General features: G+C 34.0%; 1 protein-coding gene across 1 annotated transcript; it reads right to left on the bottom strand.

The window, feature by feature from the left end:
- Positions 1–38,469: 38,469 nt before the first annotated feature.
- Positions 38,470–39,468, bottom strand: LOC145679475 (uncharacterized). Its single transcript, XM_081750054.1, has one exon. It carries the CDS (start codon positions 39,466–39,468, stop codon positions 38,470–38,472), a length of 999 nt encoding a protein of 332 aa, XP_081606180.1.
- Positions 39,469–72,089: the final 32,621 nt, after the last annotated feature.

Here is a 72,089-nt window from a genome sequence, read left to right as displayed (position 1 = left end):
AGAATTACAACCTCCACCACTTAACATCGGGCCTAACGGTCCCCAAAAGACGCAGCCAAGGATTGTTACGAGAACATCTCATTCAGACCGTAACTCTACTCCTTCGTCTACCTAGGCTGACGGCATCACAAAAGGACATAGAATTCGTTCTCAATCTGTCTCTGATGGCGAACAAGTGCTATATTCAAAGAAGCAACGAATTACTCCAATGTTAATCAGACTACAACTGACAGCCATTGTATCGTATGGGCATCCACTTCTGCCGATAATCATCATCAGCAATACCAGTCATATCCCGTGTACAACTTCTTGCTAACCAACTACGATAAAAAATATGACACTTCGTGCTGTCTTCCAGCAGTTAGTTAAGTACGTCCCTCGGCCTGAGATCCGTAAAATTGTTAAGACACGCCGTGGCATCATTTTGAAATCTAGTAACCCAAATTTCGCCACGCATGTTCGCAACAAGGCAACTTATGAAATTTTTGCGACGAAAGCAAAGATTTCTACTTTACAACCGAGTACACGCAAAACTCCTCTTCCACCACTGCAACCTCCTATGCTGTCTGTAGTTTTTCGTGGTGTAGAACCTGATCTTACTGATGACGAAATTCTTGCTGAACTAATCAGGAAGGGTACCTATAAAGCGTTGTATTTGGATCAAGAACAACCAGGGACCAACTTATCTCATCCGAGTGTTGACTGATCAACAACAGCTGATTGATCAGCTTCTATCCAAGGGCGCATATATCTATAGACGCAAATATAAAGTTGAGCCATCTCGCACGCCAGCATCTCTGCCTATTCGCTGCGAGAAATGTCAACAGTATAATTCACACCCAACAGCTGAATGCACAAACACCATCAAATGTGGTTATTGTTCCTGCGAACCCTACATAAAATTCTGCAAACCTTCTAGAACCACCACGTTGTGATCGCAGTTCTGAACGTCACCCAACGTATAGCTATAAATGTAAAGCTAAGCCTCAGCCTGATCCAGATAAGCCTGAACTCGCTGTTCCCATATCTTCAGTCGATGCACCAACTCCACCAGCAAATTCATTGCGCCATCCCGTTACTGTCGAAGATCTACTCCATTTTCTCACTATTTCTCTACAGAACATCCACCCATTTCTTTGCCACCATATTCTAACTAAAATCATGCACGCAGCCAAACTGTTATTTAATCTACAACTACATGCAACTTATTCCGGACCAACAGTGCATTTTCAAATCCAACCACTTGAGGCTTATGTTTGATATGGACAACTCTACCTACGGACTTATATTCACTTTCATTATGAGTTATAATTTACTTTTCCTTAACATACGATCATTGTTGACGCACAAACTGCTCTTTACACAGCTCCTCAAGGAGGAACAAATTGCCGCATTTGCTCTTAATGAAACTTACCTTGCACCATATTTAACATGCTATATACCGAAGTATCATTTACTTCGGTACGACGCTCCAACTGGATCACGTCTCTACGGAGGCACAGCTATTGGTATTCGGCAAAGTCTTCCTTATCGTGCAGTTACTGTTCCACCTGCTCTTCACTTTCCTGAACATAACATCACGACAGTTTATTATAGAGGCAAAACAGTTACCATTGTTACTATTTATTATCGTCCAGGCAGAGCTTTCAGCTATGATTTCTTCCGCTATATTGATGCCAACTTCCGGCATTACATTATCATGGTCGACCTCCATTTTTATAGCCGTTCCCAACGTGACAAAGACACTTTCTCGTTTTTGTTCGGAATGAAACACGAGCTGAATTTCATATTTTACCGAAACCTACACGTCCTATCAGTGGCACTACTCTTGACATAGTCATAACTTCATCTTCACTATCTCAGTCTATTCATATATCTGTACTTGACTCTATTGGTAGCGACCATGTCCCCATCAAAGTCGAACTTCATTGTTCTCCCAACACTCAGCCGAAGCCTCCTCAGAAGGTCTAATGCCACCAAAGGTAAAATTGGGAACCATATCGCACCGATTTAGACACTGCCGTAACTATCCTCACAATGCCTAGTACGAAATACGAACTGGATCGAACAATCACTGGACTTACTACAGCCCTTTAAGGCGCAGAACAACGTTCCATTCCAACAATCGAAGTTCAGCTACACAAACCTAAGTTTCCTATGCAATATTTACCATTTATTTCAGCATCCCGGAGAGTTTACCTGAATATCTCGCTACGGGTAACCTTGAAGCGCTTAGTCTTCATCGCCATTACCTAAGGGTAACTCATAATTATATCATTGCGTTCAAGAGACGCCCCTGGATTCACACTTGCAACACAGTAGCTAATGAAACACATCCTACAAAATATTGGCGCAAGTTCCATCAATTAAGAGGTAGAGTTTATCGTACGCCTTACCCCATTGTTCATAATCATCAAGCAGTCCTTACGGATGCAGAAAAGGCTAATATTTTGCTTCTTATTTTCAAGATATCTTTACACCTCTACCCGGCTGGCATACACCAGATCGCTTGCAATTCAACTATACACCGACATACTGATGCAGCTTCTCCTTTCTTTCGTCCGCCTGCTGATCTTGATTTAGAACCAAATAATCCTCAATCCATGCCGATTCAACCCGAAACTATTAGTAATACACTTAAAGGTAAACGGATTTGACTCTGTTACATACGTACTCATCAGACAAGAGGCTCAATCTTCTCTGCTCTTTCTTAGCAACATTTGTAACTTTATTCTGCGAACTGGATATATTCCACTCTACTGGAAATACTCAAAAGTGATTCTATTTCCTAAAACAGCCTCCATCAGAAGTCATATCCTATCGGCCTATTCATGTCACTAGTTGTCTCTGCAAAATCTTGGAAAGAATCATTGTCCGTCGGATGCACGACCATCTTCACTCACATAATCTTCCAATACACCAAGCTGAATTTCGACCAAATTTAAGTACTCAAAAGCAATTATTCCGTCTTAGCACAGCTATTATAATCAATATAATACAGGTTTCCCTTCTCGCTTGTAACATTTGATTTTGAAAAGGCTTTAGACAAAGTTCGGCATCCTGGCTTACTATATAAACTTCGTAACTACTTCGCTTCATACATTCCTTCTTAATAGGACGACTAGCTTACATCTCAATCAATGGAGCGCTAACTCATCCTATTTTGCTGCAATCTGGTGTACCACAAGGCTCATCATTGTCTCCTTTATTATACTTACTGTACGTCGCTGGTCTTGTTATTCATAATAACAATACAATATTTCAGTTTGCTGACGACACTGCTTTTTTCATATCTGGCCGCACCGTACAATCACTTAATAAAACCATGAAAGTAGCCATTGATGCATTTGTGTGATGGTGTCATGTTTGGAGGTTAAATATTAGCTCTTCCAAAACACAAACCATAGTTTTCTTACCACGTCGACGCCGTTCACGAGTGCGTCGAAACCCGAATCTACTTCGCCCTTAGGTTGATCTTACGCCTATTCCAGTTTCAAATACTATTACGTATCTCGGTGTAATTTTTGACACTCATCTTACCTGGACTCCACATCTTACTAAACTCATATGTCAAGCGCAAAATCGACTTAATCTTCTCAAACGATTATTGGGCACAACCTGCGAATTAAGGGCACATACCGTTCTCAATACATATAAAACCTTCATGCGGAGTACATTAACCTATGGACAACAACCTGGGCATCTGCGTCCCTAAAATTCTATCAAAAACTTGCTACATTAGAACGCCATGCTATACGCCTAACATATCGCATAAGCATACTACATCCGACACGTTTACTTCATGAGATGATCGATTTTCCGCCATTATTAACGCACCTCGAACAACTTCGTATACGTTACAACAGCAAAAGTATGGCACAGCCCCATCCTATGATACTTGATATACTCCGCTACTACCGTGACAACGATGTACACCAACTTTCATTGACACCTCTCTCCAACACTTCGTGACATTATATCATTTACAGTTAGATGATGACATATTGGACCCCGAAATCTATACAATGTACCGACCGCATGAACTTTCAACAAGGGCCTCCTCCGTCTTAATCAGTTCCTGATTCGCCCCAGGAACTGAAGATAACTTCATTCGTTTGAACTAACATAACCTGGTGATGTGACGTCCAAAGCACTGCATTTCATACATTCATTACATTTGTTCATTTTCTTACTGCAGCCCTCAACTTTCTTTTCGTCTCATAATTTGTTTATGTAATAACTGTCAATTCACTTCTAGGTATTAACCTATTACTGCTTGAGTTATATATATATATATATATATATATATATATATATATATATATATATATATATATATATATATATATATCCTAGAATCATTTCAATCCATTTATGTTTAATATAAATGTGATGAATAAAGAAATAATAAACCTGACAACCCTTAGACCACCTACATATCCATAAAGACAATTAATATACATTACAGCACTTACCCGAAGAAAGGGCACAACCATTTAAACGGGACGACGAACAAACAAGAAAAGCGATATTACTGTTATGGTAGCATTTTGGTGTAAGTGGTGTAAGATATTTACTTATTAGTTTGCTTAGAAATTGTAACTTAGAATTATAGTTATCATAGAGAGTACTAAAGTTATTTCATCCACGTTAGATCGCTTAGTTGAGCCCCCCAGATTGTATGGGAAGTTGGATGATCAGTTCAGTTATGTTTAATCAATTTGAGGATTTCTCTACCTTCATATCCTTCGTGATGTACAGTGTTAGCTCAAGCCGATATATCAACAGTCTTTTATTTGGAGTGCGTCAACTTATTCACATAGTAAACTGCACAAACACATTACATTCTTATATCTGGTATAGTTCGTTTATTATTAAACTGTACTGGAACCAAATATTCACAATGTTCTTATTAATAAGATTCGTAACACACATATTCATACTTCATATAATATTATTTGTAAATGTATTTGCAACAACCTCAAAATATCGTCATACCAACCACCAATTATTTATATGTGGTATTTTACTATGTTTGCACATATTCATTACCATTTTCAGCTTCAAAACAGCTAGTGTCACATTTATAAAACACTTTGTGAAAATCTGTATCATTCCAACATTTCTCCCCTCTTTACAAAATTAAGCTTATATCTTGCCCATCTTCCTACATAAAAATAAATCCAATCTAAGAATATGTTTTTTTTACGTATATCCCCACCTTTCAGGCGGTTTCTTATTTCTAATAGATCTTCGAAGAGTTTGCAGTACTACATTATCCTGGGTTAATAATGGCTGAACTAAGGGTGATGAGTATTGTCTCCATGGAGCCTGAGGTATCTGAGAACCATTCACTTTGGGCTGATCTCTTCTACAATTCTCTTTGAATGCTTTGTTAAATGTATTTCCATTTTCTGGAACTCGGTCACAAAAATACAATTTAACTTGATGCGCATGGTACAATCAGCGGCAAAAAACCTGCAACATAATCATGTAAGTTTATTGTGAAATGACGAAGTCTTTTGCTCCAAAATAAGTGCTCAGGGAAGGACGCCGAGGTTTATCCTGGCGTGATTCGTGCCACTCAGACGTTATGTTGATTCCCTGTGCTGTTAGGTGTAGTATCACAATAAACTTACATTCTCATGTTGCAGGTTTTTTGCCGCGGATTGTACATACGGGTGATCCCATCCACTACTACCTTGTACGTATTTCTACCGACTTTATTTAATAACGTCCCTTTTATGAACTTTGGAATTGACCCTGTGTGATTTTTGACCCACACAGATTTTCCAAGTAAATTATCCGTCTTACTTAGTCTGTGGTCGGGTTTCTTTCGAGGAATACAAAACCATGTACGAGGTTTAAATGTGAGAATTGTTTCTGCCGGCGTCTTATTAGACCATTTTCCATTGGTATGTAAAACTAAGTAATTGATTTGTCTAATCCATGATTGAAACATATTTCGATTCACTCTATAGTGGACTTGTATAAATTTTAGTTTCAATAGTTCTTTAATTGACTGCACAGCCCTTTCAGCCGCTCCGTTACTTTGAGAGTGATATGGCGGTGTGTGCATTAACTCGATATTTCGTTGAACACAAAAATTCTTAAAATCAATCGATGTAAATGGTGGTTCATTATCTGTTACCAACGTCTCAGGAAAACCCATTATTTGAAATACTTCCTTTAATTTTTCCATCGTCTCCCTAAAATAAGTACTATTCACTACCCACACCTTAATTCACTTGGAAAATACATCCGTTAAGAGTAACACAACAAACCCAAAAATTGAAAAATGAATGAGATGTACTCTCTGCCATGGTTTGGTCGTTGATGGCCAACTACTATATTGTCGTTGTACAGGAACATTGGTCATAGCCTGGCAAAACTGACATTTCTGTACAAAATTGTGTATATCAAATAAAACATCTGGCAACCAAACTTGCCTTTTAGCCATATTTATCATCTTATCTACTCCCAAATGCTGAGCGTGCAACTTCGTTAGATATATGAATCTTAATTTACCCGGTAAAATAAACTTTCCTTGCCAATATAATAAATTATTTTGTACTTCCAGCTCATAACGATGTTTAAAAAACAATTTATGTTTTTTATCATCTAAAGAAAGTGGTAGTCTTTTTGGCCAACCCTTTTTGGTCCAATTTAATAACGTTTGCATCCATATATCTTGCTGCATCTCCTGTTCAATCTCCTGTTCAGTTAGAATAAACGTTTGTAGCTGAGTCAAATAATTTTGCGTTTCCTCTTCATCTTGTGTTGCTGCATTCATAGGAAATCTCGATAGAAAATCCCCACTCTTACTTCCTTGTGATATACAATTTCAAAACTATAATTGGTTAATATCAAATACCATCTTAATAAACGGGGCGTCATTGTCGATGGAGGTGCTTTCACTCCAAAAATCCATCTAATGTGTTGTGAGTCAGTTTGAACTTTGAACGATCGTCCGTATAGATATTTATGGAATTTCTTCACCGCAAATACCACAGCTAAAGCTTCCCTCTCAAATTGTGAATAATTTCGTCCAGCTTTAGAAAGGGTGGCCAATGCACATTCCACCGTCCTTAAGTTATTATTGTAACTATTAAATAATACGGCTCCCACCCCATAGGGAGAGGCGTCTGTCATGATAAGAATATCCGCCGTTTCATCAAATGGGTGGAGAACTGGCGCCTGTGATAAAATTTCTTTAATGTTATCAAACTCCTGTTGATGTATCTTATCCCATTTCCATCGTACACCTTTATACAACAAATGGTTTAGATTGGGAATTTTCAAGGACAATGCTGGCAAATGTCTATGGTAAAAATTAACCAGTCCCAGAAAGGATTGTAACTCTTGAACACATTTGGGTGGGGGCGCAGTTATTACAGGTTCTAATTTTGCCTTCGCGGGTATAATATTATCGCCCGATAAATCATATCCTAGGTACGTTAGTTCTTTAATAAAAGAGATACTCTTATCTTGCCTAACTTTCACATTATAGGCCAAAAATTTTTCCAATACCTACAATGTCACTTATTTTAAGGATAGGATACGCACATTTTTCTGTATACTGATTTAGAGTCCGTTTAAAGTCAAAGCATAGCCCTATATCACCATTTTCTTATGAACCACTACCATGGGCGTAGCCCAGTCGAAAAACTCTACCTTCCTCCATACATTCAACATACACAACTTATCTACTTTTTTCTTCACTTCATCTAATAGAGCGTACGGAATATCGTATGATTTTCTAAATATAGGAATGTGATCCACTTTCATCGGAATCGTCACTTTATATCCCTTAACCGGTTGATCAATATTCTCCGAAAAAAGCGCCGCAAACTGGGTTAATAGTTTATTTTGATAATACTGTAGTGAGCATCTTTAGTATCAGACACATCGAAGCCACCATTTGTAAGTTCCTAAAATTCTCTATATTTTGCTGCCTCCACATGGGAGTTAAAACCTCCAACCAATTTCTACCTAGAATGGGACTGCTCATATCCTTCTCAATGACCACCAGAGTAAAATTATGAATCTTACTATGGTAATCCAGTTTTACATTCACATAACCTACCATAGATATGAACGAAGAATCTGCATTTCTCAGTGAATTCTCAAACTTCATCATTTGGTTTCCTGGAAACCACTTCTTTTGTTGCTTCTGTCTCATGGCCGATACCACAGCCCCTGGATCCAATATAAACTGCACCTTTCTATTATCACAACATAATGAGATAGTCAAAGGCTTCGATATATTCGCCTTACTATATGCCATCCTACCGACTGCGCCAAAATTGTTAGCTCAAGCCGATATATCAACAGTCTTTTATTTGGAGTGCGTCAACTTATTCACACAGTAAGCTGCAGAAACACATTACATTCTTATATCTGGTATAATTCGTTTATTATTAATCTGTACTGGAACCAGATATTCACAATATTCTTATTAATAAGATTCGTAACACACATATTCATTCTTCATATAATATTATTTGTAAATGTATTTGCAACAACCTCAAAATATCGTAATACCAACCATCAATTATTTATATGTGATATTTTACTATGTTTGCACATATTCATTACCATTTTCAGCTTCAAAACAGCTAGTGTCACGTTTATAAAACTCTTTGTGCCAATTTGTATCATTCCAACATACAGAAACACAAATGTTGCCATATTGTTTAGAAAATGGGCTTCGTACTTTTTGTTAGCGTTGCAATCAACAGTAGAATATCGCAATCTTATGGACGTCCAAATTAAGAAAAAAAATATATAGGCCTATGAAGAGAACATTGTCTAACAAGTTTTGGAACAAGAAATGAGGAATTGAGAACAGTTAGTTCTGAACCTGCTTTAGATTACATTTTTCGTAAGTGGAAATTAATTCCAGCGTACTATCCGAAGATGGCGTTAACAGAGCAAATGAACTTGATAATCGATGGATCATTGATTTCACTTTTATCTGCTGTATCGAGAAAATCCTTCACGTCTGTCATTAAGTTGCCAAAGTTTTCAGGTTTTAAAGAAAGCATTAATTTTCTTTTAGCATGCGTAGTCAGCGATTGAAATCTTTGGCAATGACAAACAAACACGATTTACATTCTGCTAGAGACAATACTACACAGCAAAAAGAGACTGTTATATATTCTGATACACAGAACGTAAATGAAGTTGTAATACATCCTGTTGTAAAAACTAGTTTATCCGCTCAATTTCGTAGTATCAGTCCAACTTCAAGGTCTCGTGCAGCGAAATGCGCTCGCAAAAGCTGCTCACGCACACAAATAGAAATATGTGTGTATGCAATCTTACGAGCATTGGCACTTGAAGCAAAGAAACACATCTTCTGTGCTCTCATCTCATTCACAGAGGATTATGCCTATTCCTTCTGTTAACACAGTAAATGTGAATGAGAATATTTAGTTAGATAATAGGAATAAGGCTAACAGTAGTATGTGCAACAATATTAAAAACAGTACGCGATATTATGTGTCCATTCAATTTGAATCTAACTTGTCTCATAGTAAAGTATATATTAACAATAGGCCGCATATATTTCTATTGGATTCAGAAAGTCCTATTAGCATAATTTCTGGCAATATTTTAAGTAAGAAGCGTAAAATACTCAAACGTACTACTTTTATTCGTGCCATCACTGGAAATTCTCAAGAAAGTGATCAGATCGCTTTAGTTAAATTCAAATTAGGACAGTATCTTACGCATGCTTTTTGAGTGTATAAAGACTTTCTGTATAATAGTATAATTGGTCAAGATTTTCTAAAAAAATCATCTTGCTATGGTTGATCACAGTAAGAATTCTTTCAGGTTTGTTAAGTTTGGTATCCCTTCAAGAGTTTTGGTATCCCTCCTTTCATCATATGCATCATTTCATGAAATTTCTATTCATATAGCGATGTATCAACCTCAAATTTTAGTGATTCGTTCTGTAGTGTTACCTCCAAATTTAAGCGTTCAGGCGACTTTAAAGAAAGTAAATGATCTTGCAGGTACTCGTAATTTACTAGTTTCTAGTGAATTAATAGATACAAACACTGAAATTGTTGTGGTAAAACAGGTGTAGACGTAATTCACCCAGTAATTTCTGCAGTTAATACTACCAAAATTAAACTTTAATTGAAAAAATTATGTTGTTTAAGTACTGCCGAACATGTTATCAGTGGTACAAACTTACAGAAACAAAATTCTTCTAACAATAATGTATATCGAGGGAATGCAGTAAACACAAAATCTTTTCCTGGTGGTTATAACGCATACCGTGTGAATGTTAATCCTAAATTGTTGCCACATCAGTAACTGCAATTATATAATTTAATAGAGGAATTTTAGTTTTTCTTGAAATGAATTTGATTATGGTAGTGCTAAATGGTATAAGCATAAGATTGAATTAGTAGACAGTATTCCTGTCAATCGTACGAGATTAAAAGGCAAATGGACATTTTATTTAAAAGTAAAATCATTGAGCCTACTATTAGTCCTTATAATTCTCCGGTAATACTTGTTAAAAAAAGGAATGGACAGAACAGGTTTATTGAGGACACTTGGTATATAAAAAAGAAATGGTTCGTGACAGTTTTGCAGTCCCTCCCGTTCAGAAAAAAATGACAAATTTAGCAGGACACAAATATGTATTTTTTAATGATGTTTTTGGAGCTTTCTTTAATATTACCCTCACTGAAGAGTCAAAACATGTTACAGTTTTCTTGATTCAGAACCTTGGCTCATACCATTTTAATTTTTTGCCTCAAAGGGTAAAGACATCTTCTAGTGGTATGAATACACTAGTGAAACTTACTATAGAAGTCTTGCACAAGATAAGATATATGTCTACGTGGATGATTATTTATGGCCTAGTGACGATTTTGACGAAATTGTACAGCTAATCCGTATGTTGTTTCAAAGAATAAAGGAAGCTAGTTTAATAAAGCTTTCCAGCCCAAAAAATTGGGAATTTTTTATTAGATGTTCTTGGTCACACTGTTAGTAAAGATGGTTTTCCTACAAAAGTTGTTCAGCCTACGTTTGGCAGATTTCGTTCCTTCCCCCTCCCAGCTAGAATGGACTCACCCGACTTGGCGCGTGGCGTCCTGCACTGTTGTGCAGTGGCTTCCTGGAAGCGGAGTTGTTTATCCGCGCGGACGAAAATAACGCACAAAACAGGACCATCGTTGTAAGTGTTGTTTTAAATTTGTATCCAAGTGTTTGGTTTTCCGCTGAGTGACCAAAATGCCGCTCAATCTAATCCGGTTTCGGGAAGGCCATGTTGCGGCTCTATATGACGCCCACTTTAGTGTTTCTGTGATTAGAAAACAGTCCAAGAAGAATGGTTACAACATCAGTATAACTGGAATAAAAATGTTATTAAAAAGTACAAGGACGACGAAGCTCCACCATTTGGATCACCAACGAAGTTGACTAGGAAGCGGGAATGCACCAAGGCACCTCCACCATGAAGAGAAAACTTCGAGAAATGACAATGCAAGAGAATTCGCCAACACAAAGTGTATGGCTAACCGTCTTGACGTGTCTTTTGGGACTGTGAGCCGGACATTAAACCATTAACTCAAGGTAGAAAAACTCGTGAAAGCTCGCGGACATCTTCTTACGGATGCCCACCAAAAGGTACGAAAGTGTAACGCCCGGAAGCTCTACGAACGGCATCTGGCCAAACAAAGGTGGATGTACGTCGCAACGCTCGATGAAGCATGGATTTACCTTTCCGAATGCAGCAAACCGAGAGCCATCATGTACCAAGGCGCCAAGGCGAAAGGCCAAGGAGAAAGACACCAAGAAATTCAGAAGCCGGGTCCATGTCTGTAAAGAATCCTTCCCAAAAGGATTCATTATCGTTACTCGGTACTGTTATCGAGGTAAACTGAAGATTCGTAGGGTGGCGAAGAACTGCAAAATAAATTTGCAGTATTTTCAGGAGCAGATCATGCGGCCGAACTAAGAGCATGAGATTCCAACAATATACAGAAATGACGCCAATCTGGTGCGTATTCACATGGACAGGGCTTCATCACATATATTACGGTCATCTCGCATTCTACAGGGAGATGGAGGAGGTAAGTGGTATACAGGTGATACCTTTCAATGAGGTACCTATTAAATCTCCAGATGCAAGTCCTATGGACTATTGTGGGTTTCGATTGCTGAAGCGGTCTTTGGGAAAACAACGTGTGACAACTGTGGAAGAACTTTGGAAAGCTATGCAAAGGGAATGAGACAATCTTCCTCTCCCAGTTCTTCAGAGAAGCCTACCACAGTGGAAATTACGCTGTCGGGCTATTGTTAGCAACCAAGGAAAACACATCGAGCACTTACGGACCTGGCGCCATGTATTCTTCTAAATTTTTATGTAAGTCGAAATTGGCTACATGTAGACGGAACAATCTCTGTATTTCGAAAAGAATTATACATTCGATTTCCAATTATCAGCGTCCGAAAAGAAACAGGTCAAAAGTTTTTAGGGTTGTATTTTTTTGTTCGTCCGTATTTTCCTAACTTCAGTCAATTGGCAGAAGCCTTACTTTCATTGTTGAAAAAGATGCTTCTTTTCGCCCGAAAGAACCATAAGAGAGAACATTCAATAATATGAAGTAAGTCATCATTTCAGCTCCACGTTTAATCAAATATAAGCCTGATTATCCTATCTACCTTATTTTAATGTCAGCAAAATTGCCCTTTCTGGACTGATAAAGGAACCTCAAAATTTACCTGACGATGCAAATCTAGTTCGTATTGGTTTTTGGAGTTGTGCTACGTCTCTAATTGAAACAAAATTTCACACGTACCAGCTTGAATTATTAGCATTGCTGTATTCCTTACGCTCATTTAGATATTTTCTTTTGGGACGTCAATTTTATTTAAAACAGATTGTCATATTTTTGTGTATTTGAGGCAAACTAAGAATGTAAGTAAAATTTTCAGATCACTCAGTGAAAGTGAATCATACTATTTCACTTATTAGTGGCTTCAGCAATATAGAAGCAGACGCTTTTTCACGATTTTCAAACCCACCTAGAGATTTGGAAAATCAAAAAAGAATCAAGAAAATTCATAGTTTTTTTGTCAGGACATAACTAATTCATTTTCGATCTTAGATGAACCAAATTTGGTAAAAGAGCAAGGTAAAGATCCTTTTTTCAAAGATATGTTTTCTTAGTTAGAACAAAACGAAGATAGAAATCCTAAAATAGAACAGCAAGCGTTACATTTTACTATTAAGGATTTTAAATTTATATATAAAACAGGAAACATCTCAAGGTACAAAATGTTTAGTTGCAGTTGCTACTTCTCTACATTACAAAGTTTCTAATGCTTGTCATAAGTCAGCAGCTCATTCTGGTTATTCCAAAACTTACGTTATTAAAAACAGTGTATTTTCCCAACATGAAGAAATATATATATCAGAAGTGTCGTGAGTGTACAACGTGCCAGATTTCAATATAGAAAATTAGTTCTCCATATGTTACATTGCTCGCTTTTCCCTCAGTTTCGCCCTTCTATCGTTTGCACATAGACGTAGGTGGGACATATTCACCTAATAATATGTTAAATCATAAATATCTAGCAGTTGTAGTAGACAGTTATACCAGATACATAGTTGCAGAAGAGGAAAACCATCTTGAGGACTCTGACATAGAGATGCCTGTCAACATCTACACTGAAGACCCTATGGCGAAAAAGAAGGCAAAACACGAAGACCATCAAGTGCCACCAACTGAAGAAATTTTCAACCGAAGGAGACAATATATAAAAGAAGGAATTTTCATCCTTTCTCTTTACATAAATGATGCTGCATTTGCCGAAAATTTACCAACATGGGCAACTATAGGAAAGAATTCCACAACAGAAAAACCGAAATTCGCTTTCAACATAGCCATCAATCAGAAAATTAGTGTTTATAAAGGAAACATAGTGAATATAAAGCAGATTCTTTGGTCAATCCTACAAATGAAACTTTAACTCCTTTAGGTGGCGCAGACAAAGCTAATCAAGATGCTACTGGTTTTGAATTTTTAGAAGAATGTTTCAGCATATCATCTTTATAGCCGGGAGAAGTGAAAGTTCCCGATGGTAATTGTTTTCCAGCTAGTTATGTAATTATGACATGTGGACCACGAAATTCAGATATGAAGATATTGCATGAGACATAAAAATTGTTTCAAAGTAATGTTGGAGAATAATCTATCTGCAATTGTACTACCTAATGTTTCTATAGGAGCGTTTAAATTTCCGAAGTTAGAAACTGCCAACGTTGCTTTGGCTACAACAAGAATATTTCTCGAAGAACATCTTGATGACATAAACCGTGTTGTATTTTGTGTTTATGACAAGGAAAATTGGGACATCTATCAGCAATTACTCCCAACGTATTTTTCCATAGACAAGAACCTGTTAGTCCGTCTTGCCCTACGTAACATCTATGTGTTGAATTGGAGATAGGAACACCTTGTAGATGAACGATGAACTTTCTTTTAACATGGCCACGCTTAGAAGTTAGTTTATTATGGTTTTGAATTGTGCATCCAAATCCACCGGTTTAACACTTAGAAACTTGAACATTTTCAAAGTATCAGGTTATTTACGATCATCTAAACTTGTTAATAAATTTGGAACATGTTGGTATCTTCAAGAATCTTGGTATCTTCTTGTAACATTCTATTTGCTTGGACAACATATTGACTACAGAAGTTTCTTATTTTTATTCTTTTGAAGTGTGAGTATGTGAAGAACAGATATAATTAATATCGCATATATGAATTGATATTTAGATGTTTGCATAAAGATGAAAGAAGATCGATTTCAAGATTTTGCAAGAATCTTGTTCCATTCATTCGATGCCCAAGGGTGACAAGATTTAAGAAAGAAGATGAAGATAATGAGAATGATTTTAGATTAGATGTGGTGAATAGTTCTATCGTACTGATTTTCTATAATTTGTTTACAGCCAGTGTATGGGGCTATAATCATATGTTGGAAATATTTTCCAAGTCAACGGACATTTTAAGGCAAATAACTTAAAGCTCATTTTTCTCAAACTTAAATCAGTACCCTTATTGTGTTGTCTAACTTTACTATCTTTGGTTAGGTTGGTAGTACATTTTTCTTTCTCATATTAGTCACGTTCTATATTGAAGTTATTATCTGCATTAGAGGAATATTTATACATATTATTCCACTACATTTATGAACTATTTTATTCATTTAATTATCATTCTGTATTTTATTATAATTTATATATTAGTAATCAATATTTATTTGCATTAGTAATACTCATTTTTCAAAAATGTACCGTAATATTTATTTTTTAAATCAGAAGAAGAAATTTAAACTCATTCCCTCATTCTGGACTGATTCACACTAAGCGTTAGAAGTAACTGAAAATGTTCAATGCACTATTGGAAAGATTTTATTCATTTTGCTCCCTTATGCATGATAGAGCCTTCCAACATCAAACAAGAAGGTTGTTTAAAAGATTTGAGGAAAGCGTATGCCAAGATTCATTAAAATCGAATAAGGTTTACGAGAATTATAGTGAATCAGACACACAGTGAAACAGAGACACAAACTCTGGATGAGTCAAAAGGTAGAATCTCCTTGCATTCCTTTCAATTACAGGTTTATTTAATTTCGGATGTAAGCTTATATCTATAGTTCATAAATGTTAAAATCACTAGAATACCCTTACTTTTTATCTAGAATTATAGTAGGTGCCTTGTATTATTATCTTAGCAAAAAGGTAAGAAAAATCTAATAACATGAACCCGATCTAAAAATATAATACTAGATTTTTTAAATTATTATTCCTTCAACAAAAATGTATACTTCGCGAAGATTCGAACCTACACCTGTAGGTAAGAATGATACTGACTATGTAAAATACTCACGTGCTTCACCCTTCTCATACATTTTAAACATTCAATAGATTTTTATGTTTCTATTATGTGGAAATTAACATGTAATACTTTCCTCAGTTTTCTTTACTTGTTACACTATTCTGTTATGTGCTGCATAAACTGCATTTGCAATTTGATTATATATATATATATATGGTGAATGGTCATTCGATGCTTTCCTTGCAAGCGCACATTCTACCAGTATTTTGAAACATTTTAACCTACATGAACTGGAAGTCGCAAATCAATAGTTTGTGAATAATTTCCATATGTATGATTTCTTTTAAATTTGCTGGCAGTGCGAGAAAGTTTTACCCTGACCTACTTTCACATATGGAGCGATGAAATTTTACGTGCGAAATCCTGCATGTGAATGTAGGTCACATCGTAATGTACAGCTCGAAACTCATCACCGTTGCTGTGTTATACATACGAACATGAAGTAAGGTGTAGTGCTCCATAATCCATTACTGCACTTGAAAATTAGCTTGGCAACATCGCAGAAGCATTTGCCCCTAGGAAATGACTGCGTGGTTGATAAGAGATCTAATGAAGATAGTATATAGTAGATTATAGTATATAGTGTATATATATCGTGCATCTGTCTGGTCATTCTAGCAGTGAACGGATGCGTTGTTTTCCAGCAGGTAGGACACCATTGGTCACATGCCACGCTCTTGGATTACACAGAATCCTTCAACGCACACAGCAGTGAGGCATAGTATATCCTGTTAATTCTGGTATTATTAGCCTGGAAAACGAGTAGTAATACTCCATGTTGATTCCAAATAAACGTGATCATCACTTTGGTCGCTAAAAGTTGAAGATATATATCCATTGGTAGTGGTACGTCGGTATGCCATTGATTTCGATTGCTATTTATTTATTTATTTTTTGTAAGGGAATGGCTCAAACAAGGGTTCGGACCTCCAACTCAGGGTTCGCATCGGCCTTTTAGGTGGGTCTAGGATTTGGAAAGGATTTGGCTCTGGTCTCTTAGAAGATAAAATCCCGGCCTTCGCCTGATGTGAGTGAAGAAAATTAGGGAGAATCTAGCGAAACCAATAAAAGCGTGCCGACGTACCGCCACCAAAGGAAGCCTGTGTTCAACTTTCAGCGACTAAAGTGGTGATAACATTTATTTGGAATCAACATGGGGTTTTACTGCTTGTTTTTCAATCAAATAGACCACAGTTACCAGGATATATTATGCTTCACTGCTGCGTACGTTGAGGAATTCTGTGAAATAACAGAGCGTGGCATGCTGACAAATGGTGTTTGCCTCCTGGAAAACAACGCATCCGTTCACTGTTCAAATGATGGCCAAACAGATGCACGACCCTGGATATGAAATCCCTTATAGTTCGTGTTTTCTCTTGACCGCACACTATTTTCATTAGATCGCTTATCAACCACGCAGTTATTTCCTAGGGGCAAGTGCTGCTGCGATGTTGCAAAGCTGATTTCTGATATGCAGTAATGGATTTTGGACCACTACACCTTACTTCACTTTCGGGCCGATAACACAGCAACGGTGCAGCGTTACGAGTTGTACATTACCAGATGACCTATATAGGTATGCAGGAGTACACATGTAAAATTTCATTACTCTATGATATGTGGAAGTGGGTCAGGATAAAACTTCCCCGCGCACCTTTCGTCAGCTAGGAAATTTGAAAAAATCATATATATGCAAATTACTCAGAAACCATTGATTTGTGACTTCCAATTTATATAGATGAAAATGTTCCAAAATACTTGTAGCATATCTTCTTACAAGGAATGCATTGAATTACTAGTCACCCTGTAAACAAATGATGACTCATAGCTTTAAATGTTTTAATGAAGTTCATCAAATGTTTACATGAACGGATTTACCGATACCTTCCTTTACTGCAAGGGGTAAATATACTATCCTGCAACTATTAATGCAGTTTTATTGTGACAGAAAATATCAAACTTATACTAAGGATCTGTTATCTCACTTTTATTTAAATACTTGTCCTAAAGAGGACACAGGAATTTCATTGTGTGCCAAAAGTAGAATATTACACAAGCTCTGAGTGCTGAAAGTTCATGTATAAGCTCCTTATTAGGAAGGAACGGACAATACAACATTTTCTTAAATTATGCTATTAAGAGGAAGAAGAAACGCACTCCCCGGTCATTTATCAATAAATCAAAAAGTACATTAATTTTGTCTGTCTCATAATCTTAAGGAAATGGGTGAAATGTTTAGGTCAGGGTAGGGGTTTAGGTCATGTCAATTTTAGTAAAATATGTATCCTGAAAAGAAGAGACGCTTGAAAATTAATGAAAAAATAACATTTTGAAGAAGCCGTTCAACTTACGGAAATGAGACTCAATGTTTTACGTCCACTGTTTAAAAATATACAAATACTTATCCCGAAGTTTCAAGAAAATTCCCGTTTTCGGTAAAAACGAGTTAATTGAAATAACTTTCCCTTTACATTCAAATTCATGTTGTGTCATCACGGAAGAACGGCTACATCAGTTGAAATGAGATTTTATGAACATATCATGTTTCGAGGTATCATTTTATAATGTCAATTTTATTAAATTGAATATTACTATGTAGGAGGAAGGTGGACAATTTCTGTGTCCGCATTTTCATTTCCCATTTTGTGTTAAGGAAAATGGTTAAATTGTGGTAACAGTTGAACCGTTTAAAAATGAATATTTCAATTTGTACCTACTTAATACTTGGCTCCATTCTATACTTATATTGAAATGCATAACGTAAGAGGGCGAAGGGTTTAAATATAACTTTCAAATATTCTCTATTGGACTTTTCTTTTCTTGTGAAGAATGTACATTTCAGCTTGTAAATTAAACCTAATTAAAAATCCACACTTGAAAAATAAAAGTGATCCGTTAATCGATCTATCTCAATGTTTATTTTGAAATTGTTTTTCCTAAATTAGTACTAGTAAATAAATGCAACAGGATCTGATGTGGACTACCTGTCCTTTTTCACTATATTTCTCCTTCTTCCTTATTATTATTATTATTATTATTATTATTATTATTATTATTATTATTATTATTATTATTATTATTTGATAATACAATTCCAGACAGAAATAAATGAGGTTATTTATAGGAACGTGGTACCTTCCAAATGAGAAACAATTGCTAGTTACTTTAGCGGTGAGTTTCATTGTCTGTTTTAGTGTTCGACAACCTTTTTTCTACTAGCGGCGCAACATAATTTATCCTTGACTCGACACAGCTCGTATTTTATGATTATAAGACTTTATGAACACAAATGCGTATTACAATAAACCTATTATTATTATTATTATTATTATTATTAAACAAATCGAATATCGTCCATATTAATAATGAATATAATATAAAATTTGTTTTGTCAGGTAAGTGTAATGGATTTACTAGAAACTATCTAGAGAAGACGTGAAGAAGCTTCTCGATAATCAGGGTGAAACTAAATCAAGCATTCGAGAATCGAGACGAGACGAGACGAGAGTTCTTAACATTAACGAGACGAGAAAAGAAAACGTTATTTTTAGGCGCTGCTTGTATCGTATATCAATAGTACCAATACTAATTACATTTTTGATATTAGTTGGTCTCTAAGGGCCTTAGTGCTGAAAGCCAAAACTTAACTCAATTCCGATTAATAAATAGGTTTATACCTGTTTCAGTGTCCGTGATGATTTCTTAAAGGTATGAACGTGTAGAAGCTTTAACAACGTAAAATAAAAAAATAACATATTTCCATACGAGATGGGGTCACGGTCTAGATATTGCAAATATCAGTCCTGACGTTTCCTTGTCAAACTGCGGCAGATTACGGAAAAGTAGAAATTGTAATAGCTGGCCGTGGGATTCAAACATAATATGTTTTTATAATGAGATGAGTTCACTCGAACCCATTTTTACAAAATGTAATTTAAGATATTCAACTATGTATTGTTGTGAGCTGACATAGGTATTAGGTTTGTATTATTAAGGTTAGTTTGATGTATGGTAAAAAGTGTGTCCTTTTATAGTATAGGTAAGGATATAGGATAGGTAAGGTATAGACCTACATATTTATTGGGAATCAGAACCATCGTAATGTCTTTAACATTCAAAGCTGTCATGCCGGAAATTAAACCCAGAACCTCGTGCAGCAAAGAACCTCGGGCAGAACCTCGCGCCCAAGTTAGTATAGCAATGTATAGGACAAAATACATACACAAAATATCTGTATGTATTTACAAATTCAAAATGTCAAACTATAGTATATCTCATTCGTTTAAAAGTTTATTCCTTTGCATTGCTATTTGTTTAATACAACAACATGATTTCCTCTAATTACAATTCCCTTTCATAGATTTCATAATACATTTTGAGACCAAAAATGTTAAAAGTAAAAAGACACTTATTGGAGAAAATAGAATTGTAAAGTTTAAAAGCAGGATGTAAAACCATTGTTTTCTAAAAGACGTTTCTTCTCATTGTTATGCACAATGCTGTAACTTCGCTTGTTTTTCTTTCGGTAGCAAAAAATTCGAGTACCTCGCATGAGTTCTATGGTTTTGCTTGTCTCAACATTTAACCCGAGAGAGTGCTAACCAACTTGCTTGTCTCTGGGTAGATCATTCTTCCGGAATGAAGAATGTGTTCTTGATGTAAATTACGCCATGATGAAATGTTTTCTATTTTGACCTGTGTGAATCATTACAACCAACCATGAGTATCTCTTCCTTACTTCATAATTTCAGTCCAGAAAAAAATACGTACTCTAGAGTGGATTCGAACATTTAATCAACGATTCATCATTTCCTAAATTCCAATGCATTTTACTATTGGACCACATGTTTTCGGTGTGTAATAGTTGTTTTGATTCTTCACGTAGATAGACTGTGAGTAAAGTTGGCAGTTTGTCAAAATCTGGTTTAATATTTCCTTATTTAATTATATATATATATATATATATATATATATATATATATATATATATATATATATATATATATATATATATATACATATATATATTATATGCAAATTCATGTTTACATGGGAAAGTTCCACAAGTTGTCGCTAAAATGTGATTGCCACATAGCGCATCTGATAGAGCACCAAGAGAAATGAAAATGAGCAAAATTTAAGGTGCAATGGACCAGAAGGATAGAAGCTACGGGATCTCAAAATTTGAATAACTAAAAAATTATATCATGGAATTATATACGTTTAAAGTAAATATCTTGAAAACCGTTAAATCAATCAAAACAAAAGTTGGACAATATAATGAGAACAAAATGCGTTATCCTAAAACCATAAACAGTGTTGCCAGCTCAGCATAAAATATTTTGTTTGAAATAGCACCATATACATTTGTGCACAGATTTAAAATGCACTATTGTCACTAAACATTACAGTGAAGTGTAGTGTTACAGTATTGGTCACAATTGGAGCTACATATGCTGAAACTGTACAATGGAGAAGTCTGATATGTAGCAATAGATGGTAATAAATGTAACTGGGCCTCATACTATGAATTTAGTTCAAATACACAATACAGATAGTACAACATAGTAAAATGTTAGCAGTGTCACAAAATATTGATGCATTTGAAAAACAAAATTAAGTGATGCCATTTTTATGTCCTGTGTCAGCTCCGAATCTAAATGGAAATGTAAAGTGGGATCCGAATCAATATGAAAGAAAAATATTACAATAAATTGTAAGATGAAAAGTACAACAAAAACATGTCCGAGGCGGGATTGGAACCCGCGATGGCTAATATGTCGTTTGCCTAGCCTTATAGACCACACGGCTATCCTGGGCGACTAAAAACGAAATGAAGTAGTAGTAAAATAATTATAGTTCTAATTTGAATATGGTAATATTAAAGTGTACAAACATAATCATATTGTATGTAGGAGAAGAAGTAAAAGAATATGTCACTTAAAACGTAAGACAGAAACCAAGAATGTACTCTTCCATATGTTGGTAAGATAACCAAGAACCAGTTTTCAGAATTGGGAAACACATGTTCCTTTCCTCGCGTGTATCATTTTCTTTCCGCGAGTTGTCTGCTTATTAATCGGGGCTACAGAAGTTTAATTCAAAATCCTCACTTGTTTCTAGTGCGTTACTTTATTACCCTTTGTTGCCACATATCAGACTTCTCTTTGTACAATTTCAGCATATGTAACTCCAATAGTGTGCAACAGTGTACCACTACACTTCACTGTTATGTTTAGTGATACTAGTGCATTTTAAACCTGTGCACATTTGTATATGGTGCTATTTCAAACAAAATATTTTTATGCTAAGTTGGCAACACTGTTCATGGTTTTTGATAACGCATTTTGTTCTCATTATATTGTGCAACTTTTGTTTTGATTGCTTTAATAGTATTCAAGATATTTACTTTCAACGTACATAATTCCATGATATAATTTTTTGGATATTCAAATTTTGAAACCCCGTAGCTCCTATTCTTCTGATCCATAGCACCTTAAATTTTGCTCATTTTCATTTCTCATCATGCTCTGCCAAATGTGCTGTGCAGCAATCAGATTTTAGCGACAACTTGTGATACCCTCCCGTGTTAGATGGAACTATTCAGATTCTGCAAACAATATATAGTGTCTTTATAATGAAAAACAATGTTTAAGGATTCATGAAAAAAATGTTCTGATAAGGTTGTGACGACAGGGTGTGACATTATTAAGAACACAAATTTGAAACAGGAGAATAGATCGCACTAAACAGAGCAATGCAAAACATTTTAAAGCAGTTATCGCACTTAAAAGAGCAATGCAAAACATTTTAAAGCAGTTAACGGTTAAGACGATAATTTTATCCATTTAGGAACATTGTCAAGTGTTTGTTAGGAAATAATTATGAAATAAGTTGTATTTTTAAAATATTTCTTTAAAATGAAGCCTGATATTATGTTCTGGAAGTATTGGCATTTTCCACGTGAGCGAACTATCTTATCTGTAACTTTCTGTCCGAAATACTTACGTCAATGCTTTACTGGCGCATCTTTTTTATTTTAAGACCAATCATTTAGTTCAGTACAACATTACAACAATATAATAAACATTGAATGTCTGACAGATCAAAATTTTACGATGTTCCCATTTGGGAACATTGGTGTGATCCGCTAAGATTTTATACGTGAAATATTGAGAAAAGATGAGAACATTTCTCTCAAATATTGTGAGCTGGCAACTGTGGTTTGTCGTCTTAATTGATGTTTCATTGTTGAGTTTTGCGAGTTTCCTGAGTACATTAGGAACACATTATATGAAACGATTCTAACATTACAAGAAGTTCGTGAGAATTTCGAATTGCTATGACACTTAGTTTCCAGATATATATTGTGCTGAAGTTTGTCGCATTCCCACTGATGAGAACGCTGATCTAATGGACGAAGAACACACAGACGATGGAGATTTGATTCCTATTCAACCAAATTATGTTTGTGGTAAACTAGAAATAATGAGCATTACCGATAAATCTGAATTAGATCGTGCTACCGTTAGCAAAACGCCGACTGCTAGTAAGCAAGTCAAAAATAAAAATGTACGTAGGAGGAAGAAAAGTTTTACCTTCGACTCACACCTAGAGACGGACCCACTTGTGTTTTTACGTGAGACGTCCTCAATTAGTTTCGTTGAACAGTATTGAACTATTTAGGAAAATTCCTTCTCTTGAATATTTTGAACATTTGGCTGCCATGACTTCACTATATACCTTGCAGAAATTGCATTCTCTGGAAGTAGGTGCTATAATACATTTCCCAGTTTTGTGGATTGCTGCTTTTAAGTGGATATCACATTGTCCCCAACGAAGATATGTATTGAAATACCGTCGAAGACAAGTCTGCTTCAATAGTGTCCAAAATAATGTCTCGTGGCCGCTTTCGAAAGAAAAACAGTTTTTCCACGTCATAGATAATGCTACAATGAAACCTGAAGATAAACATGCGAAGATTTTACGTATATACCATGAACTTCCAAAACTTCTGTGTCAGTGTGAGGCATTTCACAACATGTTAACTATTGATGAAGCAATGGTTCCGTATTATGACCTTCACCCTTGTAAAGTATTCATTCGCAGCAAACCCGTAAGGTTTGGTTCTAAAATTTGGATATTGTGTTTATCAGGTGAACATCCCTATTACATTTAAATCTACAGTGGAAAGAAAGATGAAAATGAATCAAGAGAGTCCATCAGGTCAGCAGTAGTAAAGCATATGATTAGCATTGTAAAAAATCCGAAGCAACTTGAGAAGTATTTCGATAACTTGTTTTTTTTTGGATGGAAGGTGTTGATCTTCTTGACCGAGAACTAGGTAGCTATCATCCACAGTTACGAAGTACTAAGGGGAGATGGAATTTGATCAACAATGCACTGAATATAGCGGTAGTAGTAGCATGGCAGTTAAATTCAGAAATAAATAAGAAAACTCAAGTAGAAATGACGCATCTTCAGTTCCAAAGGGAAATTACACTGGCTTCATTGCACAGCAAACCAAAATAATTGTTAACCGACCCAGCCTCCGAGCTAATCAAACATCAACATCAAGTAGTCAAGTAGGTGGTCACTATCTGGTATCAGGAATGAAGTAGGACCGGTGTGTCACAAAATACAAGAAAACAATGCCAGGACTCTGAAAAGTCTTCATCATGAGTGTTTCTCAGTGTAGCATCGAATATAGTACCATAAAAGCTTGAATATTACAGTGAAATGTTCTGCTGTGTGTAGGAACAAATAGTTTGCATTCTATGATAACTTTAAAATTCACAAGGAAATACAAAATATGTAGCGGTTATAGTAAATTTAATTTACTAGTGATAATATATTCCAATTGCACCAAACCATACTTTATTTTCTGTTCCCAATCGAGAACATACCTGTAAAACCCACGGAAATAGGAAATAGATAATAGTTACAAAAAGTATAGCTAAATAAGATCCAAATGAACCATTCTGTTAAATATCAAAAATATATTCCAATGAGAAAGCAATTTGGTGTCTAAAAGTTTAAGTGTCATGTAAATAACATGGGACTCACTTCCTGTATGAACAGCAAATGAAAACGAAATTTAAAAAGATAGAAATAAAATCGGATTCCCCACTAATGATGATGCGGAGAAGAGTGAAATTTGCTGAACAATTTTCTGCCTCGTTCCTCCATGCAAAACTTTGTAATCCCGAGTGGCGGATCCTGGGGGGAGGGGGCGATCGGGGCGATGGTGTTCCCAAAAGAGAAAACTTATTATATATATATATATATATATATATATATATATATATATATATATATATATATATATATATATATATAGATAGATAGATAGATATATATATATAACGCATTCCAGAGTTTGGACCTTTTAAAGTTAGCTCTAAGTAGCAGTATTCAAACCCACCGCCCTCCAGAAGTCTGTCCTGGATCCACCACTGCTAACCTCCACATCTTTCCGATGCTATTTGGAGAATTGGTAGCAATGGTCGTTGTACGACTTTGCCCGGTCAGCCAGACGACATTGAACTGTTCCTGAGTACTCTGTTCTCTGCGCTACAACCTCTATTGTTTCGTTAGTATGCGTGGTGTGACTTTTCGGTCATCAGAACCATATAGGCAAACCATCTGTTTTCGTGGCCCGTGGTAAGGCGCAATTGTTTCCTTCCACTGTGCTGGTCAGAGATCCATTGTGTTTATATGTGTTGCTGTGTAGCTGCATTCCGTTCAATAGGCATAATGTCGAGAAAGGATAAAACACGTTCACTGTACTGCATTATTCACCCTCACCAAAGGATAAAACTGCTGGGTGACGTCTGCTGGCTTAGTGCAGGGTTGCGCTAATCTACTATTTATCCTTCCATACTTAACCTATTCTTCAAACTGGAACTTCTTACGATATCTTCCCGGAATTGCACTTTTAATGGCGACCATAGTACACTCTGTCACTGACACCCATAAAAATCCTTCCTCGATTTCTTGGATGAAAACATGAATTTTCTCTTCACCTACATTCTTATGCTCTAGATAGGCTAGTAGTCCCAGTGTGGAAGATTTCTCTGGTGTTTTTATAGAGTGAAAACTGATCTGTACTTCATAAGTCTCAAAAAATATTCTAGTATCAGGGAAATTGTGCCCTTTCAACATAGAACATAATCTTGCAACGAGACCAAAACCATTAAGAAAGTACTCTGTTCCATAATATGAGCTCCCAGTACCAACATCAGTGAAAAATTTCATCTTCAAGAGAAAGAACCATGAACGTCATTTCCGAGGCCAACAATTGTCATTTCTGTTGTCCTCTTTACCAAAGAAAGTACCAATTGGCACACTTCAACAGCACATACCTTTGCTGCGTGGAGTCCCTGGATCTATCACCGGACAAGTAGGCTTATGATTGACAGTATCTTGTCTGCTTGTAAATTCGGGTTAATCCCATTTTTTGACATTCTCATTCCATCAATTCTTCCATCATCGTTCACTTACTTAATCAATCGCCGTCATTAACCTATAGGGAATAATCATGGACATTTCATATTTTACGGGAAAACGTAAGTGTGCATTGTAGGGGAATAAAGTTTGAAAGTTACCGAGATTAATACCGATTTGGAAACTGTAATATCATCTGTGCATGATTATGTTCAGTATAATCCGCAGAATATATTATAAAATGTAATCCAAGTCGAGTCACCATGTTGTTTATATTTTCCGCTAGTCTATTTTCGTACATATATTTCGTTAGTCTATATTTGTTTTAATAAAATTTAAGAAGTAAATTGCATACAAACGACAGTAAGGACAACATTTTATTATAGTTAAATCTATATAATTTATTGAAAATAACATGAAATTCGTGAGAAATAAAACTACTCAATAACTCGTTGGTAATTTTCTCACTACTGATTGTAACTTACCAGCATTCCTTGGCCATCCCATTTCAAAGAGAATGATAGTTCTAGAACCCCATTTTTGTCATACGTGATCGGACTTTTCAGTTTTGAATTCCTTCTCCTAAATAAAAGTTAAGTATGAGTACTTGGAGTTTTAATATATACAGTGTGGTTCATTTATTTGAAATTGTCCATAAAAATATTTAAACTAGTAAATAAAAAGAAAACGCAGTTTGCACATGCAAATATCTGCAGGAGAAGATAGTTTTCCACACTCTGGATATCACACGATAAACACTGTTACTAGCGCAACATATTTCCTTAAATATTGTATTACGTTTAATTTTTACATATTTGAAATCTACTTGTTGAGTAAAAATTTAAAATACAATATTTATTTTGTAATATTATGAACTAAGAATTCTGCAATATCCTAAACATATACATTCTGAATTTCTGTACGACAGAAATGTAGCAAGTAGAAAGAAAAGTTTAATTTATATTGATTTTATAACCCAAGTTATTACAAGCATAGCGAAATGAACTGTAGTTATTCACTAGCAACGAAGTTACACCTTGTGAGTAGTAACGATTAACGAGAGACAGAGGAATAACGTCACTTTCAGTTTGTCAACACATGGAGGTTTTTCATGGCTATCTTTTATAAAGTAAATATACTTCCCTATATTCATAGTATTTTTGCTGTTCAAAATTTTGGGCGAAGTAAGACGTCTTGTAATGCGGCCACTGTTTTTTTATGAAAACAACTCTGAAAAGCAGTAGACTGAAAGGGTAATTATTCTGCGTGGCCTAGATAACTCAATCTTTCACAGATATAAGTAGCTCTCAACAGTCATGCTAATTGAAAAGAGATTTCTTACTTATGCGAAATATTATATCAAAAACAGTGTTGTGTTTTCGCTTCATTTTCTTCTGCACCTGCTGATGTCCCTTCTTCGTAATATGTATCAACTCAGACAATTGGCGTTTTCCTTATAACTTCGCCTCGAGGAATTATCGGTAAGGGAGAAATGTATCCAGGTGCTGTGTCGGTTTGTAAACAAATAAGACTCCAACTTTTGTTCATAAGTCTGGCCAAAGCTAACGCCATCCTATATTCATTCGTCAAACATTGCTGGCATGAAACAAGGAGAAAGCAGACTTTGGTAAATTAACTTCTGAATCATCTTTCGCGAGATAGTAGTGCTCATTCAAAGTGTTAATATTACAAACCTGGAGAGCGCAATAGCCAAAAAAGCGGAGACAAAGCGTCTTAAGGTTTCCTATTCGCTGGATATATGATACGACGCGCAAAGTTACCAAGTGACGGCGTGACAGAGTGAGGAGCATCTGCAACTCACGTGCATAGGCCCCTGTTTCGATTCCCGCTCGATTAATTCTGTTTTCACCACTAAAATAGCCATTTGTATACAAGTAAAATGTTAATTCAATATATGTTTATAATGCATAAAAGAAAAGAAATATTCAAATCAGTTGTAAAATATTTCAACGTTTCATGTTATCTAGCAACGGAATGTAACCTACTCCGTAAATATATTGATATATCGAGTTATATTATTGTTATTGCAGTTCTTGTGCAAAAATGTTCTTGACGCTTGATATTTGTGGACTGTGTGCGAATTACAAGGGGGATGAGAGAAAAATCTGGTTATAGCATATATCCAGTATCAGCAAGGTTAAAACCCACGGAAACGCTGTTTATTTATCACAAAGTTCTCTTGGCGAGAGTTGAGATTAAATTCAAAACTATTTTGCCAAAATTATACTTTTAATTTCAAATCTAAATTTGCATTCATAAAAGAATTATGACTGCCTTATGAAGCGCCAATATTTGTGATATCATTATTATTATACACACATATTTCATAACCCTTTACGATTTCACACAAACGATTCAGACATACAATTTCCTTTCCCAGATCATAAACTTTACCTTTCACAAAGGTACAAAGCAGACATCAATTGAACCTGTTTCGTGATCTGACTGCGTCAAAAATAAAGTTTATAGACATGTTGTAATCTGGATCTCTCATTCCTTTTCTTTCTCTCTCTCACTGTCTTCCTTCTTTTCTCAGTATCATGAATAATGCAGAAACTTTGATTACTTCGATTACCTGATTACTGAGCGTTATACACCACAATTACAATGTATTTATCTATCTATCTTTCGTCTAATTTCCAACAATCTTACGACGTACAGTGGTATGAAACGCTTTAAACGTGCCAAAAATGAAATGTGAAAATTCCTTTTTGGTTATTTTTAAGTATAGGTTGGCTACTGTGACAGTTGGTCTCCTAAACTTCACCCATGAAAACTATCAGCCGTGTATGCCATAGCTGGTATTGAATATCAAAGTGAAGTTAATTTTGTGTGTTTCGTATCAGCTGATGCGCGCGAGAAATATAGTTCGTGTTTCATACTAAATATTTCATAGTATACTTTTCTGATCTATTTAAATCAAAATAGATGTTGTTCCGGAAGGTATGTAAAGTATTTTAACGTGATATATTATTTATTATACATTATTTGCTACACATTTATTTTCCTTAAAGCTTATATAAAAATTGCTGAAATTGTTTCAAAGTAGACTATAAACTGAACTCAAAAGTTATATATGGCGCTCCATTTCAATAATTTTAATGGTGCATAACATATGAACGATTTAGTACAAGAATGTGATAAGAACAGCTTCACTTAGTTGCGCCTTTTTAGTACATTACGAATGAATCAAAAGTTGCAGTTCTTTGATTGTTAATGAATGTGAAGCACTTTGCTAATGTTGAACAGAAACCAAAAAGCAAACCTGAAATTATTAAAAAGTAAGTGAAAATGATGTTTACAAGGTATATACAAATAAGATAGGTAGGGCGATATATAAAGAGAAAGACTACTTCGATATAACATAAAAAGGATAGTCGACGCATACATTTTTGTTTACATTATTTTATAATTCATATATGATATATACAATAAATTGAATTACATTAAATTAAATAATTTAGTAATACAAGAAGTGGGCATTTGATAATATTAATTTCAGGCTTAAAAATGAAATAATAAAATTATCAGAAAAAAGATATTTGTTCAGATTAAAAAACATAAAAACGAATCCTCAGATAATAATTTACTTATTTATTTTTATTTTGCCTATTTTGGCTTGCAATATGGAGAGTATCTCTTATAAGTTCTGTAATTGTCATATATTAATAAATGCAAGTTGTAATTACAACTTATTACACCATTTGTAGTACAAAATTATAAAACACACATCACATGTTAAATTTGTTACATCATTATATCATATGCATACATCGTTATCATTTGCAAATTATTGAACTGAATAATATGCTTTAGAAAGTAATAGCACGATTTGTTTTGGGTATTAACATTTACCTCTTTATAATGTGATGGTAAGATATTATAAAGTCTCGTAAAATTAATAAACATTTTTTTGGAATTTGGAGTAATTTTGTTGTACTACGTAAATATCGTTTAATTGCCGCATGTTGTATGCATGAAAATCTCTTGTTTGTATAAACATCTGTTTGATTTGTTTCACGAAGTGTATAGATTTATATATGTATAGGTTTCGAAGGGTTAACATTTTTTGTGATCTAAATATTTGTTTAGAGGATGTTCTTTTATTTAGTCTGAATATTATTCGTAGTATTTTCTTTTGTATCGAAATGTTTCCTGACTGCATGCGACTGATCCCACCCAAATAATTCTAAAACTGAGGAGTGATTGAACTTTTGCATAGTATGTCTATGATATACTATTTCGTGAAACTCTATCACGTAACATAAAGAGCAAAAAACATTAAGTAGTCATTTTTTATTTAATGTTTTAACATGGGTTTACTAAGACAAAACATCATTGATGTAAACACCAGGTAACTTTGTTGCATTAAAATACTCAATTTGTTTTCCATTAATGTTTCCATTAATTAATGAAGGGGTGGATAGATTATTTATTGGAAACCGGAAGTTTATTGCGACTGTCTTATCTGTATTTAGGAGAAGGTTATTCACATTCAACCAAGTAACTATTTTGCTTATAACCTTTCCTGCCTTTACCAATACTGAATTTGGGTGTTGTTCAGTAATAACTATTTTTATATCATCATCATATAACATGCATTTTGTGGAGTGTGTAGTTTTTATCAGATCATTTAATCAAATTATGAATAGAGTAGGGCCTAAAATAGAGCCCTGAGGAACACCTCTGGTAATTTTTGTTTGTTTTGAGAAGAAAGTGCATGATCGATTTGATTCAACTTTTGTAATTTGAACTTTGGCATCTATTTGTTAGGTAGGATGAAAACCACTGGTTTGCTATGCCAGGTGTGCCATATTGAAACAATTTATTTAGATAATATTGTGATCAATTTTGTCAAATGTCTTTGAAAAATGTTATGCCCATATCGATAACACTGATATGGATCGATAATTTGTCATGACATTTTCATCACCCTTTTTAAAAGTTGGGAGAACCTTAGCATTTTTAAGCAGTGTGGGAAATATACCATTTTCTAACGAGAAATTTATGAGGTAACAAAGTTGATGTGTGATATGTTTCGCACATTTTTAAATTACAATGGAAGGGACCTCATCCATACCTGAAGAATACCTGAAGAATTGCTGTTTGATAAGGATTTAATTATTCCTATTCACTCATGTACCGAAACTGGATATAAGAGCATAGACGTTGTATTTATTTCTCCTTGATTTGGGAGTTTCTGCAATATTTTTGCGAGATCAGTATTATTTCTTTGTTTAGCTGAATTCAGAAAAATAAACACACTGCTGAACAAGACTGCATTTATTTAATATAAAAACACATTTACACGTGACGTTTCGATCTTCTAGCCAAGATCCTCATCAGACGTACACTCACGTCTGTGTACGTCTGATGAGGATCTTGGCTAGAAGATAGAAACGTCACGTGTAAATGTGTTTTTATATTAAATAAATGCAGTCTTGTTCAGCAGTGTGTTTATTTTTCTGATTTTATTCGCAAGACGTTGACTATGATTGTGTGTCAGCTGAATTCACAAAATGATCGTTAAATATATCTTCAATTTGCTGTAGATTGTTTATAACTTTACCATTTACTTTAAGATATTCTACACTCTTAGGCCTGCTTGTGCCAAGAGTTTTATTGATTATTTTCCGCATTGCTTTATTCTTATTTCGAAAATTTAAAATCAAGCTATTGTTATGCATTAATTTTTCTGTTTTTATGACCTTGGGAAATTAGCCTATCTTCGAGTAGTGGTCGTTGCGAAGCCCAAGAATCAACGAATAAGTTAACAAGAAAAATATCCCGACAACTTCTTAAGGAAGTGTACTCAAGAAGTGACTATGGAACATGTTTTTAGAGACCTATGAATACATCACATCTATACATTTCAACTTTGCGTTGAGAGCCTTACGAGGAGGTTAAATTATCTGAAGGTGCAGTGAAATTATGTTTGCAGCTACTATCTTCTGAGGAATATTTACAAGAAAATTCATTTGAAGATTCATATGATGATTTACATGGAGCAGCCAACGATGAGTCCAGTGAAGCCGATTATTAATTTTTTGTAGTTTGTAGATAATTTTAATAAACTAAATTGCATTCGTAAATCCTTTAGTTCTCCAAAAATAACTTGCTTTATCTATATCCTATTTTTTCACCCTAATTCTTCATTAACACTGAAAAATTTGTTTTTTGTATAATTTCGTTTATGAATGTGTAATTATACAGTTTAATATGATTTTACGCATACTACATTTTTATATGATTTAATCTTGTTTCCAATGTTGATCCGCGTTATAGGATCCACTATTTTCATTTTTACCATTTTGATACCACGTCTTTGTTACTTTATTCCACATTGTTCAAATTTCATCTGTCATATTAGATATGCCATTTTGAAGTTATCAATTTTGATACTAAATTCGTGATCAGTGAGGGCAAAAGCCACAGAATATCTATTTTTTTGCACTTTGAAAAAGATTTTGAATTTCGGCCACGTTTTAAGCATTTTGTAACACTGTGCGACGCTGTACAGAATTAACATCAAAATATATTACGTATTGAAAGAATTCTTGCATACATGTACCCCTACGTGTTCCTTTTACTGTTTTTCGTAAAAAAAAAGCTCAATTATTTTAAACCCATCAAGAATCAAACTCAGAGAACTCCCGTTCAAATCACATGACAGTACATCAATTTCAGTACTAAGGGTAAATCTTATTGCTTTCAAATTTTTCTCTCTTTGTCTGAATATGATTTCTAATCAAAACCACTGAAAAGATAACAATCATCAATTTGGTGGCTAACTGTTTTGTGAAGATATGTGTATTTGGACACATTATGTGATATTTCATTTTGAACTCTGGGACATTTCATTTTAAATTCAACTCAGTCAAAAGCGTCATCGTCTCTTTAATGTTGAGTCACATTCAGTGGCGTAAGGCTTGGGGGCCTACCCGCAGACAGCGCGAAGTGGGGCCCCTTCTCTACGTCCCACTTCACCATTTGTGGCCCCCCTTATCGCTTGAGGCCCCCCACAATGCGGTGTCCTTGGGGCCTTATTTACGCCCTTGGTCACATTTTAATTCTTTTTTCTAAGTTCATTTACCTTTCCTACAAGGAATTTTTTTTGCTGTCTGTCATTTCTTTCTTACACGTGTAATTTCTTAACTAATGAAAACAACAGATTGTTTCCCCGTCCGCATTCCTATCATCACCTTACCTTTGGTTAATCTATGTAGTATGCACTTTTCAACGAGACAGAAAAAACAGTCAATGATCTACAATATTAATCCGGAAGGAGCGTTAAACATAACCGTAGGGAGAGTTTTGGAAGAAGGGGAGTTGGTATTGGATTGCAGATGAGGCATAAGAACGCGAACTATAACTTCGAACTTACCAAAAAGTTATACCTTGCTCTAGCTTAGAGAGCATTTGTCTAAGTTAGTGTTGCATAGCTGTTTCCTACAATGAGTACTCACTACGAAGCAACTTCAGTTGTAATTGGATTAATCGTTGTGTAATGTTGGTTTTCCTGTTTGGATTTCGCTACCCCTTAACACCCGGCTACCTGGCCGCTCAGCAGACCAAAGAGATTAATGGGCGAACATCGATCGATTGAAAGGATTCATCGAGGAAGAAACACCGAGGACTACAAGTAAATACTAGTAGATTAACCGATCACTATCGCTATTCCCTTCTCACCCATTTCAAACACTTTTTACCTCGAGTGGAGCGGTGGCTCACTGGTAGAGCGTTCACATCCCGTGCTTGGCTTCCCTCGTTCGATCCTAGCTCGTGCCGTGTGGACTTTGTGGTGGACAAACACCGTGCTCGTGGGTTTTCTAGGGATTCTCCCGTTTCCTCCCACTTTCTTCATTCCACCATTTTACTCATCTCTCATTATCACCGTCTTCTTTAGCCTAACCGCCATAACCGTGGGACGTTAAACTTAAAGATTTATTTTTTCATTTTTTCTTTTTACCTCACAATCTATCTCTTTTGTGTATGTTCGGTTGAAATGCAACCGAGGTTAAATCCCGTACTCTGTGCCATAACCAATTTTCTGTTTACAAAATTTGGGCACAACTTGTCAGTTCTGACATCCCCAAATGCACGATTCATTAGGGTGTTATCTGAGCTTTTGAACTGACAAGGGGCGGCTGCACAGTTTCACATCATGAACTAGTTTGCTCACCACGTGATATGACAAAAGCAAAATAATGTTTTCCCATTTGGACTCATAATTTTATGTAGAAGTTTTGACTTCTGCAGTATCTTGAAAAAAAATCGTCTTCTCTCAAACTAAAAACCCATCCCTTTCTAGTCCTAAATTATTATATGAATAATCACTCAGAACACACAATATTTATTATATTTGTATGCAAAATCTACTATAGGTGTAAATTAAATGTCTTCTCTAATGTGTTACTATATTTGCAACGATTATGTATAATTCATAAAACCTGATTATGATACTCACTTTGTTTGTAAGGAGTTAATAACATAACAATTGGGAAAGTCTGAAGCAATATATTCCCAATATTCACAGCATTCAACTCGAACATTATTGATTGAACAATTCTTAAAAACAGTATCACAAATGCTGAAATATAAAAAAAATGTCATTTTAATGAAGTTGTAGGATAAAATTGGAATATTTCACATACGTTATTTCTAGAAGAAGGAAGAAATTTGTTTTACTTACAGAAAATTTCACACACACTAGCAACAGGCTTTCTCTCTTCACTCTAAAAAATTACTAGTTATAGTTCTTAAAAAATACGTGCCATGTAGTAACCAGGCAAATAGGGTCTTGTATAAAAAAGCGAACATCATAAACGAGAGGTTTACAAAAGTGTATAATGTGAGATTTCAATATTTTAACACATTTCTTGCTTTTGAAGCAGTACATCTCAATAATCTTTATTTAACCTCTTAAGGATTGTTTCATTGAAAATATTTCAAAATTAATATATTAAAATAATCATATAAAATATTGCTTCAAACTTACTGTTAAAAGACAAACAACTTTTTTAACACAACCTGATTTCAAAAACATGAAAATTTTAAGTAAAGTACGAAATTGTAAGATTCCCAAGAACAAAGAACAAAATATCTTTTGAAGTTCATGAAGAAAAAATGTAAAACATATCAAATTAAAAATTAACAAAACTTGAAGAATTGGCTATATTTATATTATTGAGCTCTTTGTGTCAGTCGATAGTTACAAATATCTTAATGTAGTTTTCTGGACAGGTATTCCCATTTACAAAGAATTTATTATTCCAACAAATATAGCATTGCTTGCGTAATCTATGAAAATATATTCTATTTATGTAATTAGTCTGCATGTAAACAAAATCTTTCTTCAAAAAGGTCAAGAAACAACAGGTGACATTGCTGATTAGAAAAATAGGTGAGTTCTTTCTCTGCCTGCTGATGAGAACGACAATTCGGTAAACGTTTGTGATGATGATATGACTGGCAGAATGTCTGTGAGTGTGTTCATCACGCTCTTGCGCTTGTAACTGGCCAAAAAATGATATTTCTTTCGTAGTTTTGATTAGCAGTGGGGATTTACTAATATGATTCTCCCTAAATGCAACATGAAATGTACTGTGTATATAGCGTTATTTTTCGGGATGAAACTAATCTGTCGGCACGAAACTAACGTAAAAAGCTAGATTTTGTTAAATGAAGGAATACAAAATATGAGGTACTTCATGGTAGGGTAATATGGAAAACCTTACCTTTTTGGTAATTAAAGTAATTAGTTTTTGTAATGATAGTCTAATTACTCTAATAGCGCATTGAGTTTTTGTAATTGACGTCATGAACGAGTACGATGTATGTAATTGAAGTCATGAACGAGTACGGCGTGTGTAATTGAAGTCATGAACGAGTATGGTGTATGTAATTGAAGTCATGAACCAGTATGGTGTATGTAATTGAAGTTGTAAAAGAGTACGGGGCGTTGATGATAATAGGAATTAATTTTTATGTGATTTACAAATGTTATTGTTATTTACGTATGACATAATGTTTTGCGTAATAAGATGAATCCCTAATTACGATTTACATATACATAATGTACCGCACAATGAAAGTAATTTGTAACTATGTGTTAAGTTATTGTATCAATTAAAATTATTGAATGCATGCATAAATAAATAAAATATTTACTTACCGCTGACGTTTTTTGACGACGCATGCCTATGACACACGAACCCCAACGACCGTCCCGTTGCGATTTCGGAATAGTTATTGTAGGAAAATATATAAACATATCGTATTAAGTATTATTAATATTCAAAAATAATTGTATATGTATTCTTCCTTTATCTTATTTTCAATACACATATTTATTTTATTTTTAATGATTATATATACATAATACACATTTTTAAAAAAGTAAGAGCGTCACAAAGCATTATTAAAGCATGTAAATAAATTTAATTGTATGATACTTGATATTACGACGTATATGTATTCCTCCTTTAGCTTATATAGAATACATATACTTATTGATATTGGATGAATATAGGTATAGGAATAAAACATATTAATGAAATTTGTTATGGTTTATTGGTTTGTTCTTTGTTTAAATACATAATTTAAATAAAAAGAAATTAAATATATATTTTCATTTATATAATCATATATTTACAATTGTATATTTTAATAATTGTTGCTTTTTATTCGTATATTTACATATTTACATATTTATAATATGAAAAAGAATATTCACATATATACAATATTTACTACACTTGAAATATTTACATATTTACAATATTTACAAAAAAGAGTATTTATACATATACAATATTTATATATTTACATTGCACGTTGATGCGTGTACGATGGTATTTAACGCAAAGCACTATGGGATATGAGAATAATATAATATTCAGTACTTGTGAATGCAAGAAAGAAATCAATGATGTGAATAATTATATGCTATATCCGAGGCAGTATAGCAATGTTTGGCGGAATTGCCATAGTCATTTCCTACCATTCATACAATTAATGTATATACATTATTTACAATACTATTTACATATTTACATATTTACAACACATTCACTCTTGTTTTCATTCACACACTCCTCACAGAACAAGACTTTGCCTTCGATAACCGTATGGAATACTACGATAATCTGTTTCGCTGTCAGGGTTTAGTCTTTGTCGTTTATTATTTACTTTACGGTGTGTCTTTACCTGTGTTTGAGAAGCAATAGAAAACCCAGCCTTACGCAGAATCCTCCCTGGGAACTTTAACTCTTTTTTTCTCAATTTTGTTTTGAACTAATTTGTAAAAATGATCAAAATTAATTTCCTTTCGCGTTCTAGTGTCTGAAGTGATTCCCCTAATTTTATATACATAATCAAATTTTCCCGTCCCAATTTCTTTCATTCTATACGCATAGTTTTTAGCCCCTAATCCAATACATTAGATACATTAGAACCACATTAGATACATTAGATACATAGATACATTAGAATAAACATATCGATTTCCCACCCTTCTGGAACTTCATTAGTTAGTTCTCCCAGGTAGGATCCGGTTGTAAGTTTGGATTCTCTATTTCGTCGTTGTATAAGCATAATGCTGTCAGTGTCACAGTAAAGAACATAATCTGGTCCTGCAGCAGTCAATAGTTTATGAGGACGAAGTCTTGCCCATGACATGATGAAGGAAGCAAGCACGACATTTGAAAATTTCCAGGTTTTGTTTTCACTTTCAATGTCTTTGTATGGGATTAGGAGATGACGTTGACCAATGGGTGTTACTGTTTGTACATTGTATTGCGGTGACAGTAGGTACTTCAAAAGTCTTTCCGGGTTGGTCCTAATATTATTGTAATTTAATGGTATACCTTCGTGGGCATGATACTCTTTAATATATTTTGGTTTGTCTCCTTCGCTTTGACATGATGCAGGAAAACCTGAAGCTTCCTGCTTCATTTGAAGGAAAGAATTCACATAGTTGCGGAACAAACTGTTCATTTCAATCCTCTGATCCTACGAGTCCAAATTCCCAGATTTCCTTTATTTTGAGTATCTTATATCCGTTTTAAAGTGCTCTATGCAATTCTGGGGTGCAGAATGTACCAGTAATGGCACAATCATTTTCACAATGCAAACACTCGGTAACACTTTCTTCCTCCATACATGTGCGACATAAGCCAAAAAGTAATCGGCCATGTGCAACATATGGTAAGATCGGAAAGAATAGTTCACTTGGAGGCAAAACGGTACATTTAACCATACCATGAATACGTTCCACTTTTGGAAAGTCCGGCCCCCTATGAATTTTTGGCGCACCCACTGCCAACGCTTTACGAGCCATTACCCAGGGGTAGAGACTAGTAACCTCCAGATACTGAATATATTCCTCATCAGTACACTCATATAAGGTATTAAAGCACTCAGTTCGCCCGCAATTAAATCCGTGTTTGGAAACCAAATAATCAACAAGATCATTACATTGAGTGTTAATAAACTCTTGAATGGACTTGTCGGACTTTACCTGGTTATCCCACTTACACTCCCATTTCTCAACAACGTTGAGATTATGTTCTTTTAAATATTGGTATTTAATAGTGGTCGCTTCGTACCTTTGCTGCATGGATGTACGATGGGGCGAAGACGCGTGAAGCTGTTCGTGACGCATATCATTGTAACAGGGCAAACAACCATGGAAAAAACACCCACGAAAATCATAAACAGTATTACTAGATGGTTCATACCCATCAACCTTGTATTTTCCAAAGCGTCTTTCGCCTCCATTTCCTGAATGTTGAATTTCAGTACCTCTTGTTTCGCTCATATACCCTAACCATTGCAAAGCTTTTGCACTTTGCCGGTCACGGTAATCAAATCCAAGAGGTGGAATAATTGCAATTGACTCTTTGGGTAAATACAAAGTGCAGTATGTAAGCATAGCAAGACTGGCTATGGTTCCGGATGAAATGAAACACTGGATTTCGCCAGTTTTCTCATCTACCATATCCGAAAACTTGATAACCGCTTCTGCTAAAATTCTCACATCATTGCCGCAATACTCCAACATTTATTCTTGCAGGTTATACTGCTCGCCACTTGCAGCACGTTCTTGGTGCCAGGCGATTAATTGTTGTTCTTTTGGAGCACGATTTTCAGGATCAAAATAATTAATGTCCGGAATTTTGCCTACATAATTTTGATTACTTGGTGTATTAAACAAGTATGGGAAATGTCCCTTCCTTAAATTTCCAGAAAGGCCTGATGTTGTTGGGAGTTTTGATAATTTAACTCCCATGTAAAGAAATGTGTCACGGAAAATTAAATGATTACCGACCCGCAACTCGGCAATTTTGTGCCCCGTGATTGTCATTGATGGTGTCAAATGTTGGGTTTCAATGAGATTTTTAAGATAGAAATTTATATCATAGCGTGATCCGTTATAGCTCAGTACAATTGTACGTTCGAACTTCGGACGAGATATTAACACAAAGTTAATACTCATCGATGTTCTTAAAAGAAAACTCGCGTTTTCCATTTTCATTTCCACATTCATAACATGATATGTCTAAACTGCTACCTTTACACTTGTAGCAAACCATTTGGGTGCAAACAAGATTTACTATATGCTCCTGTTCGTCCTTAGTATTCGTATCTAGAAGCATAGTTTCTACATCAAGGACTATGTACAAATAATTTTCTATCAGGGTAAGTTGCTGGTTCTGTACATAACATACGTGGTCACGATCAACATGCATTTCACATGATTTACACAAACGTACCTCGCATTTATGCACAGAATTACGACGGCGTCTTAAATCATACATAACACAACATTCATCACACACCCTAAAAATATCACATACACTTTTGCTTCGTCCGCTCACATCTTTGTGATTGTCAAAACATTCATTTGTTGGAAACAATCTATGACAATCATCGCATTTTCGTTGCATATCAGAGGCCGATAACTCGTGGTACTTTTCACAATATGTGCACTTAAACTCACACTTATGAAAAATAAAAGAATTATTGTACCCGTGCAAGCAATGATCACAAAAGCCGTCAGTTCCCAAAAGTTTACGGACACTAGTTACCAGTTGGTAGTGACTATTTCGTACAACAAATATATTTGCTTGCCATCCTTAATCCCTGCATATATCACATAAAATTCTCGTGTCATTTGATTCCTTTCGTATACAATGATCTGGTATTTAGGTGCGAGGTGGTTTTGTATTTTTTTTCACGTCGTTCAAAGTATATCCATTTTGATCTGCAGCGTTTATTTTTAGTTTTATAGCTAATTTTCATGCCTGTTTTAAAAAACGTTTTGTGTTCTTTTTCAATGTATGCACTTGAACATACCTTTGATGAGCCCTTGCCATCCCCAGAATCACACTCTTTGGGAGGCAGTATACATCCTTTTCCATAGGGAGTAGTTTATCTTTCAAAAAGTCAGCCAATGGAAAATATTTCTTAAAGGTTCGTTCACGTCTTTTACGTCTTCTTTTTCGGAGATGCACAGTATGTACCTTAAACGTAACGTCACTTCCAATTAGGAACTCCTCATTACTGTTGAGGGTATTTTCCACTATGGAAAAAAGGGCCTCAGGGTTCAATTCTGATTTTTTGCGCCATGAAAAATAAATTGGTTTATTAACTTCGAGGCACTGCTCTCGATAGTTATTCCTACAAAGGTGTTCTTGTCAACATCCTTTAATGTATGGGTCATTACAAAATCAAACAGATTTCGTATATATTTTTCCGGATCTTCGATTCCATTTGAAACCATACATTTAATGGTTAGCTCTCTCCCCTTTAACACAAAGTAAGCATATGTTCGGGATGTACTTCTTACTATTTAGAATTGTTGTGCACCCATACCATCCATTGTCTTTGATACTTCCTCAAAACTCGCAGGACCAGATCCAGTTAAGTTCGTAGGTTTTCCGGAACTTGCAGAACTTGGTCCTGATAAGTTCACAGGCTTACCTAGTAGCTCAGCAGCGGCATCAGCAAGTAAACCATCAGTTTTACCTGTCAATATGAGCTGATTAAACTTTTCACAAGCCTCATTTTTATACTATCCTCACCAAAGAATCCGTACTGATATAAATCAGAAATATCAGCAGCGGATTCACAGGTTGTCAAAATAATTTCCTGAACAGCCCCATAATGCCTAAATAGCGCTTGCAAAAAACGTTCATACTCAGGACTACGTACACGCACCTCATTGTTATGAATTTTTCTATTGTTTTCCATGTGTAATAAACAACTTCGGGTGCTTCATATCCGAAGCTTTCTGCCATAATTAACAGTTGGGTTAGCTCGGCTGCACTTGTAGAAGCCATCTGTAATCAAATATTATATTACTGTATATTTTATCAATATATGTTCGAGTTAAATTCACAGTTTTTTTTCACTGACCGTACAACGATAATTGTAAATTATAAATTCAGCAAAAATTTAGTTCTAAGTTTACCGACAATACACTTAAAATCTTATCGGTAATTGCACTAATATTTGCCGTTAACTATAATAATAAAACTTCCCGTATTTTTTCAATTTACCGAACACACTGTTTAACTTTATCGGCAAATCCGTCAGTATTTTCCGTCAGCAATAATTCGCAATGTCCAGTAATAATACTGTTGACCACAACACGAAGACTACAATCAGGGACGATTGCACAGTACAAATTCTTCTGCTATACTGACCGCCGCGCAATTTTCCCGCTCTTATATAGACGTAGCTATTATAAATTCCGAGAATCTATCCAATTTCAAGAATTCAATACGAAGTTGCCTAAGATTGCCGAAGATTCCCGATACTTTTAAAAATAGCAATCCTATACTAGCACTGTTTATCAAAATATGATTAAATATTTATCAACACATCCTGATAACTGTAACTCCGTAGGTTTTTCAGTTTACAGAACCGGCAAACTCACTCACAATTTCCGATAACACTAAATGACAAAATCCTGTAATATTTATCTAACTGTTTTGCAATTGCAGCACACAGCGTAAACCAGGAACGTCTTCACTGCAGCAGTCCTTCTCGTATAGTGAACCACCGCGGGTTGCTGCGCCGTATTTTTACTTTTTAAAAATATAATCTCGTACCGAAATACACTTAGTATAAAGTCTCGTACACAATCGAATTAAATCATGTATCAACGAAAATATTTTCTAAAGTAATTAGTAATAATGCTATTTTACAAACATATATTATTTAAACTATGTAAAATTTCGGTATTTAATTCCTACTACATTCTCGAAGATTTCCGAACTTAACCGAAAGTTTTCGAATATTTAATTTTCACTGATAATATTATTTTCATATTTGAAAAAAATAATTCTGAACATTCCAAAGAATAAAAATCACAATCATTTCAAAATAACATTTTCAATAAAAAGAACAAAGTAGTTGTAAACAGAAACAATTTAATAAAAATAACATAGTAAACAAAACATATCAAAGAAGAAATAGTTTAGCAAAAATTGAATAAGAAAATAAAAGGTTAGAAAAAAGGTTTAGAACAGCATGTGACCCAAAGCATCAGATCTTTATCAGACAAACAATATAGAAAATAGCAGAGATTATATATATATATATATATATATATATATATATAATTAATGGAAATAAGGAAATGTAGTAAAGTTAGGTTAGGAAAAAGTATATTTAATTAATTCAATTATTACACAAACGATAGTATAGAAATAGCAGATTTCAAAGATACTTAGTTAATGCAGTTTTATTCAACAAAGAATACCAAAAGATAGCATTAGGATAGTTAATTGTTACAAATCGAAGTTAAAGGCAAAATAGCAACTGACAAAAGTATAACACAACAACAAAGAAATTAATAGAATAGCAATAGTATAGAAAAATAGCAGAGAATAAACTCCTCTTGAAACCAAATAAAAACGAAGAAAGGTTAGGAAAAAACACAGTTACTTTAAACAAATTATTTACCAGTTCACAACTTTTAATATTTTCAAAACATTTAACAACGAGTGATATAATAAATAACACGAAAGAATATATAATTAGTATTTTCGAAAACTTTTTACAACAATTTTTAAAGGTTCACACATAGTGTTGTGAATGCAAAAGCAAATGATCCAATTTAAAATAAATAACACTAAATAATTTAAAAGTTGAGTTTTAACAAAAAACGAAATAACACAAAAGCAGAGCTTGAACTCTTAAAAATTCAAATTAATCCGTCAAGAGAAAGTTGTAAAAGCAGATAATCCAAAAAAATAATTAGCACGAAAAAACAAATAACCAGAAATTGTGTAGCAAACGAAATACGTATTGGATTCCAACAAAGTTGGTCAGAGTTTTTTTCAAGAATTTTTAATATATTCACAATCATAGATTGTTCAGAGTTTCAGTTCATAGGAAGCGTACCAATTAGTATTGTAAAAACTATCGTGAAATGTATAAGCAAACAAAGTAACACACACATTAATTTTTTGTGATAATGTAGTTTTTTTATAATAATTTTTTTAAATTCTGTTTTAATGTATTTTGTAACGCATGATTTATTTATTACTAAAATGTTATTCACTTGTAATGTTAGTTTTCTTTAAGTAACTCTTAATGACATTTGTATCTTCTACTTTGATAGCCATTTATATTCTAACTGATAAAATTAAGAATGTATTGTATTAGTAAAACTTTTCATATTTCTAATTTACTTCTGGAGATACTTTGAAATTGTTATATGTATAAAGAATGTATTTACATTATACAAAATTAAAAACCTACAAGCTTAAAAAACGAAGATGCAATTTGTAAAAAAAATGCAACTTGTCAAATGAAAGTGTAACTTTCAAATTAAAATACAAGTTTAAAACAAAATACAAAACGTGAACTAAAAATACGCGTTAATAAGATGAAAATGTAATTTTCAAAATTCAAAGAGTAACTTTGAAAAATAAAAAATGTTTTGAAAAAAATTTTTCTGCACACGATTTGTAACTATGTATATTGTAAAATTCAAATCTTTATACTTATTTAATTTACTAATTTGTGTGATTAACTCCTTCGTTATATATTAGATTTTTTATATATTGTTATTTAAGTTAAAATGTTTTGAATTCATTAGTAATCAATTTATGTAAGTCAAATTAGTTTAAAAGTTTTACCAAATATAATTTTATATAAATAAAAGGTTAACACTTACCGCCGCTGGGAAGACAGGAAATTCTTATCTAAATGTTCTTAAATAGCAAATAAAATATGAGTGTGGTAAGTTCACAGTTGAGATAAAACACTTGAATGCTGTAATAATAAGAATCACAATATTACTTTACATGAAATTATATTTCAGTATAAAAAAAATTGAAAATGTGTATTACTAAACTGTAGAAATTAATTTGAAAAAAATTAACTGTTGCATGCTACAAAAATTTTTAAGTGGTGTTAACAAAACTGCGTGCTGAAAAAACTTGTATATTACGAACAAAAAATAAATTCAAAGAAAGATGTATGCAAGAAAAAATTTAACAGTTGTTAAAAGAAACGTTACCCAAAACAAATGCAGGTTCTCAAAAAATGAGTAATGCAAAATATTCTTTCAAAGTAATCTGCATGCTAAAAACTGTTACAAAATAATGCATGCTCTCAAAGAAATAAGTAATCTAAAATATTTCTTTCAAAGTAATCTGCATGCTACAAACTTTGTTACAAAAATAATGCAGGTGAAAAAATTTCTTAAGCACAAAGTATTAAGTGTCGTCAATGATATTTACTTTACTTCTGTGAACTTTGATACTTTGGAATTCTGAATTCCGCTGCAACTTCTACTTAATAGCTGCAATTTCTAGTTGCATTGAAGGTTATCTCCAATTAGCTGCCCTGAAGCAAGGAAACATTACTAAGTAACATTTGTAATTTATTTCCCTAATAGTTTTTTATGAACTGATTCTTATTTTTATTTTTTCGTTTTTATAGGAAACTCAGAGGAATTCTATTCCAAAAATTAAGATTGCGTAAAACAACTATGCTGTGAATATTAGAATGTTTAATCACACTAAACATAACTTAAGCTAACCTTTCTTTTTTATTTCTACTTGGTCTTTAAATGTTCTCCGTTAGATGTTTGATTATTTCTATTTGGTCTTTAAGTGTTCTTTCTTATATGATTGACTATTTCTACTTGGTCTTTAAATAATTCTTTCTTATATGTTTGACTATTTCTACTTGGTCTTTAAATGTTCATTCTTATATGATTGACTATTTCTATTTGGTTTTTAAATGTTCGTTTCTTATATGTTTGACTGTTTCTACTTTGTCTTTCGATGTTCCTTTCTTAACTTTGACGGATCGTTTTCTGTGAAAACTTATTTATTGGATTGTTTTCTTAAAAACTCCATATTTATTTCACCTCTCGTAATTATTTTTGGTTCGCTTCTTGCCGAAGCTCATCTTATTTATATTTTCGTTTCCTGTGGAAACTAGTTTTTAAATTTGATTGTGAATATTTTATTCCTTCATTTGCTGTATTGTTAAATAATTACTACATACACATCTACGAGCAAATTTTATTTGCGATCTTGTAAATAAATCGCTTCCATAGGAACTTTACGTGGTTCGCTTCTTGCAGAAGCCATAAGAATACTCATAGAGTGTGATCCATTAAATAATAACTACGTAAACTCCTAAGAGCAAATTTCATTTGAGAAAGAAGAAAAATGGTAAGAAACATACCTTTGGTACCAAAAAATATCCTGTTCCTCTAATACTTTTGGTGATCACTTATGATAGTTCCATAAAATGTAACCTGAAATATGTACATAACATGTGTTAGAACATATGTTTTAGTATATAATATATAGAATAAAACCTTATACCTAACTATATATCTATATTTACATTAGAGATATATCTATATCTATGTATATCTATCTATAACTATATATCTATATTTACATTACAGTTATATCTATCTATATCTATATTTATCTTGTATGTTAGTATACAATCTGTTGTCATATATATATATGTTTAAAATATAGATAATGTTTAATGCGTATATATAAGTTAAAGGCACTAAGATTATATTATCTAACTCATGATATGTAGTTATCTAAAAATATATTTCCAAAGTGACTATAGTTACATTTGGTTCTATGTAAGAAGAGGTTAGAATGAAGTGTTTTTCATAATATTATATATATGTGATACTTTGAAATAGGAGTAGTGGTATACTAGGTTGAAAACAGTACGAGGAGGAGTCAGTCAAGAGATAAATAAAGTATATGTGACTAGGCACACTAGATGGCAATAAAATTTTGTAAGTTCATACTCTACAAGTGAAAGACTTAAAGAAAATATTCATAGAAGTTTAGAAAAAACATAGCTAGAGTACAAAACAATACTAAGAGAGAAGTTAGAAGCAGTCATATATACATAAGAAACTTGAATTATTAATAGAAACATTAACATACATAAAGACAGATGACAAAACATAAAAAGCAAGTTATAAGAGCATAGAAAGAAAGAATAGCATACACAAAAAACAGATGTCGAAGCATAAGAAACGGATTATAAGAGCACAGAAAGAAACAATATCACATACAGAAACATAAAAGGCATAGGATATACAGACCAATATCAAATAAGTTACAAGCATTTACAGAAGCATAAAAGACATAGGATATACAGAGAAAAGAATAAAAATCCACGTACAAAGGATACTAGAGCGAGGTAGCAGGCAAAAATCTTAAGAAATAGCAGTAGCCATAATACTTTAAAAAGACATGAAAGAAGGATGCTAAACAAAATAGAATAGTAGTCAACCATTTTAAGAATTATATAATGTCAGCACAATAAAGAACACATACACCAGTGTTAAAAATGAAAAGACATCTACAAAGAGGTGCACAACTCGAAATTCTAAGAGGCATCTAATAATAGAATTAGTAACAGACATACAATAGCAAACAAGTGGGGGAAGCAGAAAACATTTCACATAGCTTAAGCTTAGTTCAGGATAGGAACATAAACTTGAGTAGGCAATAGTTAAAAGCACCACACTGATTTAGCATTAATTAAGAAGTAGCGAACTAATTAGTTAGCAAGTAAAAGCAGGACATGAGCTTAAGTCATTTAGTTTAGGAAACATTTAAAGCTTAGCTATGGACAAGATCTTAAAAGTTTAAATTAATTCAAACAAAATATTCAGATCATGATCATAATATCGTATCGGCGTTTAATAAGTATTGTAGGTCTTGGTGGTTGACGACTGAGGCAAAGCACAAATACAATAAATTAAATTTAGTTCACATTAGGAAGTACAATAACAGCAGGAATAGAAGTGCCGGCAAAGTAAAAGAGGAAATCATGTAGTACAACAAACAGAAAGAAAATATTTAGCAATTCACACCATGGAGACAATGAAGGACAGATATATTACATAACAAGTAAAGGTGGGTGCTGTTAAATTAAGAAAATAAGTTACATATCAGATAAATCTATATACTGTTAATCAAAGAGAAGCAAGAATATGTTAGCTAAAGCATAGTAGGAAAGACCGAAGAAAGAGGGAATCGGGATGTATCTTATGTAAAATTTAATTAGAAGGCCATCAAAATTAGGGTAACACAATAAATTGGAATAACTTAAGCTAGGACAGGTTACATAAAAAGCCGTCAGACTCAAGCAAGAGAAGATACTAATCTGTAAGAGATGCCTTGTTAAAGGAACTTTACTTAATTTACCTATTTCATGATATTATTCTATAGAAAGAGATAGACATACATGGAAAAAGAGAAATGTTCAATAGAGATAAACCAAAAAAAGAAAGGGGCAATTTAGAAAGCCGATCAAGGAAAGAGTAAAATAGAAATAAATAAATGTATGCTGATAGTACGAAAGAAATAGAAATCTAATAGCATTCCGCATAGAGCAAATAGGTAAAAAATAGTTAAAGAGAAACACAAAGAAAAGAAATTTTGATTAGAAAAAAGGGCATACAGGCAAAGGCAAACATAGAGAGAAAGAGAGAGAGAGAAAGAAAGGCATACATGCAAAAGTATACATGCTGGTAGAAGAAAGAAGGTTAAATTACAAGCGGAACATAAAATAGCAGCAAAGCAACAAGCAGTAGCCGATACTCGATAGTTCACATGCAACCAATAGTAGTAGTAGTAATAGTAGCAGTGGTGGCAGCAGTAACAGTAGTAGCGAAAGTAGCGATAGTAGTAGTAGTAAGAGTAGCAGCGGTAGTACTGAGAGTATTAGTAGCAGTAGTGGTGGTGACATTGGTAATACTAATAGTAGTAGTAGTAGTAGAGGTGGTAGTAATAGTAGTAGTAGTAGCAGTTGTAGAATACTAATAACAGTAGTGGCTGACAGTGGTAATACAACTAGTCTGTAATAGTAGTAAAGGTGGTAATAATAATAATAGTAGTAGTACTAGTACTAGTAGTAGTGGTAGAAGTAGTAGTAGCAATGGTAGTACTGGTAGAATACTAGTGGCACTAGTGGCGGTAACAGTGGTAATACTAGTAGTCTATAATATTAGTAGAAGTGGTAGTAGTAATAGTAGTAGCAGCACTGGTCGTACTGATAGAGTACTAGTAGCAGTAGTGGCGGTGACATTGGTAATACTAATAGTAGTAGTAGTAGTAGTAGAGGTGGTAGTAGTGGTAGTAGTAGCAGTGGTAGTACTGATAGAGTATTAATAGCAGTAGTGATGGTCGCAGTGGTAATACTAGTAGTCGTTAGTAGTAGTAGCGGTAGCGGTAGTATTAATAGTAGTAGTAGTGGTAGTAATAGTAGTAGTGAGAGTAGCAATAGTAGTAGTACTAGTAGTAGTGGTAGTAGTAGTAGCAATGGTAGTACTGGTAGAGTACTAGTAGCACTAGTGACGTTGACAGTGGTAATACTAGTTGTCGGTAGTAGTAGTAGTGATAGCAGTAGTACTAATAGTAGTAGTAGTAGTGGAAGTAATAGTACTAGTAGGAGTAGCAATAGTAGTAGTAATAATAGGCGTTAATGCAGCTTCAACGATCATGTGTTTTACATATATGAAGTATCTATAATTCAGAACTTAGTTACTTAAGAACCCAACGTAAATACATATGTAGCGGACTCAACTACTACAGATTTACTTTAAATTAGATACTTTCTGTTACATATACCATAAGTTTCCATATACGTAGATTCTCATTGGGTAAGCATTTATCTAATGTAGGCTTCCAGGGTAAGCATTCTACATTGTACTAAATTAGTGACCATTTATAAGAAAAAAAGGTTTGCCTAAATTTAATAATTATTATTGCTAAGCTAGAAAATGAGTCTTTACAATGTATCACTCTAGTATAAACAGCTATATTTTCTAACAATATCAATAACTTGGCCCTAATACTGTTCTCAATAGAATCTGGAAATGTAAGTTTGATGGCCTACAAATAATGAACCAGTTTTTCTTAGTTTCACATGTGTCAGTGTCTTGAACAATAGTATTCACATTGAACTGAAACAAGTGTTTCTACCTCTATTATTCATATTGACTATTAATAGGGCCCCCATACTTTCACGAATATTAACAGCGTGCAGTTCTTCCGGCTCTGATTATATTGAAATCTTTTAATTAAATGCGTATCCTACTTATAGTTAAAATTGCGTCCATTTAACTCGAATGCATGCCATACTCAATATTAAAATTGCGGAGGCGGTGCTAGGAATTCTTGGTTCAACAAATCATTTAGCGTTCTCATGGCAAAAACAAGTGTTTTGTTTAAATTGTGGTAAACAAACAACGTAATCGTGGCTTTCTCGGAGTTTCTTTCCAATTTTCATATACTTTTTCAACAGCTTTCTTTGTAAAGCAAATTAATATAAAAAATTCATTTCTCATAATCATCATAAACTGAAAGATACTGATTCTTTAACAAGTGCATACAAAATTCCATCTACCCCAATCTTAGGTGTGCTAAAGCGTTGAGAGTTCCATGTCTGGTCAAGCAATTTCATAACAGTTTGAACCTTATATAAATTGTGGTGGGACCCCCACCCCTTTGGCTTACATTTGAAAAAAAATGGTGAGTATTCTACGAAAGTCATAATTGCAGGACGCTAAACTAAAATATGTCATCTCAATATAATTGTAAATTTCAAAGAATAAGTTGAGATACGGTAGTATCAGTCTCAATCTGTTATCCCTGGTTGTATGAAACCCAGATTTACATAAGTGTTTATTTAGTCTACATAACATTTCAGGCAGTTTTCTATTAAATATATTTGATATCGTTCACTAAACTATATGTATTTCTTCCCTGTATAGTTAAACCTGCTGTACGCTAAGCATTTTAAATGTCAAAATATACAAATCTCAGCACGCTTTCCTTTCCTCAATTAAGTAATTATCCAAGGAAGCCTAGAAAATCTAAAATCTTAATTCCAATTCTATATGTATTTCTGAGTATTGTCCTGAACATCTCACTAATCAACCTTACAAGTATTGAGGAGTGGTATAACATTTCTCGCCGGCATCAAATATTTTAAAAAAGCTAAAGACTCTAATCGATAATTAAGATATTTCATTTAAAATTTTTTTGTCCGCCTAAACGATTTCTCATTTGTATTATCAAACGGAAATAGATATAAAACAAATCGGGTACGCAAATATTCAAATATTACTGTAAATAAGTCTGCGAAAACACAATTTATGTATAGCGTTCAACTTATTTTACACAAATACGGAACTAATACCTAATTTGAGAAGTCTGATATAAAATTACGTTTCCAATAATATTAAAACTCAATCGGGTACAAATCAAATTTAGTTTCAGAGAATAGTTTCAATAAAGTCAAATAGTGCGCTAACAAACAAAATTCAAGAGTACATTACAAAGCTTACTATCTAAAATATATGTACTATAATTCGTTGTAATTATATATATATATATCTATATATATCTATCTATCTATCTATCTATCTATATATATATATATATATATATATATATATATATATATATATATATATATATATATATAGATAGATACATATATATATATATATATATATAAAATCATGTCTACGGACCCTGTAATCATCACTATTTCTTAATAAAAATGTAATCTACAAACTAAAATACAATGTGATTAGTCTAAATACCCATTCAGTACAACTCTTCCTTTTATATAGTCTCAGTATTGATCAATTTGTCCTCATACCAAAATATTTCCTATATTTCTTTAATTGCGGGGGTCAGTGATAGAGTGCTTACTTTGAAGACAAGCTAGGGCATCATAACAATGTCTGCTGCATATCCATAGATTTTCGGGATTTTATCTATTTTGAAGGAGCAAAATAACCACCGTCTCAATCATAACTTAGCAACTATAATTGCAAAAGTCAAAATTATTCCTCGGATCATTATGACTGCGAGTTTTTCCCGGAGTGACTTAAAACAATATGATGCAGTAAACAAAGTTAGAGGATTCTTTAAATTTGTTCTACCAATCTACAAAAAACTTTAAAATCCACGTGTGAGGTCCATTTTTTAAAATTACTAGCAGCCTCCAGGATCTCAAACCAAACAGAGCTGCGCTACTAATTCAATAATATATGGCTCATATAATCACACCATTGAAGGGTCATGTCTCAAATAGCCATAACTTTGAAACTTATGTCTCAGACACTGGAAGTTCCCCATTAAAAAAAAATAATTAACTTAATTCATGCACTCTATCCAATTTCCTTAAGCGTCAATATTACCTGTATTACGCTATTTCAACAGTCATAAATCTATTAGCTTTGTTTCACGCTAAATTTTCTATGGCATCCAATAAATTAAAACTGCTATTTCGCTCTACGCAATTTCTACTTTCATTTAAGCTCCTCTCCATAAAATTTAATTTTACGTGCGTCCAAAAGAGCTAACATCTATAAAGTATTAAGCTTCCTCGGGGTAGCATATACGGCTTTAGCACGGTGGACGTCCCTCATGTTACTTCCTGTGATTCACGAATATAATAAAATATAGGTCCATGTCTCATATAGCCTAACTGTTACAAATAATAATAAAGCTTGTTCCTTACTAAGCAGTTAACATACACGGTTTAGTTGTGGGAGACCCACCAATGGGCAAACAACGGTAAGCTATGCCTCATATAGCTACAGTGCTAAATGAACTCTATGCATTATCTTGGACTTTAAACGTAATTTTACTCAATAACCGTAAAATTGAAAGAGTATATTTTCGGTGAGTCATAATCCAGAAAAGATCTAAGTGGAAAAATAAAACTCAATTAGGTATTTTCAATTACAAGGTTAATATAATAAATAGCAGTACAGTCAATAAGCGTAGACTCCTCTCATTATGCAGCGCGAAGCATCTAAGAAAAAATTGAAACTAGTAAACTTCAATCTAAAGCGTCGACGGCATTTATTATACATAACACAACTAAAAGTCATTCCATAACATTCTAGATGTTAATGCAAATTATTCCGCAATTTCATCTCATGACTTGTCCATAGCTGGACACTCTTTATTTTTACTGGTACCATTAAAATAACCCCTTGGTTACTCACAAAATTTTAGAATTCAATAGAACTGACATCACAATTTGATGGTCATATTACAAAATAAAGAAAAAAAACGTAATGTTGATAAAGAGTGCTGGAAAACAACCAAATAAGTCATAGTTAATGTTCTTGCAGTTCACCTCCTTTGCTGAACGAAGAATTTTCTTTATATATAATCTCAAATTAATTCCTAGTTAGAAAACCTTAAACACCAATGTCATAAAATACGCATTTCACACTACTAAACTCCAATAAAATCACTTCAACAAATAACAACTTCCTACAACTTCGATTCTAATTCTGTATGACATAGTAGTGAGATACAAAAGCCCCCCCTCCCAATCGTAAAACAAAGTTTGAAATCAAACTCAATATGCGCAAAATTCCAACTCAATAATAATAATAATAATAATAATAATAATAATAATAATAATAATAATAATAATAATAATAATAATAATATAATAGAGCTTCTTTCTTACTAAGCTTTTAGCGCACGCGCCTTCGGCATTTAATTCTTTTATTCCTACAAAGCAAAACAATATTCAATCCCTTTTCCATTGCTTACAGTCATCAAGGGTCCGTCAAAATTTGTTCGTTTTGTTAAAAAATAACTCGCTGCTGAACAGAAGTATAAACTCAAACTTAACTACAATCAACATGATGAAACAAATCTCTTTCAATAAAACAAAGTTTAAAACGAAATATCAATTTCATGAATTAATCAATCTTTGCAATATTTAATTCTATATTTACTATGTATAAAATTAGTTAAAGTTTTCTTACCTTAATTCTGCATAAGCGCTGAAACAGTCTTCGTTGTCAATACGGATAGTTGCGGGAATCAAACACCCAAAGTAGCACTCCAACAAATTCTAATACAAGCACGCGATAAAACTTCTCTAAAACACACTCTCTTGCCAGCTAAATAATAAAACGGCTATGCTCGGTCGTGTATTTATAAAGTCTCCTCAATTCCTTAAATGCGGAAGTTCATTTCCCCTACCCCCACTTCTCCTATCTATGACCACTTGCAAATATCTTTCATCCTTCTACCGTTATGCTTATTTTAAAGAAAGAAAAGACAGAAAAAATTTCATTTCCTCATGCATTTTCATCACCTAAAATAAATGAGGGGTCAGTCTCCTGCCTTGTCCTAGTTTTTGGGTTAAGCGAAGAGTTTGCCAATTTATCTATTTCTTTTCTAGCCAACGTGTTATTCCAAAATATTGAAATAAGGTTACACATAAAAGAGAAATTGTGGAAAACCGTTTACTGATTACTTAGCAATAACCCAGTAAATACCGACGCCAGTTTACATAGCAGTTTCTTTCCTTAACTTGCATTCCATCAAAGTAACCGTTTAGTGGCCATTCCTTTCATTTCACCTATTGGTACACAGTTAGAGGCGTCTTGCAAACATAAATCCATTCACATAAGTAAATCATAAAATAGCTAATGAGTCACCGTGAAGTGGTTGTTTTTAGATAATGTCTCTCATTGCACCTTCACTTCAGATAATATCATCTATAGGAGACAACCACATACTGGTGCAGATAAAAAGCGCGAGAAATAAAAGCATGATTTTTATTACAACGGTTGTGGGTATTAATCTAATAGTGTCTACATTTATAACTCGTCAACCGTCCTCTTTTCAAAAATATTTTATAGCTCTTGTGTACAACAGAATAGACGTAAGCAACAAAAATAATATTTCAACAAGTTGTTTCTCAACTAGAGGTAAATGACATTTTAAAATTCCACATACTTTCAAGGCTGAGTTCCAAATTTTCAATAACAATAAACGTTCCGCTTATATTAGGCCAACAATAAATAAATAACAAAATTTCTATTCATCAATCATGCCGAAATTCATCGCTAATGCTTCAATTCAAGTAGGTCATATATCCTGTCTCTCTCTCCGACCCATTGTAGTTCAAAGCTATGCTACCAAACGGCGCCACCTCCTTATACGAAAAGAGAAATCTACCTTCAGAAGTATTAACACACAAAGAAAGATGCATAGCCGGTTTGCCTTTGATTTTCTTTCAGCAAAAGAAAGCTGAAACTTACAACACATGTCACCGCTGTACCGTAAAAAAAATTTATCAAATATTTTTATACTGTAATTGCATAATTTCCAATATTTACAATTCCACGTACTTAAATAATTTTTAAATCAGTTATTTATTCCTAAATAATTATAATATATGAAAATGTTATTGTAACAATAAATAATTGTAAGTTGTTCGGAGAAAATCAAGTTCATTCTAGAAATAATTGAAAGATCGGAACTAAGGTTGATGTAATCCACCGCCTTTAAAAACAACAATGGGATCGTAATGCTATTCAAGTAAGCTCGGGTGTTGTCGTTGCGGTTCGTGTGTCATCGGCGTGTGTCCCAAAGGACGTCAGCGGTAAGTAAATATTTTATTTATTTATGCATGCATTCAATAATTTTAATTGAAACAATAACTTAACACATAATTACAAATTACTTTCATTGTGCGGTACATTATGTATATGTAAATCGTAATTAGGGATTCATCTCATTACGCAAAACATTATGTCATACGTAAATCACATAAAAAATTAATTCATATTATCATTAACACCCCGTACTCTTTTATAACTTCAATTACATACACCATACTCGTTCATGACTTCAATTACAAAAACTCATTGTGCTATTAGAGTAATTAGACTATCATTACAAAAACTAATTACTTCAGTTACCAAAATGGTAAGGTTTTCCATATTACCTTACTCTCCATGTTTGTATTTGTTTTCATCGGACTTCTCATGATGATGCACGTGGCCCGTATCACACTTAATTGCATTTTTCGCGTGGATTGAGATGAGTGACAGTGATGACCTTTACCCATGGCGCATTATTCACTCTGTAATCAGCTTGTCTCCTGCTTACCTCTCCATTGCAAACACAAGTGACAGACTAATCGATGATTGGTGGTAATATGCAAATTGGATGATTATGTTATTCATTGAAAAGTATATCCATATTGATCTATTTGTGTGTCAGTCCCTTATTTTCTGTATTTATAGCATATAAGAAAATCTAAAGCAGTAAACCATTATATAGGGTGGTTTCGGAGCACAAGGTAATTAAGTCCATATTTATGTTAGTTTGGACATAATTCATGTCAAGGATATCTACCTGATGCTTCTCTCAGATATTCTAAGTTTCATTATTTACTTATTTCTAGGTATTTCTGGGCGTTACCGGCATAAGGTCTTACGCCGTAAAATATAATGTAGGACGTCCCTTGGCAAGCATACTGTCCAGAGAATTGGAAAGGAACGAAGCGACTTGGGACGTGTAGGGTAGAACGGGGTACGTTGATACAGAGTATAAGTTGATACACTGCTTCATACGTCATAGTGCCCTCCCATAGCTTCGTTGTTTTCTAGAGCAAGAAACACTGCACAAGCGCCATCAGTTTGAGTTTGACATTCGTTCACGTTGTGTTGAAGTGTTGGTGTTATTAAGCAAAAACTGTTTTTTATAACCTGGAGTAAATTTTTTGTTCTCATATCGTGTGACTTTTACTGGAGCCTAGGCATTGGCGACCAACTGGCGTGGGAACTTATTGGACCTTTAAAAGGTAAGATATTTTTATTCTTGTTGATTGTTTTCATGAGCATATTTCATGGGTATTACAAGTAAGATGGCGTCATTTGGGGTAGGTTGATACTTTCAAAATGAGGTAAGTTGATACGGTGTATCAACTTACCCTAACCAGTGTTTAACTTCTTTCTTTTTTTTCAGCAGTAGATGCTTCGTAATTATGTGAAGAAAACGAAGAGGGGAGAAATTTTATTTAAGACGTTTCTAAGAACATATGCTGATATGAATGAAGGGGAAAATTGTCATTGACAGAGGCTAATAAGATCTACAGTATTGATAAAATGACTTTACTATGGTATAAAACGGAAAGAAAAAATAAACCTGTTGCTCGAGTCGGTTATTCTAAACATCGACACGTCCTTACAGATTCTCCGGAACTTCAGCTGAAAGAGTATGTACTTCACTGTTCAAAGTTATTTTATGGGGTTTGTTCTAAAGATGTTCGTCGTTTGGCTTATGAATTAGCAGTCGCAAATAACCTTAACATTCCAGACACTTGGAAAACTAGGATGTTACGAACATGTGAATGGTTCACAGCTTGTATGGAAAGGCAGGTTTTAGATCAGTATCAGGTTTCACCAGAAGATATTTGGAATGTTGATGAGGCGGCTGTGCAAACAGTCCAAAACCAAGCCAAAATAGTGGCTGGAAAAGGTTCTCCTGAAGTGCGTAAGGTGACGTCGGCAGAGAGATCAATAGTAACAATGGCCATTGCTATAAACGCTATTAGAAATTCAGTTCCGCCAATGTTTATTTTCATCCGAGTTTTCTACAAGGACTATTTTGTTAGCAGTGCACCTCCTGGATGCATTGGGACAGCATATCTATCCGGGAGGATGACTGGAGAGACATTTTTGTTATTTGTGGAACACTTCCATAAGGACGTGAAGTTTACAAAAGAACGCCCTTGTTTGCTTCTTTTAGATAACCACGAATCTCATCTATCCGTAAGTGTTGCATACACATGGCGTCGCTTACAACTATTATATAAATCAGTCGTCGAGTCTTTCAAGAAACACTATTTCGCTGCAGTGGACAATTGAATGACAAAGAATCCTGGAAAGATAGTGACAACCTATGACATTCCCGGTATTGTAAATGCAGCTATTCCTCCCTCTCAAACACAGAAAAATGTTTTATCTGGCTTCAAAGCTTCCGGTATAACACCATTCAATCTCGAAGTGTTCAGTGATGATGATTTTCTGTCATCTTCAGTAACTAATCGCGAAGCTAATGCTCGCATAAATACTATTAAAATGTTCCTGAGAGTTGTTATCAATCAGCATCCACAAACATGAATCTAATGGAAAAGACGGTTTCAGAAGAACAATTTGAAGCTGTTACTTTCACAAGCAGTAGAAAAGACAACGTTGAGATATCGACTAGGCCAAATTGAGAAGCCTAAGATCTCAAGATATTCGACCATATTCACGGGCCTCTGAACGCTCAGTGAAAGGAAGAAATATACGACGTACGACATCATCCATTGTGACACCAACTCTAGAGGTGGCTAGATTGGAAAATAAATCTCGCGAAAGAAAACTTAGAAAGCAAAGCAAGGTAACAGCAAGGAAACATTTATCAAAGTTGTTAGAGATCCCTAAGAAGAAAGGTAAAAGAAGTGGTTTCACACAAAATAGAAGTGAGGGAAAAGTTCAAATCAACATCACGATTCCACACACTCAGATGAAGACGTAGATTGCTTTTGTTTGTGGTGTCTTGAGCATTTCTCTGCTTCTAAGCCAGGGAAGAAATGGATTCAGTGCATTTCGTGTAAACAGTGGGCTCATCTCAAATGTAGAGAAGTCGGTCCAACATACATGTGCCTCCACAGTAACTCAGATTAGGAAGTTTCGTACACCGACAGTGAGGAGAAATAATCTTTGTTTTATAAAGACTGAGTAAGGAAGTAGCTAGGTCCATTTCACGACTGCTAAAGCTGTCGTCAAATAACATTATATAAATATATTTTGTTATGAAAAGTAGTAAACAGAACAAAGCCTACATCTGTTTTGTAAGGACTGAGTGAGAAAGTAGCTAGGCCCATTTCACGACTGTCGTTAAACCTATCATAAAAAATTAAATTTCGAATAAGCATACTCTTATTTAGTTTTAGTATTATATGTAGCTATATATTGTTATGAAAAGTAGAAAACATAATGTACACTTCAGATAATATAATAGCCTATGTCACGAAATTTCATGTCACGAATGTTTCATTTTTCTTGTCGCTACCTAACATATTTTTCTAAATTATGTTCTGGAAACACTTAAATTTCTATGATGGCAACACTGAAAATTATTTTTTCTTAATTTTTCTGGTTTAGAACAGCATTAGGCCTATCCATGTTTGAGGTAAGTTACATTTCCTTACCTCCTTTCGTTTATGAAAAAAACAGGATAAAGAAAACTGGCAAAGTTCTGTATTCCTTTCCACCTGCCCCGCTTTAATTCAGCAATCCACAATAGATTTGACTAGACAGTTCAACTTTCTTTTTTTCATATTCAGTTAGAAACATTTTAAATTCTCAAAACCTCATAATTATGTTGGATTATGATTAGTTTATACAAATATCGTTAATATATAGCAACATATCAAGGAGCTCCATGAACTGTACCAACTTGCCACGCTATTGAGGTTGATTGAGAGGTTACGATTTATCAAACAAAATTTGTTTCTATGTTTCAAGGAATTTGGTGTAAGGCTAAGAATCAAGCTTTTTGAAAAGCCTAAGTATGAAACTGTAATTTGAGTGTACTTTAAGATATACAATATGATTAGTATAAATTACAAAAAATCCGAAAGTATAAACTGTATCAATTTATCCAGGTTCCCCTACGCTACCATTCCACCATTCGGTTGGTGAGTAACGAAAAAGTCAGTAGAAGTCTAACTCAAATTGCCTGGATTAAAAAACGTATTACAAACTTTCGCACAAGTATTGTATCGGGAATCGAATTCGGGAACATTCAGACAAAACACGAGAGCGCTAGCGTCTACGATGTGATGAAAAGTATTAACTTTTCAATGTACTTTAAACTATCTTATATATGTGTTCCTTTTCTTTTGTAACTTTAATAATAATTAGACTTGATAGCTTTGTGCTCTGAATGCCTCAAATAAAACGTTAGAAAAATTAAAGAAAATTTCTACGTCTTGAGAGAAAATGGTTGGAACATTGTACACATGAGGATAATTATCTAGCGAATGTTAGTTATGGAGAATTTTCATTTTGGGTGTCCTATGTGGCACAGAGAATAGAATTAGCTAATTTAATACCATCTTTTTGAAATAGAGATGCTTTTCAATTTAAGGGGGAAACCTGAAAAATGTACAATCTAACAGATTAGTATGGCATTGGAAAAACCTTTCTCCATCAGAACAGAATGAACGAGACGTGAATTGTATCAACTAGAATAAATAACAATTTCGCGTGCAGAGCATTACTCGATTCTGTTTTAGGGGGCGGAATTGTAAATGTGCACGTAATTCGTTTCTAAAACAGATCACAAATTTTTATTTATGTCAGATACGGAAAATAGGAGAACCAAGGGAGATATTCAACATTGTCCCGATATTTTCTAAACCATTCTGCAACAACTCCATCTGACACACGTTTTCATCCAGAAGTATGACATAATTGCCCAGAAGCAATATTTAAACCACAAGGTTTCATTAAACGTGACAAAATAACGCACAATTGAACTACTACTAGCGGACAGTGAGCACATGATCCACTGGGGGCATATTTGAAAGTTGGGTAGCGATGTTGTGGATAACAAGCTTCTATGGGTGTCCGCCGCACGTATACTTGGCCTGAGGTTAGAAACAGGGTGAACGAAGACTATTCGACCATATTATTTGTTAACAGTCGTCAGGTGCTGTGTTGCATGTTAGCGACACTTTTTGCGTTCTACTAAAGTGAATAGTTCCCTATCAGCTAGTTTTGTCTGTGTAACCTGACCTTATATACCCGTGTTATGTACCTGGCACCGAACTCTTATTTTCCACACAGGTTGTAGGAGGTGCTATTTAAGTTTTTTGTCACTTGTACCACAGCCGCACAAATATTCTGCGCAACAATCACTTTAATTCACTGTCTATGTGAATTATCATCCGTACATCGATCCGTAATTTTAGTGGATGTTATCCTCTTGAATTATAACCCTTATCATAAACTTAACACACTTGCAATTTTGAAGTCTTTCCAACTTCAAATATATGAAATTCATATTATATGTACTTCTGATTGGGAGAATTATAAAATAATTGTTCTTTTAGCAGTATGAGTTATTCACTGATAGAAGCTTCTGTCCCTATTACACATTACTATAGTGATGCTTTATTTATTGTTGAGTTTTCATGCAGTCGTTGAACTAACATTCTTCCTTTCTTTAGTTTTAGGAATATTTAAATACTATATTTATTTTTTTAAATGGTGGATATTTCCAGATTTCTTCTAAGAAACTAAGTGGCTACACATTTGTCGCCAACGTACTTGGTGGCATCAAATTTCGTTATGCGGCATTGTCCGATTTCCGGGTTACAGTCTTGGTCACTACTGAGTGTGAATAACGTATTAGTGAACTTACTGTATGTAGGGGAATATTCTGGACTTAGTTCGTAAAAATTGAATCTTCCACTCTTACCGTTCTATGATTACGACCTTTAGTTTAAGAAAGACGGGTGATTAAGGCAAGTGAATGATGATGAAAGAATTGGGGAATAATATGTGGGAGGAAACTGGAGTAACTGTGAGAGAACTCAAGGACACGTTGTTGTCTATAACAAAATTCCTCTGAGATTAAACCAGAGACAATAGGTAGTGCCCTCCACCTGAGTCACCATGCCCCACACTTAGGTTGGTTGTGTCAATGAATAGTAGAGATATTTGCATGTGATTTTTAAAGAAAATATAATTCTTTTAAATAATCACACTGCTCTACATAATATTTACTTAGTGAAAATCTTAGTGTTGTCATGGTTTGGAAACAGAAAAATCTGGAAATCTTAAGTTTTCACAGTTTCAAATGTGGTAAGCGGATTATTTTTCATAAATGCCTTGTTTAATCGCATGTGTCGAATTATGGGCGAACGTCCATTTTTGATCTACATTTAACAATAAATTGTACAATACTTTGTGTCCGAAAACTATATTTGACGAAAATGATTTTGGACCCCATGCAAAATCTAGGACAGAAAACTGCCTAACATTTTGATCCTTCGTACACAATGTTATTGTGTATTGAAATGTTTGTGAATGGGCATATCTGGTAAGAGTTCGTTACTGCTGAGGAGCGAGCTCTCTTCATTGCTGATTTACATTAAGCTAACCTAGGAAGGCAGATTTCCTACTATGGTGTGTGTGATATTTTTGTCCCATTGTTTGGAAAACTTTCGTGTTAATTATTTATGTAGCGTGTTCCTAATATTCAGGGAACGTTCTGTAGCAATGTGGAAAATGGCCGTATTCTTAAGTGGCACAGTGAAAATGTTCAAATCTGTGATCGATCTGTGACGTACAGATTAAACAAAATCAACAAGAGTGACATCCTGGAACTTCTAAAGAAATGTTCACTAATATTTTAACCACGCATTCATTACGTGTACATTTAGTCGATTTTCCTACCGTCCCATCATTGAACTAGCATTTAAAAAGTCTCCGTACTTTACTTTGTTGTGTGCTTATCACCACAGATTCACAAAGAATTGTTGAGACGCATTGTATGCAGAATGCCTTTACTAAACATGAACAATTACAAGACAGTATGGCATTCAAAACAAGGACAAGTCTCAACTATTTTCTGGATACCGTGCCATGTATACGTGCTTGGGAATAGGCGAGTTGACACAGCAGTTAAAAATGCTGCACTGAAAGTTGTTGCACTGGAATTTGAACTGATTAATATCTAAAGATATTTCGTCGAAAGCTTGCGTTTGCACATGCACGAGGACTGAATCAAGATCAATGAAATTACTATCCATTAGTGAAATGAATTTTAGGAGTGTGATATTCATTTTCAAATCATCCTGTATGTCAGTATCTTTTGCATCATATCAGTTCTAGAAAGATTTGATATATAATATATTCTTCCCAAATTGGCTATATGATAAGATGTTTAATTAATACTATAAACCAGATTATTCGTGAATTTCCCATCATAGACTCATAAAACCTTGAGTTAGGAAAAATATGTGTATGTTTGTGATCTTTCATATTATTATAGATTCTTGTAGGGTGATTGAAATGGACTTACGCCTTTGTGGCTGAACATTCATCTCTGAAAAAGACGTGTGTTACATTAATTACAAGTATCTAGCAAGACAACTTTAATTACTATTTGATTTTTTGCATTTTTAAAGTATACATATTTATAAGTGTCTTATAATGTGAATAAATAATAGTATTAAAAGGAAATGTTCTTATTTAGATTAAGTGAATAGTCAATTTAACATACTTCATTGTTTTATTCCGAACTACGTACTAGATGTTGCAAAATATCGGTGCGAAAATACATTTGTATTTCTGTTATTACACACACACACACACATCTATCTATCTATCTATCTATCTATCTATCTATCTATCTATCTATCTATCTATCTATCTATCTATCTATCTATCTATCTATCTATCTATCTATATCTATATACACTATTTGTTTCCTTTTACTTACAGTTCTTGCAATTATATTTTTGTAACTGTTAAAGCAGATTCAATACTAGCTGGGAAATCGAAGACAGTTTTCGTTTGGTAAAGATTCGTAGGATTGAACTCAGTCTACTTTCGGGAGTACATGGTTACAGACGTTTGTGAAATAATTAATCACCGAGCTGAAGTGGTACTTTGAAATTTGGTATCAAATACTCTTGTCTCACATACCTTTTGGTTAGTGATGTTATGAGTATCGTGAAGAACATATGGATTTTACGCTGAGTATTTATCCCTTCAGAAAGTACGAAATATTCAGACCTGAGATATTGTATAAAATCACTTAAATTACTATTCAGGGTGTGCGGTATTCTGTTTCGTATTAGTCATACCCTAGCTTTAATTCATAAAGTTGGTATGCTTAATATTTACTGACAAGTAAGGTTTCCCAGGTGATACACGCCGATTTTAATCAAACTTCACAGGTTTGTAGAACAGCAAAAAATAAGCGACACGTATTTTTTTTATAGCGGCCCATATGCATATTTAGGCGGTATAATAGGGCTGTCAAAATCGGACAACAAAGCATACTTTAGGTAATAGCGCGAAAACGAGAAGAGATAGTCAAACATTGTAAAGGAGCAAGTTGTCATGACACGATAAGCATTTCAATAACACATAGCGCTTCCACGGGGATAACACACAACATCCGCAAATGGACCAATCAGGGATGAAAAGCAGTCACAGAGCTTTATCTATTACGCGGAATCCAAATAATGTAGGTAAGAATAAAGCATGATAAAGAATAAGTGATACGTGTTTTTTCGTTTTTGCAAGATGAGACAAAAAACGTAAATAGATGAATCGTTATCTCAATGTCGAAAGATTGGAGAACTGGGAATAAGAAGATGTGAACGCCCGTATGAGAGGCAACCTGTCAATCAGTTTTGTAGAACTGGTTGCAGGTGACAGGTAGAATCCTGCTCGAGAGATGAATACCAAACACGGTCTTATTGTTCAATGGTTTATAAGTTATATCTGTTAGTAGTAAGTGATTCCGAACAGTTCAATGCTCATGATCAGTAATTTAAAAGCCACCCAACCAGTACACGAAATCACACCCTTCCTGTAAGAATTGGCCGTATAGGATAGTAATACAAACATTGATATTGTTTTGCAACAAGCCCCGTTGTAGGGATAAATAGGCCCTTGCGGGATACTAAAAACATGTTGAACACAATTGAACAGGTTGACAAAAATAGACAATTCATAGTCACATGCATTTAAACCAAAACACATGAATGTGTTATACAAGCACTATTTTCGGTAATATGCTGTATGTTGAACCATAGCCGGCTGCTATTTAACAGAATGTAGCGTAATGTCGAATATTGTATGGAACGAATATAAGCCATTGCAGTAAATATTCGTCATACAAATGATTCTTATTGAAATCGGACATGAGCCTAATAGAACTTTCTTGACATAAGCAGTATTAAAACGATGTTAAATGATTCGTGGCTACATGTATTTGTTTCGAAATATACAAATATAAACAGTATAAAGTATGGCACGTCAAATGAAAATGAAAAGTCCTACAACTAACTAACAAAACAGTTCCATTGAACAAAAATTAAAAGTCCTACAACTAACTAACAAAACAGTTCGATATACATTTACGGAAACAGTACATAAATTCCGTTCTTGGCCATTCAAATGCGTTTGAATTTGCCACATGTCAAATTTGGAAACCATTCCTCTGTTGTATTAATAGATAGAACTAAACGTAGCATTCCGAACACAAACTTCTAGAAAACAGGTCTAGTGTCATTGACAAAGAACTGGGCATAACTAAAGCCGAAGAACATGCAATTCATGTTGTTTAGTAGCCCGCAAAGGGGCCTATTTATCCCTACAACGGGGCTTCTAGCAAAACAATATCAATGTTTGTATTACTATCCTATACGGCCGATTCTTACAGGAAGGGTGTGATTTCGTTTACTGCTGGGTGACTTTCAAATTACTGATCAAGAGGATTGAACTGTTCGCAATCACTAACTACTAATAGATATAACATATAAACCATTGAACAACAAGACCATGTTTGGTATTTATCTCTCGAGCAGGATTCTACCTGTCACCTGCAACCAGTTCTACAACACTGATTGACAGGTTGCCTCTCATACAGGCGTTCACATCTTCATATTCCCAGTTCTCCAATCTTTTCACATTGAGATAACGATGCATCTATTTACTTTTCTTGTCTCATCTTGCAAAAACGAAAAAAACACGTATCACTTATTCTTTATCATTCTTTATTCTTACCTACATTATTTGGATTCCGCGTAATAGATAAAGTTCTTTGACTGCTTTTCATCTCTGATTGGTCCATTTGCGGATGTTGTGTGCTATCCCCGTGGAAGCGCTATGCGTTATTGAAATGCTTATCGTGTCATGACAACTTGCTCTTTTACAACGTTTGGCTATCTCTTCTCGTTTTCGCGCTATTAACTAAAGTATGCTTAGTTGTCCCAATTTGACAGCCCTATTATACCGCCTAAATATACATATGGGCCGCTACAAAAAAAATACGTGTCGCTTATTTTTTGCTGTTCTACAAACCTGTGAACTTTGATTAAAATCGGCGTGTATCACCTGGGAAACCTTACTTGTGAGATACTTTCAAATAGTGCTCTTCATTCGATATAATTATTTCTTAAGGTTAATCTATTAATGCGTTATTTAAGTTGTACTTCACCTTTGATACTTATGATTTTTGTGTTTGCTTTTATTAATTATAGCTTGATGTTTATTATTTTAACAAATTTGTATTCAAAGCATATTTTCTCATAAGTGTTCTATGTCTCAATTTTAATCTCGAGATATTTGTTTATTATGTGAACATTTAGTACCCAGTACGTTTCCAGTGCCAAAGATATGCTTTTCAGCACTTTTTTAAAATTATAATCTCTCATACCCTCAGTATGTAACCGTGTACTGATTTATATAGCTATTGATGACGCACTCCCTGACAATGCGATTTTGTAGTTGGCAACATCGTGTGAGCTGTTTTGTTCAGGGTGTTCCAGTTTCCTTCGGATTAGTACTGTACAACTTAAACTATAATCTTTCATTTACATGAATAATTTGTCTCTTTTACCTTACCAGACATAAACAAAAAAGTTCATTTCATTTCATTTTATAAATATTATATATATATATATATATATTTATAGTCGAATATTTATATATTTAAATGAGACTACAAATTTCCTTTTTAAAAATATATAGATTGAAATTAGGCATTGGAGAAGTTTTACTAATAATTTATCGTGTATCATTGTACTGCGTTTGGGTTCTTTTGAAGCACATTTAAAGTTAACTTAAATAATCTATTATGATAGTTACTTTAAAAAACAACTTAAATCCAAATCAGAGTAAAATCAATCAACGTGCAACAATACTTACCTAGCATTCCATTCTATGCCTTTGGAGCACCATGAACTAGCTACAAAACTCAGGTTAGAACGGTCGAAACCAAATTCATCTTCGTAAGCTACTGAACTTTGCATATGTTTGACCCATATATTTTTTGCCGTAGACAAAGCAAACACTGTCATTGTAATCCAGAAACAAAACCAGAGACACCTTGAAGAAAATATATACGTGAATGAAAATAATGTAAAATAATATAGTTTTAAATATCATATTAATCATTATCATATTTACTATTACGGAGAATTTAAGGTATAATTGCAAAGTGAATTCCTCCTATTACAACAGAAAATTATATATTGATATTGGTGTCTAGATGTATCTCTGAACCAATTTTACAAACAAAAATATATGCTATATAATAAAGAAGACAACAGTATGGATGATTGGAATGAAAGAGCATTAAAAAGTAATTTAAAATAACGTTACGTGCTTTTTCTTAAAGACCATCTTAATTATTCACATTTTCGTGCTTGTAGCTTTAGCGTGTAATGACTTAAGAGGTTTTGAATACAGGGTCCCGTCTACCCTTTCATAATATTGCATTTAGATATGCTCTTATAATTATTCCATAGATTTCAGTACATTACTTCAGTGCATGTGCATTAGCGCAAACTTTCTTTGTCAACGAATTTATAAAATAAATTTTCTCAAACCGTATTAGTTATATATATATCAGTTTGATATTATTCGAATTAGTTAAACAGCATCATTTTAGTGACATTATTGTGTAACGTTATTAATGCATAAAACGTATTATTTAATACAAATATAATATACTTCGTTAAGTTTTAATTAAAGTGTTAACATTGATAGTGAGTAGCCATAGAATAACTTATGAAATCACACAAAAATATTAAATTTTCAAGAACCAATCTTTTTGCCATATGCTGATATCACCTAGAAATCTCCACCATGAAGTTACTGTAAATTCACACAATTTTAATAGTAATGTGTATGGTCTTTAATTTTAATACATCGTCTAAATTCTTTTTCGCAAATGATGCGAAATTAACAAAAGAGAATAAAAAATATATAGCATCTTCTATATATAAGTGGTGGTAATATAAGTAAACAATACAGCAAATAATTGCAAATCATTAAGAAAATGAAATTAATAGTAAACTTATAATGTCTACAACATTTACCTCTCTTATTTATATTTTGCTCGGATCATTGTTTAGCTTTAGAGCAACATCTCATATAGCCTCATTGCTGAATAAAAGGTGCTAAACTCAAATTCAACCAAGTCAAACTTATAAACACAAAACATCTACTATTTTGATTAGGTACAATAAAAATGATGAATCCTCAATTGCGTCTAGAAATTGAAAAACAAATGGTGTCAATTCTCAAAGGCACTCAGCTGCTATGATTTCAGTACGTATATCAAATTTATGCCGTGGAAAGAAATATGTTCTACAAACTTTCTCCAAGTTCAGATCCTGTTCGACAAACCTATAAAATCCATTCCAACATTTGTATTTACATATATAAAGTTTGTATACTACTGCACGGAAATCCGATTGATGCATATTCATAATATGTTATTACCAAACTTTAAAATAAACTTTTCATTTTATTTTTCCTTCGCTCATGTAGTGAAATCTTTATACCGTAATAATATGATGAACACTAAGGGCTATGGACACATACTAAGCAATCATACTCACCGTAATATGAAACTAGGTGCTTGGTAAATATGAACCAGACCATGCACAGATGAGAACATAAAATATTCTTTGCCAGCATTAATAACTGATGAAAATAATTTACTAATTTTGCACATCTTCCTATAATAAAATCTGCAAAGACATCCAGAGTTTTTATTATAATCCTACTTATTACGACAAACTCAAATTAAGACTAAATTGTAGAACAATCTAATTGAACCAAAGTCAGGCAATTCAAATATAAAAATAAACGGAAATTACCTATAGAGCTATTACCTAGTGCTCACATCATGCCATCAGTCAGGTTCCAGAGAAATCATTTATTCTCTGTCATCGGTCATCATTCAGACCGTTCCCTACAAGATAGGAAAATTTAAAAGAGCAAGGCAGGACCTTCAACGTAGAATGGCTCTAGCAGCCATAGTCATCCATCAGTGCCCCCTATGTGGCGAGAGGCTTCCTTTTATATGGTAGAAGACCCTTCTCTTTTTCGGTTTACTTAATTTTATTTTCGTTTAAAAATCCGCAAAAAAAGTCTTTTGAATGCGAGCAACCATCGCAATCCTCTGGAAAATTCCATGGATCACTATAACAAAAGACTATATAGAAAAAACTTAAATGTTGAGTTCGTTAATTAAGCTGTAAGAAATCCAACCAAGAAGGTACACAGTTTAAGCAGATATACACTTACAATTAAGTAAGCAATAACTAAGATGAAATTATAAATATATAACACATAATAAATATATATGTAATTAAATATATATGTCTGGCCAGACTTACCTTAATCAGTAACAACATTATATACACTTTTACACTAATCCTTTATTCACAATAAATAAACATAGTAAAGGCGAACACTCGTCCTTACATAGCACTTGACGAACAAAAAAAATAAATAAATAAATAAAGAAAAAGGAAAAAGAAAAATATCAGATTCCTCGGCAGTTCAATGTCTCCCACTGTTTATTCTGGAATCTTTCTATTCCTTTTTTTAGCTCACTCAATATTCACAAACGAACACCAACTGGCAATTACATCACAATAAAACACACAGAACATAAAACGTTACGTATGAAGGCTTCTCTTCAGCCTAGTCTAATATCACGAGAATGATCATAATTTTCCAGTTCACTGATTATAGTAAAAAGCACTGTTCTTTCTTTTACAGTTCATAGTTCTTCTTAAAAATCTGCACCATGAGTCTTTCTTTTAAAAGTATAGTTTTCTAATGACTTTATCCTTCCTTTTAATCTCACTACCTCAAGAAATTTCCTGGAGTTATGGATAATCCCTGGATTTTGTCTTCGTCTACACAGATGGACCATATATCGTCATCTAGGTAAGTTCTTTATGACTTAATAAATTAGATGATCCAGGCTTAGGATTCTTGTCACTCTGAACACTGAATTTTGCTTTTATGATAGTTCTAAGCTCCTCTAACATACAAAAATCTCGGGTCGATATTAGAAATGGGTGGTACTCGTTCTTTTCTTTGGCTATGGTCTTCCGGTTTCTTGCGATCAACTCGAAACAGTAGCACTAGTTTAAGCGGATTGTTGAACGAGGTCTGCAAGAAGTATACACCGATCTTCACTTAGGAAATGTTTTTTCAGATTGTCCTACCATGTCAGAAAAATATGCTACTTAACATCAGAGTGACTAAATAAAAATGAAGTCTTCTAATGAGCTGAGAATTTCTAACTTCCCCTTCCCGTACTGTCTTTTCCGAGTGAACGGGAGTTTTATTAGTTTTTCCTCCTTTTCACCATTTCAAGAGTTCTGGTCACGAAGCCCTTTTTCTGTTCTGGAAGATGTGTCGCAAATTCTGGTGGCTTTCTAAACATTTTCATCTAATCAGTATTAACTTTTACAACCTTGTTTGTAAATGTCTTTCTCGCGAGAAACGTATTCGTTGCTAACTGTTTAAACAGAAGATATGGACCAAGCTACTTACATATGGTGCACAGGACAATCATACCGCACTTACCCAAACTTTCTGCCCAACTTTAAAACAATGATGTCTCCTTCCCCTATTATAAATTTTCTTTGAAGCCTCGTGCCTCTCCCGTTGCGTTATATTTGAACATTTTTTTGCTGCCTTCATCCTCCTTTAAGGTCCGTAAGAAACTGGGTGTAATTGTGTCCCATAACTTCATGGGACCCTTCGGCTTTCTCTGTATTATGATAGGGAAAATCTACCTCCTTTCCGTATGCCATCTCGAAAGGAGAATAACCAGTCGACGAACAAGTTCTAGAATTTATCACAAACTTTAATAGTTTAATATCTCTATGCCCAGTCGCTATGTTATCACAGTACATAGAAATACTACTTTTACATTTTGTACCCACACTACACTTTTATTCGCACAGTCTGAATGTGCAGATATATATATATAGCCTTAGAATTTAAAAACTCAAGCGTTTCTCTCCTTTTTTTACAGTTAAAGACCATGATTGTCGCTTATAATTTTTCGAAAAAATCCGTTGTCACAGAAAAAACTTAGAATTCAATTTGCTATTGTCTTAGAAGTAACGTTCCTAAGTGGATAAAATTTCACTAATCGAGTGAATGCGTCAACTATGACTAAACAATACATTTGACCGCCTATTCGTCATCTACTTAGCGGCCCCAGAGAATCAACATTGGCAGACTGTCCGGCGGCTTCCACTAAAGAACTGGATATAAAGCCATATTTTGCCTTCCTTGAGTCTTTAAAAATAGCACAAACTTCACAGGCTTGCGTGAACTGTTTTACGTCCTTATACATGGATGTCCAAAAATAGTTTTTCCGGATTCTTGGTAGCGTGTCTTTAAAACTTGGATGTCCAGAGTACCTTTTATTGTGTGTCACGTCACACACAGTGCTCTTAACGTATTAGATAGCCAGATTACATCTCTTTCAATTGCCTTAATTTTCACGGTTTTCATTAGTAATCCATTTCTTGAAATAAACGATTTTTTCGCGCTCGATTTTAGCTTTCTAAGTCTGGTTTTGCTGAAATCAGTTGTATAGTTTCTTAAGAATTTAATTACTGAAGATAAAGAGGTATCTTCCTCTTATAGTTTCTTAACTGCCTTGAAATCAACTAGGGTCTTATGTGAGTAAATCTCTTTTCTCTCATATTCTCCTCCTTCTTTCTCCTTCCTATCTTCTACTACTAAATAGAAAGTTAACTCTTTCAACAAATTATTTTTTCTTCGTCTCTAATCTCTATGTTTCCACTATATGTTGTATCTGGTTTCGACTTCTTTTGTATCAGCAACCTCCTGAATTCCTTCATTCTCTTACTGAATTCAATATGAATTAGTAGACTTTCTCAAATCGTCGTAATTTATTAGAGAGCCATCTTTCCCTTGAATTAAAAAAAAAATCTTTTATCATTTTCAGATTCGAAAGGAAAATGTTCATTGGCAAGTTCTGAGCGTTTGAAATCTATTGGTTCCGTATATCCGCTATCTATTCTAGAAAGATAGTCTAAATAATGCCTAGTCCCCTTTCTATACTTCAATACAATCGGAAGTCTCGCCAATCCAGCCGTCCATCTTGTTAGCATTGCAGAAAGCTTAGGAGATTTTAACATTCTTAGGAACGATTCACGATCTGTGTAGCCATATAAACAGGTGCGTGATTTAAATAAACTTCGAATCTCTCAGTAGCTAAT

This window comes from Thermobia domestica, chromosome 2, assembly GCF_964235325.1.
Source record: "Thermobia domestica chromosome 2, izTheDome1.hap1.1, whole genome shotgun sequence".
Taxonomy (NCBI): domain Eukaryota; kingdom Metazoa; phylum Arthropoda; class Insecta; order Zygentoma; family Lepismatidae; genus Thermobia; species Thermobia domestica.
This window is presented reverse-complemented; position numbering and strand designations above follow the sequence as displayed.

Bases quoted from the DNA above. Each gene is read 5' to 3' on its own strand.
- LOC145679475 (XM_081750054.1), bottom strand. From the start codon at position 39,468: ATGTTGGAGTATTGCGGCAATGATGTGAGAATTTTAGCAGAAGCGGTT.